Source organism: Clarias gariepinus, chromosome 24, assembly GCF_024256425.1.
Source record: "Clarias gariepinus isolate MV-2021 ecotype Netherlands chromosome 24, CGAR_prim_01v2, whole genome shotgun sequence".
NCBI lineage: Eukaryota > Metazoa > Chordata > Actinopteri > Siluriformes > Clariidae > Clarias > Clarias gariepinus.
In genome coordinates, this window is record NC_071123.1 from 23,269,789 (window position 1) to 23,341,237 (window position 71,449).

The following is a 71,449-nucleotide window of genomic DNA, read 5'->3' on the forward strand; positions in this document are numbered from 1 at the left end:
TGGTGTGGCCCGGGGCCCCACACAAGATTTCGCTGCATAGCTCATACACACTTTCACCTAGGCACACAAAACTCGGTACACATTCAGAGCTCATTGAGCCGAACAACTTTCGCACTGCATGTCCGGGGCTAAACTCCAACAGGAGGCCGGTTATTTTTTGGTTAGTTTGCAAAAATGCACCCGATGGATTTTACTCCTCCTAGGGAATTTATATACGATCGTTACCAAACTGGGCCGATGTGATCTAAAGAGATTGCAGACACAAATTTGTGGAGGGATTTTTGATATCTCAAACGGGTCAGCCGTGATAATGTCTTAAACTAACGCTGAAAAATGATGAATAACTTTCTGTGTGAAATTATACTAAATAACATTATATTCAGCGACACATTCAGTGACATCACATTAAGTAACATATTAGTGTCATGCTTTTTTTTAACAATCACACACTCACATCTCTGTCTACCATGACCCGCACGCAGAAACACAGACTGACATTAGCCCTGTATAGTGTGTGATGTGTGCAAGTTGTGCGGTGCAACCGGGCGGCGATGGCTTTTTGCTGGTCTTAACACACTCAAATAACACACAGGTTGTGTGGTGCCCCCGGGGTGGCGATGGTGCAGGATGCTTGGCCGCGCCATCGTTGCTTGCAAATATACTTCTTCTTTGTTCTTTAACAGCGGTTGGAATCCAGTAGGTTACATCACCACCAACTGTAGGTCTCATTCTTCCTCGTCTCCCCAGACTAAATTTTCCAGCCGAGCCTTCCTTAAAACATCTAATACATCTTTCCCTGATCTTATCTTGAACTCTTCATCTGCTTTATCCAGCAGTTTCACACTCTTACTCTTTCTTTTCAACACGTTTCCCTCTCATAACAACTCTGCGTCTTTAGATGTAGTTCTGTAGGTTGCATCACCGCCACCTATAGATCTCTCTCTCCTCAGATTTCCTTTAAAGACAACTTTCCAGTCTGGTCTTCCCAAAAACAACATTAACAGCTTCCTTCCCTGATCATTAAAGCCCCATTCTAAAAGACTCTTAAAATTGCTTTCTGCTCTTCCTACATCTTGGATCTGTGCTACCATATCCTGAATATATGTCCTGCATGAAAGCAGTCCATGCGTAGCAGTCTCACTTGACAGCATTCTTCACAGAGTTCCATTGGCTGTTTACTCTGTAAACAGAGTGCTATTATAATTGCTGTGTCCAATTCTTAGTCTGCTAATTAATACCTCCTCTTTTCATTTTTCCGCTCATCACATTGTCCTGTATTAAATGCAAATATCTTGCTTTTTCGCACTATACCTTTCCCCTCTGACTTTGACAATTTGATATGGACCTCAACGTCCACTTTCCGGTTGCTTCTTTTGCCAACCTGTCCACGCTCTCTCATTTTCCCCAGATACCCGAATGGGCTGAGACCCACAGGAAATAAACATTTTTTCTTTATCTAACTATTCTTAAGTTATCTAACAAGATTTTATACAGAAGATTCTGTTTGTACATGTACTCTAATGCTATCAGTAATGCATACATCACCACAGTACATACACTCGGGCAATCGGACATTGTCTTGCTACTACAGTTTCAGTTTTCTTTGATTCCTGATCCTTGGACACATCTGTGAAGACATGTACACTATCTTTATATTTCTGGCCAATATAGTATTCACCAACCAGGTCAGTTGTCCCATCAACATGCTTGATCATTAATAATTTCACATCAATATTTGGCATTTTTAATACCCAGAGGGTTCCAACAGGCCACACTACAGTTATGCCAAAGTCTACCATACAGTACACACCAGAAGTGTTTTTTTCTGAGCAATCTCCTTCTTCTAACACTCCTCCAGCACTCTGATGTTCCTCCCTTTTCTGGATCCATTTTGATACGCAGCCATCATTCCTCTGTTCTCCAGTATGTATACTAGCCTGTCATTTACCATTCATTCCATCAGTTTACAGACATGCAATGTCAATGCAACTGGTCTAAAATTCCCTGGTACACTGCCACCTCATCCTGGTTTTCATAGTGAAATTAGTAGATTGGATCAGTAGCAGTTAAGTTATGAGCAGTTTTTTGGCAGATTATAAACCGGAAGTTTGGACAGCGTATTGCACATGCGTTAAACTGTGGGTGTGTCTTAAATCAACCACTGGACAGAATTTAAGGAAAATTTTGGAGTACTTATCTGCCTGAAGTTTAACCTGCATCATAAGTGAAATCTTAATGTTGAGTAAAAGTGATGTTATGAACAGTTATGTGTCGGATTTAATTATTTACTTTAAAATGATCTACTAATGCGCTACTGTCTCAATGGAAACAAACACCTGCACCAATAGATATTAATTAGAAAAGCTAACTGAATATTTTTACTGGAATTAGTTCATATTTTCACTTTGGCTGAAATAACAGAGACAAAACTTCATCTTTATCCAATCTACTTTATAACACTTTATGGATGCGTTAAATGCAAGACAATACAGCTCAGGACAATGACAATGTCATTTACAGGCTGTTAGAAAATATTCTTTGCATTGTCTCTTATTGAGGCACAAGCATGTGTTAAAGGGGTCATACTGGCCTACATGCACTTTTTTAAGCTGTTTGGACTGAACTGTGTGTTGGGAGAGTGCGTACACAACCACTCTACGATGATAAAGAGCCGCCCAGTGGTTTTCTTTTCATTTATTACAATAACATGCCCCTTCTGAAATCAGGCCAATCGCAAATGCCTGTCGATGTGACGCCACACCACAAGAGGCCGCTCCTACACTAGTTGATTGACACTGGTGTTTTAGCAAAGACCCGCCCCGAGTGAGAAGAAGCTGTCGGCCATTGTTTTTCGCCGCTGGAGCAAAATGGCGCCTAAACGAGTGTTGTGTACAGTTGTTGGGTGTAATAGCGAACACAGCAGTTGTCATTCACTAGCTAGGGTTAGTGACCTAGGGTACCTACCTAGGGTTAGGTATCTGAGCCACTGAGGGCGCAGTGGCTGAATTTAGTTTTTAAAGCTAACGTCCCCGCCGATTTACCTAAATGCGATCATGTTTGCGATAATCATTTTTCACCAGACTGCTTTATAAACGCGAGTCAATATAAAGCAGGTTTTACTAGGAAGCTGCTCCTAAAAATCGGATCTGTACTAACGCTTCGTGTTCCTGCTTCATCTTCACCAGGCTCAGTGAGTAATTTATTTTTCTATGACTCTTTGCAGATCGCCTTTTCTAATAATCACGATGAATGGGGAGTGTAAGTTAACTTATACTCTTATAGAACATGGTTACGGCTTCTTCTCTATGTACATCCGTCTCTATATAATCCCTAATCGCCCGTTTATAATAAACAATGCATTAAGGTGATTGTCTAGTTGCAAACTGTGTACGTAGTCGAAAAACTATATTATGCTTACCTTTGTTACGTTAGATGGTTTATAACGCTGTCTTTCGAAGATTAAGAAGTCATGTAAACACATTAGTAAACACATCGCGTCCGTATCTCTCTCAGTAAGCTTCTCCGCTTTATGTTGTTGTTGCTCTCGGCATGGTAACAGCCCGTTAATTCATGCCCATGCAGTGATGAGAAAGACAAATCAAATCGATGCATGTCCATTTTTTTAATTTCTGCGTTGTCAGGCGATATTACAAACTTCCGCGTAGGTTCCGTACTTAAATCAAACCAAAAACGACTGAAGAAAACAGGCTCGCGCTCCATATTCCAGCGTTTTCTAGTTTGGACTGCATTACCCACAAAGCACTGCGTTGTGGGCAATGCTTTGTGAGTAATGCAGTCCAAAGCATTGCCTGCACTGGACTACACTTCCGTGGCTATACCCCATGTGTGTTGTGAAGACACGCCCCACAGAACTGGGGGGGCGGGCTCAGCAGAGGTCATGAGCATTTAAATTAGCATGTACTGAAACAGGTTGCTAAGAACAGAGCTAGTTTTTACCAGGTAAAAGTAGTGTTTTTTTTACACAATCCTTTTGAATTTTTAATTAACATATAATGCAAACTTTTCATTAGGACCCTAAAGATCATATTAACATTTAATGAAAAATGGAATGTGTGGGACCTTTAAAAAGCATTCATTATTCAAAGTTATTTAGATCAGTGTAAAGTAAGTATGTTTTTGAAAGTGCTATAACTCCAGCTGCCACAGTTTCATCCCAGAGAAACAAGTCAGGAAAATCTGACTACATGTGCAGTGCCATGAAAAAGTATTTGTCCCTTCCTGATTTTTTTTTCTTTGCATATTTGTCACACGCGTTTGGGTGGAATTTCACCTAAACACTTTATAAGGAAAAGACAAATTCACCTTTTTGTTTGTGAGATATCATGAACATTTTCCAGGGGGTATCACCGTGATCCAGTGTAAGATATATCACTCATCAGTGTATAAGATACACCACTCATCAGTGTAAGATACACCACTCATCAGTGTATAAGATACACCACTCATCAGTGTGTAAGATACACCACTCATCAGTGTGTAAGATACACCACTCATCAGTGTAAGATACACCACTCATCAGTGTGTAAGATACACCACTCATCAGTGTGTAAGATACACCACTCATCAGTGTGAGATACACCACTCATCAGTGTATAAGATACACCACTCATCAGTGTGTAAGATACACCACTCATCAGTGTAAGATACACCACTCATCAGTGTATAAGATACACCACTCATCAGTGTATAAGATACACCACTCATCAGTGTAAGCTGTAAGTGCAGCAGGTCAGTGATGATGAACCAGTGCCTGCTGATGATGACTAACACCTCTCTCCTGATCTACCAGAGCCAAGGGAAAAGAATCACAATCAAACTAAACAGGTAAGCTGGAATAAAATCAGTAGCAGCATTATTGTGCTAGTAATTATTATAATAGTCAATATTAATTCAAAATAATGTTTCTCAGCATAATTTCGAATTAATATTGACTACCATAATAATTTAAAATAAGTAACTGGTTTACTAGCGTGAGCTAATGCTGCTAATGATTTTATTTCAGCTTACCTGTTCAGTTTTATTGCCATTCTTTTTAAAATATTGTCTTTATAGATTTATATGTTGTTTATCTTGATGTCCTTTCCTTTGTTTCTTTGTTTTACTAATATGAACCAATATATGTTCAGTGATACTTCAAATAATATGCTTAAATAGCATTGCTTTCTGTATAGTGTTATATTTTTATACTAGTAACTGGTGTTAAAAATCTATCTCTACATTAATGGGCCAATGTATTATGATGTGGGCTGCTGTGGGCCAGGAAGTCCAGGGCCACTTTTCGGTCCCAGTCCGCCCCTGCAGACACGTACGTGGGCTTTAACCTGAAATAATATTACTAATTACATTAAAGCTCATCCGATTGTTTTTAGCTTTAACCTTTTAACTATTTATTTTTTCAGCTGGTCATTCAATCACAGATTTGATCTTTGCAGTCTTGCTGAAATGGGGCGTGGCCTAACTCCGATTCCGCGCTAATGAAAAACGCCGTACGGGAGGAGTTCGACCACAGCAAGCCCCGCCCCCAGTATTTAGCGCATCTGCACTCGGCTCGGCGTCTCATTTTTCCGCTTCGCAGTTTGTCCTAGTCGGTGCCGCCGTCTTTCCGCTCCCATTTTAAAAACGCTGTATTCTGGACAAGATGGCGTCCGCAACGAGTCGCTACTACAGTGAGGGCGGGAGAGCCACGAAAAGGCAGAAGACGGACAGCGACGGGATGACCACGGTACGCGGCGGGGGGTTTGTTTAACGCTGACTCCGCGGTGTGGAAGAAATTTGCGTAACTTGGAGCGAGTGCGGCCGCTATAACCGACATGCTAACATGGCTATCGCTAAAGCTAAGCTATCATGCTAGCCAGCAGTATTTTTTTTTTGTTTGTCTAGGCGCGCTCGCGAGGCTTTTCTTCACGTATTTTATATCCGCGTTTCTGTTTGCTTGCAATCCTACATGACATTTTCTTTTGTCATTTGTCTTGTTTTTCGCTATTTTCTGCTAACATTGCGGCTTGGTTTGATATTTCTCTTAGTGCTTATTGTTCTTACAGCCGTGTTAGCAACGTTAGCTCGCCCGTGTAGCTCGATACAAATCCTGACCGTGCACGCCTTAATAGATAATATTAAATCTTGAACAAATGTAAAACAAGAACAGTTCTTTGTTTTGATTATGACGTGTTTTTTTTTTAGGAGGTTTATGAGGACCCTCATAAGCCCCTGCCGTCTCTGGTGGTGCACATTCGCGGTCTGGTGGACGGCATTACCGAGTCTGACCTGGTGGAGGCGCTGCGGGAGTTCGGCACGATCAGGTACAACACTAGCTTAGAAGAACCATGGTGTTTGTGTGTGATAATAAACTCCTCATTCTCATTGATTTAATATCTTTGTTTGTGTTTAAAATAATGTTTAGCTACGTTGTACTGATGCCGAACAAGCGCCAGGCGCTGGTGGAGTACGAGGACATGGGCGGCTCGTGCAACGCCGTGACGTACGCCAACGACAACCAGGTGTACATCGCCGGCCGCCCGTGCTACATCAACTACTCCACCAGTCAGAAGATCTCTCGGCCCGGCGACTCCGGAGACGCCCCGAGCGTCAACCACATCCTGCTCTTCACCATCATGAACCCCATCTACCCTATTACCTCAGTAAGTTTTGAGCGTGATGGTAATAAGTTGTTAATGTTACGAACACACCCTTATCTTTAAACATGTCTGTTGTTTGCAGGATGTCTTGTACACTATCTGTAATAACTGTGGGCCCGTGCAGAGGATCGTCATCTTCAGGAAGAACGGCGTCCAGGCTATGGTGGAATATCCTTTTAAGTGTTACACCGTCTTCGAGACTCATCATGTATGTTTGTTACTGTGTATACACTAGAAATCGTGTAGCGGATCTGTACTTGTGTCGCCACACTGACTCCAAAATGTTGATTTTTTTTTTTTTTTTTTAATAGAAGTAAACTCAGTCGTGAACAGAATTGTCTGGTTTTCAGTTTGATTTGTCATGACCGATTTCTGTTAATTTAGCTAATTAGTTAAAAACGACGTTCTAGCAATCCGTACGGCAAGAGTGAATTATTTGCTAAGCTTAGATTATTATGTACTGTTCAGTTGAATGTTACACTCTTGTATTTGAAGTTACTTTGTATTGTGCTGTGCTTTAAATAACATGATCAGGAACGGGCTACATTTAATTATTTGGGTAACTTTTAATGGTTTAAAATTTGCATGTAAATTAAGTACGAATCGAATGGACTAATGGGTATCATATCATATGGCTCCTATCCTTGTTCCTCTGTTGTTGATATAAAGTGTGTGAGTTCCTTAACTCGGTGCTCACGTTCGATTCGGTCCAGAGCGCTCAGAGAGCTAAAGCGTCACTTAATGGAGCTGATATCTACTCCGGATGCTGCACTCTCAAAATCGAGTACGCAAAGGTATTACACAATCTTTGATTTTAATTTATTTTGGGTCATGCCCCCTAATCGGGACTCGAGTTAAAGTTTTTTTCCCCTTTCCGCAGCCGACTCGACTTAACGTGTTCAAGAACGATCAGGACACTTGGGATTACACCAACCCGACTCTGAGCGGCCAAGGTAAATCTCTCTCACACACATGTATATGTATACACACTGTTCCTGGGTTTTGTGGTCAAACTTCCTGTAGTGACATCACTGTGGAATTCACAAACAGAAAGGTCACCTCATGGCGGTGTCACTACAGCACATTTTGCACAGACACACGCACACATGCGCAAACACAGGGACACTCAGTTCGATATTAATGATTACACCCAGGCTGACGTGCACCTCAGCTTCTCTATATGTGTCTGCACCACCAGTTCGCATGTCACTCGTGTCGTCGAACACACAAGCATGCGTCACTCACTCGCACTCGGTTAGAAGAACCCTCCCTTCCCTCCTCGCTCACTGTCAGTCACTCCGCATGGCGCTGCACCCAGAGCACACAACATGGTGGAGACGCTTACTTTTGTCAGTTTTTTTTTTGTTTTTATCGGCCTGAATGTCAGTCTAGTTTTTGAGATTCCAGTAGAACTAGGTTTTCGTAGAAAGGTTTGATGGGAGTTTAATCTGGTGTCTGATCAGAAGACCGGCTCAGGTGGGTGGGTGCCAGAGCTTAACGCTTGCGCTAGGGTTTGAGTTCATGTGCTGGTAGACTGGTTTCTGTTCATCTGAGGGACTTGATTGGTTTCTTCTAAATGGATTTAGGGGCGCTTTCACTTTAGGCACAATTGATTCTTACTGACGTACAATTGGTTCCATATTCGATTCGCCCACCTTTTCCAGTGGACTAGAGCTCAGTTCCCAAAAGTGGAACGACTGTTCACATTTATCAAAATTGACATTTGGAGTCAATTGTTATCAGAGACGGTGCTTAAGCCCCTAATTTGGGAATGCCCAAAACTCCCCCCTTGGACTCGGTTTCTGTATGCCAAATGATTCTCATTCATCAGAATTACCCAGACATTTGGGTCAATTGTTCTTGGACCCTAATCTGAAAACGCCCTAAAACTCACTCCTCCAAATGAAACTCGAGGGGCAATGGTGTGGAGGTGTGAATTGGTATTGAACCTGTGCGTTGTTGATAACAAATGGTTTTGCCAAAAACACCCCCCTTCCTCTTGTTGGTCCAGGTGGTCTGATTCACACCTTTCAAAACAGACATTTCATGTCCTCGAAGGTGTTTCCAGCCTTCCATAGAAATGCTGATTTTGAGAAGCCCCTCGGGTGAGTCGTCGAACCCCAGTAATTCTGATTCTTCCATGGTTCAAAGCTTTTAGGGGTGGTAGTAGTATTTGTAAGTTTCAGTACTTTCCTTATTTATCTAACTGTTATAGGGGCCGTAATGTTTTAGTGAGCGAGCAAACATGTAATCATCAGTGTCTACGGAACGTTCCAGTGATTAATGTACACTTAATTTTGTCTACAACACCAAACTCACGGGACATTTTCAAGCGGCACTCATATACTCCAAAAACGAGCATTCTTCACCAAACATGCTCCTCTTCAAACACCGTGGAAACTATCACATGGAGGCACATCTTAAAACGTCAAAACATCATCACATGGAACAGAAACATCACAGAGACGCCCCCTTTCCAGATTCACACGGAAATTCCAGAACGCGCTCAGGCTCCACGTCAAGACGGCGACTCCACCCCTGTAACACATCCACCACCACCACAAGTCAACCATGACAACATGACACGCAGACATTAAGGCAAATTGTAAGAAGAGGTGGGAGGATCATACACACCCTGTTCACTGTCTTGTTTCTTTGGTGTGCGGGCTAACGTGTGTCGTTTATCGATACGTTTGCTACCGTCGCTTCGCATTCAATTTTTTTGAGTTCTGAGCAGACATTGCCATTCCAAGATCCCGACATCACCAGGGTCCGAGCTTCGGCACGCCGAGCTCACGTTCCCCACGACAGCACACAGTCTGAGGCTGTTTGCCGCACCACACAGGGGGTCGTCAAAACACGCCGGGATGTCGCACCACCAAAGGATCATCAGTGCACATTGCGTCAGGATCTAATGCTACATGCCGAACAGACACTACCCAAGTCCAGAATCGTCATTGCTTACCACACCGAGCAGATTTTTCTCTCAATAGACGCCACAAACCGCATGTCACACCCTGTAGTTCAGTCTGTCATAATCACCGCACAGGCACAAGCTTCGACATCGTCATGACAGCACATCAAGCACCACAGTACCCCCTTCCACCGGGACACCACTGCGGCCAACAGCACATTTTACAGCAGGATCACTGAAGTGTGTACATGAAGACACGAGCACCGAACACAGTAGAACTAGAGCTTCGTCATCCCTCCTTAAGCCCTCTCTCTTTCTCTCTCTCTTTCTCACTCTTTCTTTGAAGAGTCAGGTCCTTCTGTCTCTCATTCTCCTTTCTCTTTGCTAACTGAGAGCGGCGAAGCGTATTCTGACTGACGTTACGCCTTCCGTGTGACACAGGTTCGGATTAGCTCGGCCGCTACAGTGGCGTCTGTCCTCAAAACCGCCACCCTGTGTCTGCAGCCCCTCCTTCTGAACGGTAAGCACCGTGTGTTTGTGTGTGCCTGCAAACCACCCCACTCAAGGTAGCCTCAAAGCGCTTGGAAGTCTGACTAAAAGCTCAAAGGAGAACGAGAGCCAGTGTCCGGGAATCCGATATTTGAGTTGAAGGAACAGGGTTAACGGGCAAAGCATCTCTCGTGCAACCAGTTACTCCTCCTGGGATACTCATACCACCGTAAGTAAGTACCGCCGATAAAAACACCAGTTGTGCGGCCTTTCAGCAATGGCAGCTTGCATACAAACACGAGTTGCCCCTTTTAAAACATGTTGGTGTATCCAATGAATGCCTCGAATAAAGACGATTACTATTATACACACTAAACCAGGTGCAGTCTTGATTTTTATGAATTGTATTCTGCTAGGCTTTAAAGGGAATATCAGGGTCAGTGTTGAACCCTGGAAGTGTTTATGCTTTTGAGTTCCTGATACCTCGTGGACCAATGGTAGAGAGAAGGAGACCACCAAGACCTGGTGGTAAAGAAAGTTTAAGATGTTACTTTGGTCAGTAAGAGAAGGTCTCTGTGTGGTTCCTGAGTGACACAATACAAGAGCACTCGCCCTGTTGGTGAGGGAACGAAAGTTAGAATGATGAGAATACCACAGCCATTTGTTTGCCAGTTTAGGGGGTTGGTTAGTTCAGGTACGTGGAAGAGACACAGCATTTGAGAAAGTTGGTTTCATGTTGGCCCCTTACCATCACCAGTTGGTAGATGTTCTAGATCAAGATGGTTGGTGGGAAGTGCCTGATGACCAATTTGGGATGGAAATTAGTGGGATATAAGACAAGATAGTCAATACAAATCCCAGCTCCTAAGTTCTTTCTAAAGAAACTTAAAGATGTTAGTTTTTATGCGTAGATCAGATTGAGGATTAAGATCAGTACAAACTTGCTTGTTGGTGGAATTTGACTGTTTTTTTCTAAAACCTTAAATGATGTAACAGCTGGTACTCCTCCAACAAGCCAACGAGTAACCCCTCTGAAACTAGCTGGGTATCCAGTCTGATATAGTTTCCATTGTCTGGTAGTGATTTAATTCCCCAAATCACCCACCTTGTGCAAAACCCAGAATGCTGAAGGTTTTGTGATCGATGCCTTCTAGGGTTGATTGTACCAAAGTTTTAAAAAAGCATCTTTTAATAAAACCCTTCTCGTAGTAAGTTAGCTACAATACAGCATGCGCATTAACAGTGTATGAAAAAAAAACTAGTTGTCCCACATGATTTAGATTTTATTTTTTATTTTTTTGCTACTCATGTTATCTTGTGTGAACTTGTTTTTCCCGTGTTGCTTTTATTTCTGCTTGTCTGATGTGTGTATACCTGTGTCTGTACAGATGCTGATTCAGACGGCAATTGGAACAGTTCTCAAGGTGTGTTTTTGCGCGAGATCTAAGATATTTTAATCAGAAGCAAAATACCAAAAGGTTGTGTGTGGGGGGGGAGTAACTTTGCAGCAATTTAATTTTTTTCCTCTTCTTGATGAACAAGGTGATATTTTATGCTAGACGTTGACCCACCATGTGGTGTTTTAGAGACCTAACGCTGTTTTTATAGCCAGGCTCTTGCATGCCAGTCACAACTGCACCTCCCCTCCTCCCCCCCCTCTATCTTTATCGCTCTTTCTGTTTAGCCTGTTAATCTAATTGGTTTGTGTGCTGCCCCTCAAAGCTGATTGGCCCTGGTTGTCTGTGTGTTTTATGTTTGTTCTTTCTGTCAGACCCCACAACAAACCCAAACAAGCGCCAGAGGCAGCCAGCTCTGCTTGGAGACCACCCAGCCGAATATGGTTAGTCACCTTCACTCAATCGCACACACTGTTGAAGCCCTGCTCACTTTAATTTTAAAAAATGTAAATAAATCATGCATCTGCTGCGCATGGCCAAGCTCTGCACAAAATGACCCACAATGTCATGGTCATCTTATCAAGCCACTTCAGAATCATCTAGCAAGGACCTTCCTTGGATCGCGTGATCTGTTTTGCTTCATGCAGGGAATATATACTATAAATAGTTTTTTGTTTTTGCATGTGTGTATACTTTTTTTGTATTGACTTTTTTTTCCTTTTATTCAATTTCACTTGTCATTTTCTTTTTTTCCTCCAGGCGGTCCTCAGAGCGGTTACGGTCACTATGACGAAACGTACGGCCCCCCTCCCCCGCACTATGAGGGCCGGGGGATGAGGCCACCTCTGGCCCGCACACGCGGCGGTCCTCGCTACGGGGGCCCACAGTACGGTCACGGCCCTCCTCCCGATTACGCCGCTCAAGCCGACTCTCCAGTCATCATGGTTTACGGCCTCGACTCCTTTAAGATCAACGCCGAGCGCATTTTTAACATCTTCTGTCTTTATGGCAACGTCGAGAGGGTGAGTTTCCTTATGTTGGTGATGAGGATAACTTTTTAAACTGTTGCCGAGTGTGAAGGTGCTTGACATGCGTGTGTTTAGGTGAAGTTTATGAAGAGTAAGCCTGGCGCTGCCATGGTAGAGATGGGGGACTGTTACGCAGTAGAGAGAGCCATCTCGCATCTTAACCACACCATGCTCTTCGGACAGAAACTCAACATCTGGTATGTTCCTACGGATCCAGCGCACTCTTGGCTGTTGCATCCTCACCTAATACTTATCCTTTATACGCTCACTATATACTTGGTGTTTCTAGCATATTAGGATTGGTTATTACCCTTTAAGTACTTTCCGATTTAACATTAGATTTTCGAAATTCCACAGATACAAACAGACCACGGGAAACAATCACTAGAGTAGCTCACGTGTATTGTTCAAAAAATAGACACTGCAGTGCACCAGATACTAATAGTTGCAATTATATACAATATTTTCGGTGTGTTCGTGAATTTATAAAATGTCTATAGTTTGGTATATTGTGTGTTTGGGGTGGAGAGGGGGGTGGTTGTGGGAGAAATGAGTTGGCCCTACTGTTTGAATCGGTCTGGGAGCGCGTTAATGGAAAATGTATGTCCTGTAAAGCTGTTCTGATGGTGAATAATCCTAATTTCAGAAAATCCTCAATAAAAGAGCTTATAGTCCAATGCAGTGGTAAACAGCTCCGTTACACAATGGTGTTGAGGATTCCCCTCGTGATTTAAAGAGACAACACTTATGTTTTGACGTGTGTAATATTAATTTTCTTAGGTGTAGTTATGGTATTTTGCCACCTGATGGCAGTGTGGGGGGAAAGGGAACAGAGATTTAGTCAATTGGCTTGGTTTGCTTTACACTTTGTCAGTCTTGAGAACAAATCCTACTTGCGAATGTGTTCTCGGAATGGAATGTTCGTAAGTGGGGGACATCTTGTATATATTAGTGTCTATTAAAGCATCGTTTATGCTGTGCTCTATACTGTGTCATTGACATGCCCGTTTCCTGTGGCGCAGCGTGTCGAAGCAGCAGGCTATAATTCCCGGTCAGTCCTACCAGCTGGAGGACGGCAGCACCAGTTTTAAGGATTTCCACGGCAGCAGGAACAACCGCTTCAGCACCGCTGAACAGGCGGCCAAGAACCGCATCCAGCGGCCCAGCAACGTCCTGCACTTCTTTAATGGCCAACCGGACAGCTCAACCGAGATTTTCGCTCAGGTACAAATGGGTTGCATGATGGCCCGGTCTAGTTTTATTCCTACGGGTGATTATTTATATATTTTCTACCACAGCATGGAATACCCAGTGCTGCTGAAATCAGAAGTTATTTTTTTTTTTTTCTCCCCCTGCAGATCTCTGAAGAGCTCGGGATTAAGGCCCCGAACAGCGTTAAACTTTTTACTGGTAAAAGTAAGGCTGAATTACGCCGCTAAGATCTTTTTATCTTATTTTAAATCAAGATATTCCTAGTTTGTTTTTGTTCTTCTGACATAAACCCGTAGGTTGCTTTCTTTGCTGCAGGTGAGAGGAGTGCGTCTGGTCTGCTGGAATGGGAGTCGGTCAACGACGCCATGGAAGCTCTTGCTGTAATGAACCACTACCAAATGAAAAACCCTAGTATGTATCCACCGAACAGCTATTTTTCCTATTTTAGAGAACTATACAACTTACTGTCTTTTGGTATTTAGACCATCTTGTCTTACTTTTCATTCTTCTCTTTTAGCCGGACCGTATCCCTTTACCCTCAAGCTGTGCTTCTCAACGGCCCAGAATGCTAACTGAACCTTCGACCTCTTTCACGATACACGTTTTTCTTTTTTTGTACAAACCTAGTGTTTTTTGTTCCTATGTGATTTCTTTTTTTATTATTGTTAAGCTCCTATTTTTCCTGCCTTGTATATTAAGAAAGGCAATTAAAATGTGATTTTTGTTCTCTGAATAAAAGTCTTTAATAAACCCTGTAGGAAATTATTTGCTTCTTAATTCTATGTTCATGCTCTCAATAGCTTTTTGTAGACATACTAAGATATTGTGACGTGACTAATCCTGTTTACATTGCTGTTTTGTGATATCAAGGTGTGTTCCCCAGCAGTAAATAAACAGTCACATGTCTTGTTCAGCTGTATTTTCTGGGTTGAAGCAGGAAAGAACTGCACAATATAAAAATTCATTGTGCAACTCCAGCAAGGAAGCTAAGTTGTTTATAAATCTTGTATCAGGCTCTGTGTAAAGCTGGTTCAATGACTTCATCTACAGGGACACAAAGAAACAACCAAGCCAATGCTGCTCATATTAGAAAGGTATCAGAAGATGCAGGGCATGCTAAAATACAATTGATAAAGCCTGAGCCCACAAGGTGCACTTTAACTTTAGACACAACTGGATCTTTTCACATCAGAGGCCTCTAATTTCCTTTATAGGCAGCACGTCACAACATTGCCCATTCAATTAGGAAGTTGATTTGATTATTGTAAGGTATGAAATTACTGAGGTAAACAACTTGGACACCTTCCAGCATGAAACAATGCTCTATCTGGGTGTGTTTCACCACCAAAAAAAAAAAAAAAAATGTTGATTGAAGGCAGCCTGCTTATTTGAAATGTAATAAACATGTTTGTTTTAATCCTTCGACATACATATCTAACATGTGTACTAACATCTCACAATAGCCATGACTGGATACCTTACCAGTGGTCTACCTGCTGGTTACTCAAGTCTGAAATTCCTAAAACATTAAACCAAACGAAAAGAAAAACTAATTTTTCTTCTTAAGACTTCTTTTGATGCTAGAGGTCATGCACTTGAAACATGTGACCTGCCAGATCTGGTGCAGATTTTGGCTTGGGACCTGCATTGCAAAGCAGTCTACTAATGTTAAGCTTAAACTCCCACTTCTCCATACCAGTGGAATGCCCATTGTCCATACAGTTTACTTTGTCATGATTAACAGTTGTATAATAGATTTTAACATGGTCAGGTTCTTTTAACCACTACTACACTTCCTCTCTTCACATGCAAACATGTGAAGCAAACAACAAGGTCATGAAGCTCTGAAACACTGGGGACTCGAACATTACCATTTATTAATAAAACAAATCATATCCAGCATAAAAAACCTGAAACATTACACACTAGAATTTATATGCAGCTACGCAAGTAGTGGGTTGTGCATCTCAATAAAGAAAGACTCAGGTGTAAAGACTCACTTTATTTAAAAAAAAAAAAAAAACGACCACTGGCATTTTTTTTTATAACAAAGGGAAAGAAACAAAAATTAAAGCCTAGCTTTGACTCAATTATGGCTCAATCTTTTCTTCTTTCAATACCGACACTGGTGACTGTTGCGTTCATTACAGACCACCAGCCTCGGGCCTGAAACTAAAACCGATGGCATAAAATCATTTTAAGAATAGATTTTTAAAATTAATAGGGGAGAGGAAAAAAAAAAAAAAAAAAAAAAAGGGTAGAGAGGTAGGCAGAAGAGACGAGACGGTGCAGGCACAGATGTCTGAAACTGAAAACTGAAAGGGCAACCATGATGGGAAAGAAGAAAAGATGAAGTCGATGACACCAGGTGATAGAAGTTCATCAGTTGATGGAGAAGCGGAGGAAAGCTTGGACGAAGAGGACGGAACGGGGCGGAGATAAAAGAAGAGAGGGTCAACATTCCAGATCAGTCAGCATCAGGTGTCGGGCTCTTTCTCGGGCTGATTGACCTCGAACGGCTAAAACACACACACAGTTTCATTAAGTACTGAGATTAGACACACGCAAGCTGAACTGAAATCACGCGTGTGGCTTTGGATGCTCTCACCTGTCTCTCTTCTTGCTTACGGAGCGAGAACGAGATCTGGATCTGGACGCGCTGCGTGCTCTTTGTCTGGAGCCAGAGCGTGAACGTGACAAAGATCGCGAACGACTGTTTAAAAATCACCAAAAAAAAGGCAAGAAAGATTGATACATGATCTTTAAGTCAGTACAGACAATCAAAATCAACCTAAACATTTATTTTCCCTGAGACACACCTGGTCCTCAAAGTAGTGCAACCAACAGCAAAACATAGAAAGCTTAATTTCAAGTCATTTACATAGAAAGCCAGATGTTCAACATTTAGCAACAATTTATGTTCATTAAAAAGTAAAAATTTTAAACCCCCAAAACACAGTATTATAAAATCAGACAGAGGCTGATTTACAAAGATTTTGGTTATCATCCAATAAGCAATCAGTAATACCCGCTGATACACAAAACACCCTGCCTTTTAGAAGCTCCGCCCTCTCATATTCACAGCTGCCAAAGTAGCGACATCAGCAATCAAGCAATTATAATACGACAGGTGATATCCTCACACATGTACAACCGCACTTATCCTCACACATGTTCTCAATATATTAACAGAGTGCTTCTTACCTGTTCTTGCGGACTGGTGTTCTCGACCTTCTGGCAGGACTCCTGGACCGGCGCACAGGGGAACGAGAGCGGCGAACTGGGGTTCGGGATCTGGAGCGGCCCGCGGATGCCGACCTAACCACACGTGCGGACACATCAGTTAGCAGACTTGCCTTCTTGGAAAGACCTACAATCTGTGATGCAACAGCTAAATACTACAAAGTGTAAAAGAATTAACCTGCTCCGCCTTCTGGAGTATGATGGAGAGCGATACCTCCTACATCACACAGGGAGAGAGAGAGAGAAAAATAATCAGCACGCACACACTTTAAAATCACCACCTCAGTCCAGTGGATAATGTGTACAGCATTCTTACCGCTCGTTGCTACGGCTGCGAGAGTGATAGCGACGACCACGAGATCTGGACCGAGAGCGAGACCTGAACAGACAAAAAAAAAAAAAAAAAACAACTTGTGATTAAGCCTCGCACTCTAAATATCTGGTACTTCTAGTTGGCAAGTAGGTGAACCAAGTAGGTACTTCTAGTTGGCAAGTAGGTAAAAAGATGCACTTATTAATGGAAGCTTAAAAGCACTGATGCAAGTCACTCTGGACAAGCGTGTCTGCTTAATGCCGCAAGCGTAAATAACAGTGCTATATTGTCCTTTTGACAGCATTTGGCTAGTGCTAACAGTTTATTTAAAACTAAATGGCATGGATTTAAATTAATTCATTTATTGGATTAGATAAGCATTCTTGCGGGTACCTGCTGCGCCTGCCACCTCTCTTGTTGTAGCGGTAGCAGTCGTAGGCGTAGTGGCCTGTCTCGCCACACTGGTAGCAGCGGTCATTTGGATCAAACTGTCTGCGGCTTGGCCGACCAAAGCGGGATTTCCTGGACATCCCAGTTGACATTTCGACACGAATCCGGGCCCCGCACAGCATTCTGGGAAAGACAAAGGGTACACTAAGCATAACACCAGCCCGGTTGTTTCTCTGCCACCCCTAAAGGGTGCCAATACTTCAAGATTTGTCTTATGTATAATCTCAGTATGAAACGCCGACGAGCTTTTAAAAAAAAATTATAAAAAAAATTAAAAATGGGAGGGCTGCAGGCTGATCGAGCCGACTTACTTTCCGTCCATGCCCTTCACAGCGTCCTCAGCGTCTCTAGTGTCTTCGTACTCAACAAAAGCGAAGCCCGGAGGGTTCCGCGCCACCCAGACGCTCCGCAGAGGCCCATAGTAGCTGAACGCACGCTCTAGCTCACCCTTCGCCGCGCCATTGCCCAGGTCACCTACATACACCTTACAGTCCAGGGAACTCCGTGACGAGTAAGACATCTCAAACCTGCAACAGACCTGGACAAGTTACAGAAACTTTAAAACCAGACCATCTGGAATACAGAAGAACAATCATGTACACTACTTATGAAGATTACAGTACATTTTGTATACAGTAATGTTGGTAACATAGTCCTTTACATCAAGACATTGTGCGCATCACTATACTTTTTTGTAAAATTACAGCACAATTGTAATAGAACATACTTTCGCTTTTCCTTTTCAGTGTCAATTCATTTATTTTATCAGTAGTCAACACCGCACACGCTGACACTAGGAAGATAGCTAGACTGTTTATTGATCCTGAAGGAAATTCTAAAAAATTGAATAAAAACTAAAAATAAGAATAGTAAAAAGCAAAGGAAGTCAAAAAAGAAAAAAAAAAGGAAATACAGATGGAACTACTTGATGGGCTGCCATCGCCACATGTACAGCGATACATAATATATTTACGGCATCCACGACCACAACTCCGATGCTGCATTTTATACTTATTAAAAAATGTATACTCTGTAAACAAATAAGTTAAAATGTGATGTATTCAAAATAAGGCCACATGCTCGGCCATGGGGAAGAATCTTGAAATAGCCTATGCTATTTAAAGTATGCAAGATTGACGTGGACGTTTATGTCAAAAGTGCAAATGTATATATATTGTAGTGTGGACTGTCACAGCGGACCAACCGATCCACAAAAGAACTTGGCACAGGTTTCTACTGTGGATGCACTTCCCTCCCATTTTGTTCAGGCTTTGAACCGGCACTGCATCCAGTGTCTGGGGTTTTGGGCAATAGGTGGAAAGCAAACATATAAATACATTTTGTGCCAGCATAGACATTCCAAACTCCTATACGGTTGGGTAAAAGCGACTGGGGCGGTGGAACAGGATTTAAATCCCAGAGATGCAATTTAAACAAACATTACCTCAGGATGCAAACGACATCAACGGTAAATACCATAATTATCAAACTATAAAGCGAAAGAAAGAAAGTGTAAACTAACAAAAGGATCAAGTAAATGTCATTAGTGAAGTTGTGAAGTGCCTCTAGATAAACCATACAGGCTTCGTGTAATATTTTGTGTTCTAGCTACTGTTGAAAGCTCTAAAGAACAAGAATTATGTAATTTTTGTAAAAACGTTTAAATAATAGGAGTAATTATAATTATAAACGAATCGGGGACCAGGTTTGTCTGTTAGCATGAATCTAATAACGCCAGTAGACCCTGTGTGGTAATCTGAGGTACATTTAGCCAACATGCTAGCAACCTCTTTGTTCGTTTAACGGCATTAAAATCCAACATTTCATTCTTGTTTTGCAAATAAACGCTTCCATAAACAGTAAAACTCAGGAATTCAACAGAAAAAGTCACATTTATCAGATTTTATTTTTACTTTCCATCTTGTTTGTTCATGTAATTAAATTTCCTGTGTGTGCGTGCGATTTATGAAGCATAAAGCATAAACCTCTGGAAAATTCTTATCTTTTTAATAAATCAAGACAAAGTGAACGATAATTTTAGAGAAAGAGAAAAGGTTTTCAATGACCAAATTTTATTATGATCAGTTTAATAACCCACAAGTTTCGGTTTATTTCTAAACGCCGAACGAGCATTCAACCGGATCAGATTTCAACCTGGTACCAAATGCCCTGCTCGCTCCCTAAACAAGCGCGCTCCCGCCAGTCAAGTAATAATGGCGCGCGTGCACTGCCTCGCGCACTTTGTAGTAAAAATGGCGGCCATTTGAGACACAGCCCCCGCCACAGTACGGTTTCACGCTAAAACTGAAAAGGGGCAAAATAAATAAAAAAGTCGCGGCTAATCCGAGTCGAAATCAAATAAGTGCTCGTTAAAGTAAAAGTCACGCGAGGAAAAAACAATTAACACAAATACATTAACGGCGTTTAAATCGCGAGTGTTAGCAAGATTAGCTTAGCATAGCGCAGGGTAAGGCGTAAATTGATTGTCGGCCTCAAGCGCAGCGGCAGCACAGCGCGCGCGTGTAGTGTGAACGTGCGTTTCCGGTTGAACAACGCAAACTGTATCAGAAACCGCATTACCCTTTTATGCATTTCAGAAAGCACTACTCGCGTAAATTTTTTTTAGAGTTGATTTTTTACATTTTATTTTCTTACCTTCTTCTAATCGTCTCAAGCGTCACATTCACTCACGCGCTCTCTGCCCCTCTTTCCCGGAAGCGCAAGCACGGGGTTGCAAAGCTGAGTTGCGCGCGCCTTCGTGACCATCTGAAAAGGCGGGGCTTTATAGACCACCGTTCTGATTGGTCCGTGAGTACATGACGCGATATAAAGGCGCGCTTTCGTAAGGGTTCACCCTGCACCCGGGTTCTGATAAACATGTAGTGCACTAAAGAGGGTGCAGGAGAAACAGTAGAGCAGATCATGCTGCACTGTTCAAAATATGATGGTACGAGACCTGAGAGACATGAAAGTCTGGTTTAACCTACAGGCGCTGTTACGAAAGCATAGAGAAGATTGGAAGGTACAAATGCTTGATACAATACCTCAAGAGAACCAACCTGATTGAGAGAATCTAAAGGAACACATCTGTATCTGTATTTATTTTATTAAATATTAATAATAATGTATTGATTTTACTATTTTTTCCACCTCACCGCTAGTTCAGATAGGATCCTGATCCACACAGTAGGCGGCATAGTAGTAATGCACCTGCCAACCGCCATAAACACACTAAAAGATGAAGAAGAATGGTGCAGGAGCCGTCATTTCCCACTACTATAGCACTTTTGTTGCATAATAGGACTTTAGTGGTGTTTCTGTGAAAAATGAACAAGTTGAACAATTGATCACTCAATCATGGTCTATACTGCTTTATTCTGTATACAGGGTCGCGAGGGGCCCGGAGTCTATCCTGGAGGATTTAGGGCATAGGGTGGAAGTGCCAATCCATCACAGGGCACACACATATACATATGCTCACACTCTCATTCACACTGCAGACAATTTGGGAACGCCAATCAGTATGTCTTTAGACTGTGAGAGGAAACCAGAGTACCCAGAGGAAACCCACCAAGCATTGGGAGAACATGCAAACTCCATGTTTCCCGAGGCGGGAATTGAACTCAGACCCTGGAGGAGCAGTGCTAACCACTAAGCCACTGTGCCATCATTATTAATCAGATTAAGGTCAATTGTTAATGAATTAGCTACAGTATACCGTTGCTCAGTAGTTCATTTATGGAATTTCCTACAGTTTTGTACCCATATTACCAGCACATCGCTTGTTATATTGAACTTTCAATTGACTCACCCACAACATGACTGCAAAACAATCCCTGCTATCCATTTTCACCCAAATGAGGATAGGTTCCCTGTTGAGTCCGTTCCCTCTCAAGGTTTCTTCTTATTGCAGTCTCAGGAAGGTTTTTCTCGCCACCGTCACCGTTTCACTCTCATCAGGGACAATCTAATCATTTTGATTTATACAGATTTTTTCACACTTTATGCACATTTCCATCATTTTCTTTTGGTTCTGTAAAGCTGCTTTGCGACAATGACCATTGTTAAAGGTGCTCTACAAATAAAATTAAATTTTATTGAAGTATAAGCCTCAAAGCTTTATGAAACTATTCAAAGTACATTAACGAGACCAAAAATAATAAATAGGCCAAAATGAACAAGTTTCAACTGGCATTTTTAAACCTAAAGAAAGATATTGTGTCCTTCCCATCCCAGATTTCACGTGATGTAAGCCCCACCTCCATGTCTGTGTGTGCATGGAGTTTGCATATTCTCCCCATGCTTAGTGGGTTTCTTTTGGGTGCTGCAGTTTTCTTTTACAGTCCAAAGATATTGCATATTAGGCTTATTGCCGTTCCCAAATTGGCTGTAGTGAGTGTGTGTATGTGTGCCCTGTGATGGATTGGCATCCTACCCCGTTCCCCAAGTCTCCTGGGATAGGCAACCTGTGACCCTATATACAGGATAAAGTGGAATGGAAGTGAGTGAGAGAGTGATTTGTACCACATTTAGGAATGATTGCTTCCCCCTCCCCACTTCCCCACCAGCCAGCGCCCACTTTTGTTTTGTATACCATTGTAGTGCATGATTGTGTATTTACACCCTCTCATACAGCAGGTGGCAGTACACACCTACTTAATTTGTGACCTGCCATTACACACAAGAGAAGAAAAGATCAAGGACGTTACATTTTGCATTATGCCTGATATTATTGATATTTTAGGAAAAATGTCAAGAGCAACATTCTCACATGCTTTCCTACTTCATCAGCTATGACTGGTAGATTAGAGGATGAGACATTCCGCCATCTTTAACCACATTTGCTACAAATCTCTATGAATTCACAAATCATTTGTGCTATGTGCACAAAAAGTTTTTGGAGGAGATACACAGCAGGTATGATTGCTTCTATATTTGATTTGATCTGTGTCCTAATGCGCTCTATCGTTCCTGAAACCAGCTTTTTCTCTGGCATGGTTTCTGAGCATGAAACAATTAAATCTTCTTGGAGTGATCCATACCTTGCTGATAGGCATCATGGAACTATCACATTTCTCAGATATCACAAATATCTCAGTCATCTGTCATCTGGCCAAGGGGCTACAAATCTATACCATCAAGGCAACAGGGACCTATGGCAGTTCCATAGCAAACAGGAACTAGTTCAGTTCAGTTCAGCCTTTATTTGTCTCACATACATTACTGCACAGTGAAATTCTTTATTCTTCACATATTCCAACTTTTTGTTAATAGGGGGTCAGAGTGCAGGGTCAGCTACTTTACGGTGCCCCTGGAGCAGACAGGGTTAAGGGCCCAACAGCGGCAACCTGGCGGAGCTGTGAGCCAATCTTCCGATCCGTAACTCAGAGTCTTAACACACTGAGCCACCACAGCCCCTATGAAATCAAAAACACAAAATCATAAGTCCTTTGCAACCTCTGAGTCCAAAAAATGTGCAGTGCTCAGGGGACTGCCATGATACAATAGCATTAGATTTCAAATCGCTAGTTGTAGTGGTGAAATGCAGCTGTTGTTTCAGAATGCTCGTTTGTGTTTAAAAGTAATTAGCAGCCTTTTCTAAATAAAAGTGAGTGTTGTAGAGCAGGGGAAACATTAAAATGTGCATGGCCTAAAATCTCCAGGACCAGGATTGGGAACTATTGCTTTACTTCATAGTTTATGGTAGATCTCCATGGGGCGGAACTATGTGAATGTAGTCAGAGATGTTGGCTATGGAAGTTAAATAAAATGTTCAAATGTCTAAGCCACATATGTACCCATTAAAAAAGATTGTGGAAAAACATAAAGGCCAAGAAGACTAATATTTACTAATGCACCGTTGACATTAGACCTGCCTCTGCTGAAAATACTACTACGTGCTAGTCTGCTTGAAGAGATCAGTAAAAAACATCATAGAGCAGGAAGTATCACTAGGATGGGTTATACTTCTTTAGAAGAACATTACACAATTTTAACATCAAAAGTCATCAGCAATATTTGTATGTTTGATTTTCTTTTCATGATAAAGCTATAGACTGCCAAAGTGCACTTAAAGACGCAGCAGAACCGCTATTTAGCAACAGCGGTCTATGATGATAAAGACATGGTGTAGGAAATAATAAGACGTTGTTTTATTTACATACAAATTTAAAGATAAAACTATGCCAAGGTCCTTTACTGAAGCTACATTAGTCAAGGTTTAACGAATACAAGTGTTAGTGTTATCGCTGGGAGACTTATTTCTTAAGACTGGTATTTTTGTTTAATTCTACTTCATAGGAAGGATGTTCTGTTTGTATATGTTTTTACATATTTAAAACAGTCTTGCATTTTGTGTAGCTGTGCTGACAAATCTGTACCAGGTGCTAAATCTGTAATTGTGTTGTCTGCATGATAGTCCTGCATGGTGGAATTTAAAGGGAAATAAAGAAGGGGCCTAATATAGAACCCTGATGGACACCATATTGAAAGAATTTTTTTAAATGGTAAGGGGAGAAAGGGGGAGCAGAAACAAGATAGTGAAGAAAGAAAAATGTGAAATATAACTGTTTCCCAAAGTGTGGGTCATGCCCTCCTGGTTTCCATTAAATGACTAAAAAAATTCAGAAAGGTAATCAAAACTAATTAAACAAAGCCAGGTGATTTAAATTACATGTTATTCATCATTTATCTTACTTTTGGGCCATATCTTTAATATTTTTATTGGTGAGAAACCACATCTGGCATCATTGGCAGGGGCAGAGTTAAAATAGATGGTTTCAGGTAAAAAAAGAAAATCTGTTATCAGAAAATTATCCAGTGTCAACCATCCAGAATACAGGCCTAATTTTGCACATTTGTTGTATTGCTCTAAAATAAAATGAAGGTTTTGGGAAATATATCTTAGTCTTGTTATTGTTTGTTGATCAAATATTTGATTAAAAGTTTGGATGGGCTCCAGCACATTTTCAGATTTTAAACAGGCATTGTAAATTTTGGGGATAGATGATATGAGGAAGAGGACTCTAAAAAAGAGGAAGTTTAAAAAAGGAAAAATTAAAGAAAAGGCGAAAAAGGTAGAAAACATAAAAAGTAAGAAAATAAAAACAAAAAAGAAAGGAAAAATTTAATTTGAGAGGAAACGAATATAGGAGGAAAACAATAAAGGACCTAAGGAGAACCTTGAGGAACACCGTATTGCATGTTTTCAAAAGAAGTTTCTTAAATGTAACAATATTAAGACCTACAGTATACTAGATATGTTTTTAACCCTGTATATACCCAAGCATTATATCATGATTACCTAATTCTGTATTAGTACATTTTGTACATTTGTTGTTTGCTGTTTCTGATTAAATACCCATGTAAGCTGATAAAAAGATAAATATTTTCTATATTTGAGTCTTTGATCAGTTCATCAGAATGTCCTGGAAGATATAATTTGAACGAGTAGTTAATAACACTGAGACATTTTAGTGCTATATAAGCTGGAACACATAAATATAACAATCATAAAATATCCACAATGAAATGTAAAAGAAATCCTTATTTTTGAGTTTGATTAATTCATTTCACTCGTTTAGGCCATCAGTTCAGATTCGAGTTTAAATATCAATCATGGAAAATATTTTAGTCTGTTCTTAAGGATGAGTGGTTCTGTTATAACAGACTATAAAATAATGTCAGTAATAAGTTTATCCACCCCTGTAGATGAAGCTGATGAGGATGATGAAGAAAGCCTCTCGGTTTCATTATGGTGGAGAAAAAAAACTTTCAAATGATGACCCCATTGTGTAAAAAAAAGTGCATGTAAGTGTGTTTTCTCAGAAGCCCTGGATGTGACAGTATGCCTCCAGGCTGGAGAAGGTAATGTACAGGAGCCACAAGCCAATGAATAGCATGGATGTGAGGATCTTGAGGGCTTTAGGCCCGCCCAGCTCTCCACCCACAGAGGGGCGGCGCCGCAGCATGAGCACGCCCATGTCGATGAAGGCGCAGATGGTAAAAAGTGTAACGGAGAAAGCCAAAGAGCCTGGCTCCACTTCAAACGGCTGACCTTGGACCTCCCAGTAGATGGCTGAAATGGACCAGGCCACTCCGATCCCCAGGAAGACGTTCACGGCATTGCTTCCTGTCACGTTTCCCACAGAGGCGTCAGCGTACTGATCCTGAACTGCCGCGACTTTACTTGCAAACGTGTCTGAGAGAGAAAAATGTAGAGAGTGTGAGAGAGAAAGACAGAAAGGTGGAAAATTAAAACCAATTGAAAGAAGCGGAAGAGAGGAAAAACAATAAGGAGAGAGAAGGAAAGAAAAAGACATAATATAAAAGGGAGAGGATGAAAGAGAACAGACAGAGAGAACAAATGACAAAATATGAGGGAAGTGGGAGAGAAAACAGACCAAGAAAGAAAGAATGAATGAAAGATGAGGAGAAATTAAAAAAGAAAAAACAGGGTAGAAGAGAAGGAGAGGAGAGAAGGAAAAAGGCAGAGAAAAAAAAGGTTCATTATTTGTTCAAAATACTGTATCGTGCTTATTAATGAGAGCAAAACAAAACACACACACCCCCACACACACACCTGGGATGGAGGTGCCGAGAGCGACAAACACCACGGCTGTGACGGTGTCCCGCAGCCCCACAGTGCAGCCAAAATGAGACGCCAGGTCTCCGATGACGGCTGTGAGGAAGCCAATGACGATGATGGAGATGATGAAGCAGGCCCAGCCATTCCAGTACTCAGTCGGCGGGACAAAAGCGAACATCAACTTCCAAAACACCGTCATCATGTGCATGAAGTAGTCGCAGCAGGACGGCCGGCGTGGCTCGGCCCCTTCGCCTTCACTGCCCTCTCCTGAGAGACAAGCACAAACTTTAACTACTCCCTCTAACTTCCTTTCTCCAGTAACTCCACTGACAAATACACATTACCAAGTAGTTCCAACATTAAATGCTCCTGTCACAAACCACAAATTGTTTTATATGTATTGTATACCTTTTTGACCAAAAGATCTTAAAGATCCAGTGCACTGGTTAAAAGCTTTGTTTGATACACTCTATAGGGACTGTAGGCCACACTCCCAAAACTTATGAAAGGAGATGACTTGAATTTAAGATGGAACTTTTTAGCCATATACCTCATTCCCACTACACTGGTGCTGGTGCCAGGTGCCGTTCAGGTGCTCGGCTGGTGCTGGACTGGGAACCACCAAGAACCGGCCCGCATTTACACTAGACAGGAGCTCAGCTGCATGATATGTCACAGGCCACGCTCACTAAACAGAAACGACCATGGCCGAAGTCAGTTTACTGGTTATTCTCCAAATGTATTTCAGTATCCAAAAGCAGCTTATTCGACGTGTTATAACCGCTGAAAGTCTTTCTTCAGTTTTTTTAGCTCATACACTATTTGGTCGGTTGTTCGTGTGAAGCCTGCGACTAATAGTTCTTCCCTTATTTCCTCATACACTTTTTTTTTCTTTTTGATCAAAGTTGTTTTATTTATTTTCAAACTTTACAGAAAAAAAAACACAACAAACCACAACAAAAGAGAACAGAACACAAAATCAAACCCTCCCAAGCCCCCCCCCCCCCCCCAAACACCAGACAAACACAAGGATGCCATAACAATCAGATGTCCATAAATAAAATAATAATAAGTAATCTTGACACACACTTCCTTTACGGTACTATCTTATCTGCGTTTATAACCTCAGCAAAAGTTAAGAAAGGCTGCCAAATACTATAAAATGTGTCAGTAGACCCTCTAACTGTATACCTAATTTTCTCCAGTTTAAAACAGTGCATCACTTCCCTTATCCAGTGGCTAAATGTTGGTGGATCAGGGTCTTTCCATTTAGTCAAGATTAATCTCCTAGCCAAAAGGGAACAGAAGGCCAATATTTTAATTTTCCTTTGGTTAAAACTGGTATTTTTTGGAGGCACACCAAACAATGCGACAAATGGAGTTGGCTCTACTATCTCTCCAAATACTCCAGAAAAAGTCTCAAAAATATTGGTCCAGAACATGTAGAGTCTTGGACAAGTCCAGAACATGTGCAGCAGAGTTGCAGGAGTCTGTCTGCATCTGTCACACGTGGTGTCTATATCAGTCTTAATCTTAGAGTGTTTGACTTTTGACCAATGTAGACGATGCACAATCGTAAATTGTATTACAGCATGTCTAAGGCAAATGGATGATGAGAAAATTCCCTGTATTATTTTGTGCCAGATTTCCTCTGAAATTGTCTCATCTAAATCTGTCTCCCATTTATTCCTAAGTAAGTCTAAGGGTGTTAAATCATACATATTGAGTATTTCGTAAATCCTGTGTATAGTTCGTTTTTGGACTGATTTACATTCAAATATTGAATCTAATAAAGAAAGTGGAGGGCATGATGGGAAATTATTAGAATTCAATGCCACAAAGTTCCGAAGCTGTAAGTACCTATAAAAATGTGATTTGGGAATGTCGTATTTCTGCACCAACTGTTCGAAGGATGCAAAATTTCCATCAATATAGAGTTCAGACAATGAGACCAAACCCTTTCTAGCCCAAACTTTAAAGGCATCATCCATCATAACGGAACAAACATGTAATTTTTAGCAATTGGGGCAGCCTGTGGTAACTCCGTAAGGGAAAACGATAGTCTGAATTGATTCCAGATTTTAACTGAATGTATAACAACTGGATTAGAGGTCAAACTAAAGATTGGTTGAATAAATGGTATTTTAGAACACAATAATGCTACTAGAGAAGTGGGCCTAACTAAAGCCCCCCCCAGAATTGTTCAAACAGGGGGATTAATGTCATTATTTAACCAGAACAACAGCGCTCTTATATTGGCTGCCCAGTAATAATACATGAAATTTGGAAGTGCCATCCCTCCTTTTGCACGAGGTCTCTGCAGTATAATTCTTTTAATTCTTGGGTTTTTTTTGTTCCAAATAAAGGTTGAGATCTGATTATGTAATTTGGAGAAGAAAGATTTTGTTAAAAATAACGGAAGGCACTGAAAAATATACAAAAACTTGGGCTACACATTCATTTTTATTGTATTAATTCTTCCACCCAATGAAAGATGGAGGTGGTCCCAACGCTCAAGATCTTGTTTAAGATTGGATAAGAGAGGTGGATAATTGGCTCCGAACAAGTCTTTATGATCATGCGTAACCCAAATCCCAAGGTATTTAAATTTTTTAGGGCTAATCTTAAAGGGAATTGAGCTTAAAGATGACAGACTGACCCCATCACCAACAGGCATTAGTTCACTTTTCTGGATATTAACTTTATAGCCAGATATTTTGCCAAACTCTGTAAGTAGAGTCACTAACTTAGGTAAGTTTGTCAGGGGTTGTGACAAGTACAATAACATGTCGTCTGCATAAAGCGACACCTTATGTTCCAATCCTGCCTGTTGAATACCATGGATATCGGCTCTTTGTCTCAGAGTTAAAGCAAGTGGTTCCATTGCGACTGCAAATAGAAGTGGAGACAGAGGGCATCCCTGCCTTGTGTCATGTTGAAGCTCAAAATTAGCAGATATGCTGTTATTAGTAGGCACAGCGGCTAATGGAGATGTGTATAAAAGTTTTATCCATGATATAAGCTTACAACCAAATCCAAACCTCTCCAGAGTATTAAAAAGATAGCCCCATTCCACACGGTCAAATGCCTTTTCTGCATCCAATGAGAGAACTACCTCCGGTGTGCCAGGTGGGGAAGGGCCATAAAGAATATTCAAAAGTCGTCTGATGTTAAAAAAAGAATAACGATTCTTAATAAACCCCGTTTGGTCAGGTGATATGATGGAGGGCAACACGGTATTAAGTAGGGATATTGGACGGTATGAGCTACACTCGAGAGGGTTCTTGTCTTTTTTAAGGATTAATGAGATGACTGCCTGACGCATGGTTGGTGGTAGGGATTTTACTGAAACTGACTCTTCAAAAACTGATAACAGTAAAGGTGAAGAAAGAAATCTGTTGGGAAACCATCCGGTCCTGGTGACTTGCAACTCTGCATAGATGCAATTGCTGAGGCTATTTCTTCCACCGTGAGATTTTCTTCCAATTCAGCAACATTCACTGGATCTATAGAAGGGATATGTATATTATTAAAAAAGTCCTCCAGGGAAAGAGGATCGACACATGAATCGGAAGCATATAGTGACTGATAATAATTTCGAATACATGCATTAATTTTAAGGCTATCGGTATTTTTTAAACCTTGCTCATTGTTAATTACAGGGATAGACTGATTGGCAGTTGTAACATCCTTGCCAACTCAGTCCGGGAGGGTAAGATCTGGGTCACCGGATTACTGAGCCGCTCCTTTGTCTCACCCTAGTGTGTTTGTGTGTACATGTCTCCCTGGTTTGTGATAAGCACCAAATTAAGATCACCTGTCCATCCTTACGTGTGTCTCTATTTATAGCCCAGCCGAACTCTCATCACGTTGTCTGTTCACTGACGTGCACCTCTGTCTGTCGTGGTTGTAATGATCTTATGTGTGTATGTGCTTTTCCAGGACTGAGCAGAGTCTGCAGGGAGGGGTCAAAGTCGAGGGTTTATTGCTGCCGCGTCACGGTCAAGGTCAAGGCTGAGTGACTCTCTGAGTGACTCTACTCGCCGCTGCCTGTTTTTTTTGTTATGTTTTGTTCGTTTCTATTTTCAAACCCGACCCACCTGCAGACCCCCAGCCTTCCATGTTTCTGTTGCTTCGCTTCTTGTTTTTCATATAGTGTACTGAGTTAACAATCTCAAAGAAAAGAAGGAATAAAACTTGTCATGAACTAATCCTGCTTTTGCGCCCGCTTCCTTCACCAGAAGTCATGACAGCAGTTCTTTGTTTTAGCTGATGAGCAAGTGTTCGCCCAGCCTTGTCCCCATGCTCATAGGACATATGTCTTGATTTAGAAAGAAGATATTCAGCCTGCCTTGTTGACAGGAGATCAAACTCAGTCTGCAAAAGTATACGCTTTTTCATTATGTCTGCAGAGGGTACATAACTATATAGTCTATCTAGCTCCGGTATCTCATCAGCCAGTTCTTTAAAGCGTGCAGTGTCATTTTTATTTTTCTTTGCGCAATATGAAATTATCTGGCCTCATAAATATGCCTTAAGTGACTCCCATATAGTTGAAGAGGACATCGCTGGTGTTTGATTGATCTCAAGAAATAATGCAATCTCAGAGGAAATGAATTCAGTGAAAGCTTCCTCTGATAGAAGCAAGGAGTTTAACCTCCAGGGACGGTAGCTGGATTGTGTATTGGGGATACGCATTTTCATAATTAGGGGACCATGATCCGATATAACTATAGCTCCTTAATGACATTTGGTAATAAAAGGAAGAAGTCTCTTGTCTAGGAAAAAAGCATCTATACGGGAAAAGGTCTTATGAACAGAAGAAAAGAAGGAATATTCTCTGGAAATTGGGTTACGAAACCGCCAAACGTCAGCTATACCATATGATTTAAGAAAAAGTTTAATTGAACGTGCTGATTTAGAAAGGGGAGGTTTTCTGGACGAGCTACGGTCTAAAAGGGAGAGTACACAATTTGTGTCGCCACCAAGAATAAGGCGGTGTGATGATATATCTGGTAACCGAGAGAAAATATTTGAGAAGAATGCAGGGTTATCCCAGTTTGGTGCATAAATATTGGCCAGAATGACTGGGAGGGAATAAAGCTGGCCCACCACAATAACATATCGCCCCAAGGAATCAGCCTCTATACTAGTCATAGTGAATGGTGTAGCCGGAAATGATCCGTTGTATGTAAATGAGTCTCCTGAAGAAATGCGATGTCCGCATCAAGTTGTTTTAAATGTGCAAATACCTTTTTACGTTTCACGGGATGGTTAAGTGACTTAACATTCCAGCTCACGAAATTAACTGAACAGCCATTGAGCCCTTTAAAAGTTTGGATAGCTGTCATCTTAAGGGGAAGTATTTATATGTATGAAATCCATAAAAGCAACTTGAAAGTGAGTGAAAATTAACATGGACATCTGACAGAATAAGTCTGGTAGAAAAAAACCCCCGGATAAAACCCCACCCCCTCCCCCCCATCACCTACAAGAACATGGTGAACAAAATACCCTGCAAAAACAAATCCACACATTAAGTGTTTGTGTTGGGAGCTCTACAGAGCCAACAGCTCACGCTTCCGCCAAACCCACCATACTAAAGTTACTCAAATAGCGCATTATGATATGTCGTAAAATCTGCGAAATAAGATAGTAATAATAATAGTAATAACAATAAGGAAAACAGTTAAAGTAAGCCTTTAACACCGGCAAAGGCAATAATATTAGACGCTTCTCTTAAACTGCAACTAATCAATACAAGCTCACAATTAAGGAAGAGCTTTATTATTAATTAAAAGATATAATAAAATAGTAATAACAACAATAATAATGATGATGATAATAATAATAATACCAATAAAATAAATAAACCAAACAACAAAAAAAAGTAGGGAAGGAAACCTTAACGATATATCAATAGTAAAATGAGTGATGTTTCCATCAGCAGCGAGACTATTAAGCAAATATTGTCATGTCAGAATTATCCGTGGAAAGTCTCCTGCTCATGACTGAACAGTACCCTGTACGTCCTCTGGGAGGAGCTAAAAACAACGTGAACTAAAAGGTCACTGCTCCACTGAAACGCGGTCTAGGCTGGAAAACGGTATAGACGGATAAGTTAAGTGTTTTCATAGTTTTCAAGCCTCTGTGGGGATAATGTTTTTCCTGATATACCTCATGGCTTCCTCTGCATCTGTGAACACCTTTTCTCTCCCATTGTGTGAAACACGTAAACGGGCTGGGTATAGGATGCCATACCGAACGCCCTGACGATTGCGCAGTAGATTCCGAGCCTCGGTAAACGCAGCCCTGGCCTTGGCAACACTCGCAGTATAATCCGGAAAGATGGCGACTGATTCTCCGTTAAATCTCAGCGGAACCCGAGCGCGCGCACGGCTCAACACCTCGACACAGTGTTGGTGATAATGAAGTTTAGCCATGATGACACGCGGTTTTCCATCCGATATTCTTTGAGGCTGAATTCTATGTGAGTGGTCCACAAGCACATCCTTCTCCAGTTGTAGTGTTTCTTTCAGCAGCCTCGAAACAAACACACTAGAGTTTGATCCCTCCGTCTCAGCCACCCCCACTATCCTGATATTGCATCTTCTCATCCTTCCCTCCATGTCCTCGCATTTCCCTCTTAGCTCAGCTACCTCTGTTTTCAAACAAGTGACCACAGATTTTAAAGTTGTCACCTCGTCTGAGCACGTTGATAGGCCGCCTTCCACCTCCTGTATCACGGTCTTCATCTCCTGTATTTCAGAGTGAAAGGCCGCCGCATTGTTTATAATTTCCCTTTTAACGGATTGTATCTCGTTCCTAAGGGCGCTGAAATCATCGGCAAGCGCATTTTTTAGTTTAGGCTTAATTACTGCCGAGATGTCTTCTTTTAATGAGCGAAGAATTTCGGATTTCAAGGCCTTAGGATCCATTTTCTCCGGACTGCCCGGAGGGGGTGGTGTTGCTCGGGACCGGGTGACGGTGGAGCACGAAGACGAGGCGACGTTGGGCCTAGTATTAGATGATGCGTCGTATTTATATTTGCGTAGTTTTTTCGCCATTGACCCGCATGTTAATTTCCCCCTTAATTTAAAGTAAAATCATATAAAATTTTATATAGTGTTTTCGTAAAATAAAGCGCTTATTTATATTAAAAAACAAGAGTTCGGCGAGAGCACGAGCCAAACACGTCCTACCCCATAGCCACGCAAGAGCGCCCCCCTCACTTTTTTTTTCTTAAAGCACTTTCCAATTTCTGCGAATCTCGGCGAATGTCCAATAATGCCGAAAAAACGCTTTTGTTTCGTCTGCGCTCCACATTAACGGACTTTGGGTCTCCGCCATTTTTTTTAACGCTCCCTATAACTCCGCCCACCGCTCGTGACATCACGGGTTCTCGCAACTAGACCAGTAGAGTTTAGGGGCCGGTTTGGTGTTTATTTTTGGGCACCGGCACCAATTTTTTTCTGTGGGAAAGCGTGGCACTGGTTCCAAAATTGGAAACCGGCACGGAAACCAGAGCAGTGGAAAAGGGGTAACTGTCTCTCTCTCTCTCTCTCTCTCTCACACACACACACACACACAAAACAAACACACAGTACCTGCACTGACAGTGACAGCCTCGATGAATTGTTCTTTCCAGGAGTGTGTTCCAATCACTTCAGCCAGATTAGTGTCCTTTAACAGACGTTCAACAGTGTCCTACACATGCGCACACACATACATTAACATAAAAATTAAAATTAAGATAAAAATTATCACTGCAAATGATCAATTGAAAATATTTTGATTTCTATACACTAATCATTCAGAGCACACACTCTCACACACAACCATGAATCAAAATCAAACTGAAAACCGAAATCAGACAGAAAGAAAAAAAAAAAGAATCAGTGGTAATCACAGCAATCCAAACAAACACGCGAGACTCTGATTGGTCAGTGGTTTAATTTGACAAGCCAATCGCCTACTTCCAAAGATTAGAAAGCATCCAATCAGAGTCTTGACCAATAAACTATCTACCACTCCATGAACAGGTCTCATGCAGAGGGGTGGAGCCTTCTCTACCGGGTCTATCGTGCCATTGGGGGCCATTCCCTGGCGGATCTACAGGACAGGGAGTGTGTTGTGTTAGCACAAAACACACACACAAACACAAAGAGACTAACATGCCACTGGGCATTAATACGTTTATCCACATAAAAGAAACAACAACATGCCTCAAAGTATAAATAGTAGCACCCCTACTGGAGATGGAGTGTACCTTAAAGGCCACGCTCTCCTCAATGATGACTTCCAGCCTACTGTGTTCGCCCAAGACAGGCCTTCCCTTCTCAGCAATCTTCCTTGCCTCTTCGAGCTCAGGACTGGGAGCACCTGAGAATAAGTAAGAGACATTCCAGAAGAAATAAAAATCATACAACACCAAAATGTAAGGTTTCTTACATTTTAGTGTTAGATGTGTATTAGACATTTATGGAGTTTAAGGAATCTTCAGTGATAACACTTAAGCAAATTTGCAACAATAATCATTCCAAAACCTTCCAGTGATTGATGGGTAACATGACAAGCTATGTGTTTTTATTTTTTATTTTATCTATTTTTATTTTATTTTAATTTAATTTACTTAAAGAGAGAGAGAAAAAAAGTGAGGTTGCTGAGGTAACAACTGTTCATAGCTGCTATAACATTAGTGAGAACTGGAACCATTGTAGTTTTGCAGGCATTTCATGAGATAACTAACCCATCCATCCATCCATCCATCATGGTCTTCTAAACTAGGGGCCATGGAGGCCAATGGTGACCATTGTATTTTTTCCCATTTTTACGACTGTGGTAGGACCTCTGGTCAACACATGCATTCACACACTATGGGAAATTTGGAAATACACCAATTAGCCTAATCTGCATTTCTTTCAACTGTGTGAGGGACCGGACTACCTTGAGGAAACCAACCAGCACGGGGAGAACATGCAAACTCCATGCACACAGAATGCGAGGCTGGAACCTGAACCCTGGTGGTGCGAGATGGAAGTGCTGATCACTGAGGCACCATGCCTCATTTTAAATTTAACCATAACTTAATAAAATTTTATTTTTTTATTAAATAAACAAGTGTAAATAGTAAGCCGGTTCTGGATTTTTAAGAAATGCAGATGCTGACCTAAGTGCATGAATCCAGGTCAGGATGTAGGAGGCAGGAGCAATACATGATCACTAAACAAAGACTTGGTAAGAGCCGCTCTGGATAACACAGAGTGTATTTTTCACAAAGTTATTGTGTTGTGTATTGAGTTCTATTAAATTTGCCTCATTGCGTGTGTTAGTTTATTTATATTATTTTCTCTTCATGAACATAAAATTGTTGTTGGTGGTGCCCCCAAAACTATATCAGCTTGTATGTGCTTTGTAGTTCAGATTTAGTAAAGATTTTGGCTACACCCAACTTGTTAAAGTGTGTGGGAAATATAGGCAAAAAATAAAGATACTTAATAGGGACTTTGTTCAAACCATGATAATCTATAGATGGGCTTCCTTTTCTTTTTCTAAAAACCCTTTTAAGGGGGATTATACACCTGTTGGAGGGCTACTTAGATGTACTCCTCCATGACTTGGGCCGACAGAGAGTAAATGCATTCAAGAGAAGGTGTGGCTCCTGCTAGCAGCTCTATGGCCCAATCCTGTGATAAATTTAATGGAAAATTTCCACATGAACATAATAATGGGCTTTCTATTGTAGCAAATACCAAGTTCATAGAGGAGATACAAAGAGACCTGGCATGGCAGTGAATGGATTAGCATGAGATTCCTTGCTTCCTCTAGGAGATTTGTGGGTCATGGGTCTGCAATAGTGGGAAGCCAAACACTACCAGGATCTTGGTGCTGATGGTGGTAAGGAAGGGGAGAGTTGGGAGTCGGAATTTGGTTTGTGCTGTAACATTATAAAGGTTACTTGAGTGCATAATCTGACCCAGCAGTACAAAATGTGGGCAAGAATGCAAATTGGGCAAATTGGGCCTTTGTGATTTCTCTGTTCCAGAACAAGGCCTCTAGAAGGTTGGCGTGTTAGCATAGCATGCTAGTTCTGTAAGCAAATCAGCTTTCAACCCTTCACAATAGGCAGCTTTGAGGAATAGCTTGTTTCAGCTGCTATCTGCGTCCATGAGATGGGAAAGTATTTTGTCATGAAGGCACGTATGAAAACAAGTGCAGGTCAACAGTGTTTTATTAAACTATATATAATAAATTATATCACATTACAAATTAAGATCAAGGCCAGGAATTGGAATGACCAATTGAAGGGTTGTAGGATTACTTAAGGATATAAACTGAAGCAGGCAAGTGCTAGTTGAGTACATGTTGTAAGATCTGATATGAAAGTTCTTATGTATTGTGTGTGAATGTAACTGTGATTGGTAGTTTTGTGAACATTAACATGAGAGAGCATGTAATGGGGGTCATCTCAATGGTTGTAGTCCATGGAAATTACAGTTTGATGGCAATTCTGATAAAGAAATGACATTGACCTTCTGTTATAGGAAAACAATCTTTGTGGTGGAATCAATAACCCCACCTCATCCCACCACTCTTTTGTTGATTAGCTCTTATTGTCACAGGACCAACCGGAGATAACAACAGATGACTTAGCAGTTTAGCCCGTGTAGCGTGGATGGTAACCCAAACGCGGAAGTAGCGCAAAGAGGCAGGATAACCACGCGAATATTCTTAGAACTCTCTCGTAATGAGAGCAAGAGTCTACACAAATAAACTCACGTTCTTACAACACACACTCGGTTAGGAATATAAACCCAGAAATAGTAAGTACTCACGATTTGACAGGTACACGTCGGAACCAACATGGGCAACTCAATGACCGAGCGATGTGATGCGCCATTTTGCCTCCTTTTATGCTTCCTGTGTCGCGACCGTACTACTTCCGGGTCCTAGTGCTGGTCGCGGAGCGAGTGTGTATGACACTTATAATAGCACAGCACTTCTTACTTGTCCTTACCTGCGGACCAACTGTTGGGCCGACGGTACGTCAACCTCCAGTTCTTGGTGTTCGAACATCGGAGGCTGGAAACCGTCGCATACCTCAAACGGACTGAGATTGGTAGCAGAAGTGACATGAAGATTGTGTGATAACTTAGCCCATAGGAGGTAGCGAGCCCAGGAGCGCTGGAGATCAGCGATGAAGCGATGGGGCCCCCTGTCCGAATCGATGTCTTTAGGGAACCCATGCAGGCGGACTACGTGCTCTAATATCAGCTGCGCTGTGTTTTTGGCTGACAGGAGTCTGGTAGGGGCCACCAGGTGCACGGCTTTGTAAAACCGATCGATTATGGTCATTATGGTGGTTTTTCCTTTCTGAGCCACCAGAAAGCGCGCTGGACGAATTGAAGAGAGCATCGGCTGCCTGCGATGATTTTTTGCGGTTTCCCACTCCGTATCGCTGCTGAGTGGCATCAAATTTTTTTGGAGAAGAAGCTACAGGGGTGTAGTTTCTGATCTGGACCTCGCTGATAGAGAACAGCCCCAGCGCCCACATCTAAGGCGTCCACCTCCACAACAAATGGTTTGCTTGCATCTGGATGGAGAAGAAGCGGTGACAGGAAGGTGGAGATGGCGGTGGAGTTGAGGCTGAAAGGATGAGATGATGGACGGGTCAGAGCGGTCAGGGGTGCTGCAACCGTACTGTAGTCCCAGATAAAGCGACGGTAGGAGTTCGCAAACCCGAGAAAGCGTTAAAGTTGCTTAAGGGTCTTGGGTAGGGGCCAATGACGCACAACTTCGAGTTTTTGCGGGTCCATGGCCACACCCTGGGGCGAGATGACAAAACCCAGGAATGTGGTGGAGTGCTCGTGAAAAGCGCACTTCTCCAACTTTTACAGTTGGTGGGCGTGCAATTTCTTTAATACCGCTCTGACATGTTGGATGTGTTCGTCAACTGTACGTGAGTAAATGAGGATGTCGTGGAGGTATGCAAATGCCCACCACCCTAGCATGTCCCTGAGAACATCATTGATGAAATGTGTGTCATCGCCCTCTCTGATGTGCACCAAGTTGTATGCGCTCCGAAGGTCCAACTTTGTCAAAATGGTGGCACCAGAGAGGGTGTCCAGGGCAGAGGCAGCTGATGTCGATTCTTAATGGTAATGTTATTTAGCCCCCGATAGTCGTCACATAGGCGAAGTTCACCCCCTTTCTTTTTCACAAAGAAGGACCCCGCAGCGGCGGGCAATGAGGCGGGCCAGATGGTACCTTGGCAGAGAGCATTCGACACATACTCCTCCATCGCCTACGTCTCGTGGCAGAGAGGGAGTAGAGATGGCTGCGGAGAGGTACGGAGCCCGGCTGAAGGTCAATCGCCAGATTGTAGGGGCGATGAGGCGGAAGGTGGGTGGCACGTCTTTTGCAAAACACTTCAGCCAGGTCCCGGTAGGCAGTGGGAATGGCGTTGGTGTCGACGTCGGGGGCCTCGGACTCCCTAGAGCACGTCACAACCGGTGCTTGTAAGCAGAGCTCGGAGCAGGTCGGCCCCCACTGAAGAATTAGATTCTGGGTCCATATGAGGGGATCGTGTTGAAGCAACCAAGGGTGTCCGAGGATGATGGGTGGTAAAGAGATGGTGGTGAGATGAAGTTGGGTCTGTTCTTGGTCAGGTCGATGACTAAGGTGATGGGTTGAGTCTGAGTGGTGATGGGGCTGGATGATAAGGGCCAACCATCAACAAAAGTGATCCGAACCGGCTGGGATAACGCCTCGAGTTTTATTCCCAATTTTTTGTCATGGACGCTACTACGGAGAGTCGCGATTTCGCTGTTCAGCTGATCAATCAACCTAGCGTGTCCATCCACCACATCGCAGAGGTGGGCGTAATCCGCTGGGTTAACTGCTGGCTCAGTCATTCTGTCACGGGACCAACCAGAGATAACAACAGATGACTTAGCAGTTTAGCCCATGTAGCGTGGATGGTATCCCAAACGCGGAAGTAGTGCGAAGAGGCAGGATAACCACGCGAATATTCTTAGGACTCTCTCGTAATGAGAGCAAGAGTCTACACAAATAAACTTGCATTCTTACAACACACACTCGGTCAGGAATATAAACCCAGAAATAGTGAGTCCTCAAGATTTGACAGGTACACGTCGGAACCTACATTGGCAACTCAATAACTGAGCGATGTGATGTGCCATTTTGCCTCCTTTTATGATTCCTGTGTCTTGACCGTACTACTTCCGGGTCCTAGTGCCGGTCGCGGAGCGAGTGTGTATGACATTTATAATAGCACAGCACTTCTTTCTTGTCCATGTACACCAATTAGCCATAACAGTACAAGCCAAAACATTATACCCTGTATTGTGTAGGTTCCTCTGTGCCACCCTGGGCCCTTGTGGCATGACCTCTAGAGGGTATGCTGTGGTGTCTCGCACCAGGACGCAAGTGCCATCGGATCTGGCAGTCTCTAATGCACCAGATGTTCTGTTGCCTTTCTTTCTTTCTTTCTTTCTTTCTTTCTTTTTTAACACCTGTAGAAGCCACCTTCTACAGCTATATTCATGGCGAGCTGGTGCCTTTCTATCATGGCCAGTGTTGGCTTTTACCTGTGAGTTGTGCTGCATTTGCTTTTTGTACGATTGGACCAGATGGGCTGGACTTTGCTCTGCACAGGCACAAATGATCCTTTAGTGCTAATGCCCCTAATTGTTTCCTTGCTAATGTGTTAATTGGTGTAGTGGCTGAGGAAAATAATTAAAAAAAACTTATAATGGAAAAGTATGTACTGAGCATGATGTACAGCTTACCCTGATTCAACAACAAATCTGCAGCAAAACACAAATCAGACAATAAGTCAATCAATCATTTCATTAATCAATAATGAAACAAGGTAGATGTATCATATTCAATCTCAGACTAATAGACAAGCATAGTAGGATGAAAGAAAATGGAAATTTAGACAACGGTCAGTGATACACTATTGCACGCTTTTGAAACTGGAGACAGTAGACAGTGTATATGGATGTGTGTTTGTTTGTGTGTGTGTGTGTGTGTGAGAGAGAGAGAGAGAGAGACAGTGGGGTTGGGAAAAGGTTGCCGACTGCAACTTGATGCTATAAAAAAAAAATCTCACACAGACAGACCTCACAGGTCATCACTTTACAGGTATACACACACATACACACACTTGCTTGCACACATACCTGAAATTCCTCTCTTGAGCCACTGAGGTTCTTCAAGGACAACATAAAAGTTTTCTCGCTTATCATATTCCTGGACATTAATGATTGGCACCTGTAATGTCTTACTACACACACACACATAAAGAGAAAGACAGAGAGAGAGAGAGAGAGAGAGAGAGAGGTGATGACAACTGCTTATTTCCTTCGAGCTTAACCCCTAAAATATTAACAGAGACCCTGATGCTTAAGTCACTTCAAAGCTGAACTTGCATCAATACTTAACAACAGACAGTGAATAATTTAAACACACACACACACACACCACATGCTAAGTCAGATGTTTTTAACATTTAAGTTGAATAGAACCTATAGAACAGTTAGATAAGTCTGTTAGGTAAGTCAAACTGGGATTTGTGATGAAATTTCTGGTGAATGAAGGCATAAAAGCGATTGACATAAACAGAAGACTTCAAGCACAGTATGTTGATGAGAAACAATTTGAACTGTGCATTTATTTTTAAAAAGGCAGTATGTCCATAAAAGAAGATTTCAGTTAAGGTGGCTCGAAGCCCATTGGAGGTGTTTTCATGAACATTCGGAAGGTGTAACGCCTGATCCTTGAAAAATCAATTGAAACGAGTTACATGCCTGTGGGAACTGCACACACAATCCTTCACCAACACCACTTGCACGTTACAAGAACTTGGCTGAGAGTTATTGCCACAAAACTGGCACATATATAAGTAATCCCATGTAACTACTACACAACAAACACACAACCACCATATACTAAACCAAAAAAAAACTGTACACCAAAAACTACCAGAACACTATATCAAACTAACTACAATACTGCAACCACACAGCTCCTAACAGCTCTATTAAAACAACAATGACACAAAAAAAATCCCAAACAATGCTATAGTTAAAACAAGACTACTACGCAAACCACCATAATCTACTGAACAACTACCAGGAATTTACCAATGACAGAAAAAGCACTATAAATGAAATGAAACTAATGAAAAAGCACATAAAATTAAAATCCACCGTACAACAACAGAATCGCTACACAAACATACAATTTTAAACAAAAATAACGTTAATAAATGATGCACAACAAATATGCAACTATCATATAATTAATAAATTCATTCATCGTCTATACCGCTTATCTGGTACAGGGTTAAAGGGGGCCTGGAGCCGACCCTAGGAGATTTATTGCAGGGCGCACGTACACACACTTAACACTCATTTACACATTTTCATTTACACATTGAAAACGTACCAGCTCTCCTCATTGCTGAACTCCAGTTCACCCTGTGTTTGTTGGTAGTCGACTCCGCTGTGCGCCGTTCCATCTTCGGTGTGAAACGGGATGACAACGGTGCCCCGGGTCCCCGTCTCCCGAGTGACAGTTACCTCAGCGACACCCGCACACTCAGCAACAAGAAGCTCACGCCGCCCAAATGAAAAAACGCCTGCATGGTCATCGTCCAAAATAGTTACTGTGGCAACCATTGGTTCCACCAATCGGACGGCCTGTGTGGCTTCAACCCCCGGCTCCCGTAGGTTCGAGAGACGAATAAAGAAATGCTCGTCTTCTTCAAAAACATCATCGTCTATGATGCCAATCTAAAAAAGCACACACATCATATCACTGACACATACACATAACTGCTGTATCAGTTGTAACCTGCTAATGCTTCCACACAAGTGTCAAAGATCATGTTGTTTGTGAAAGTTACTAATACAACATTTACCAAAAAAGCTAGACTGTGTGTCTAACCTCTGCCCCCACCAGTCTACCCATGGTATCAGAGCCTCCATGAATTGTTTGCTTATTACCTATCCATCTTACTCTAGCTTAAAACACACTTTCCACATCTCTACCTTTATCTCTTTTCGTGTTTCTCCAGGTTGAAACTCCAGTGTTCCCTCGCTGTAATTATAATCCACTCCAGCTTGGGCTGAGCCGTTTTCAGTCTGGTAATCCACTTGGAATGTCCCGGACCCACTGCCCCCGCGTAGTATAACCCATACACTCAGCTGGCCGCAGTTTTCACTGCAGCGATAACGCTCCTCCTCAAAAGCCACAAGTGCGCAATTCTCCAGATCATCATCAGGGCCGGAGCTTGAGCCTGCACGTTTAGCCTGTTCTGCCGCAGCATGCTTCTTTAATACATTTCCAGCTCCGATGATCATGCGTGTGGCCTGTATGCGGTAAAATGCACGACTCTTTGGTTGCTTCTGCAAATTAGAGTAGTTGGCCATCTCAATCAACTGGTCTAAGTCTTTATCTGGATGTTTCTCTCTTAGGTCACGCAACATACGGATTACCTACAAGGACAAAACTTTTATCAATAGCAACATCAAGAAACATCTAAAATGTTGCAAAATCTCATATACATAATTTTTACAGTAGCAATATTTTGTGTAGTAAAAATTTTGCAAAATTTCAATCATGTTTCAGCAAAGATTTAGCAGTACTTCATAATATTTTTGTGAATATATATATTTGAAATGTTTTAGAAACGTTTCTGTAATGGCTCTGAGAGAAGTTAGAAAAGTTGTTAGTGTTGAAGTATTACAGTGTTGAAGAAACCTTAAAGCAACACGCCAGCTACATTTCCAAACTGACTAATTTGTCAGACCAAATAGTTTCTTTTATTTAGCTACATTTTTCAGACTAACACCTTTCCTGTACCTCCTCACGCTCCTGCTCTGGGTCTTTGCCAGTCTCAATGATGTTGACATTGCTGGCAGTTGTGCTAGGACCTCCGTTGGCATTGCCATGGAACTTCCCCTCCATGATAACATCGATGCCGTTGGGTGCCAATTCGCCCTCCGTCTCCACAATGATGCCGTGGCGCTTGTCAGCACGATAACGGCGATGAAGGTATTTGTAGAAGAGGAGCCGTCGGTCTGCGATCCATGCCATCAAAACACAAATGGGGAAGAACAAGAGTGTCAGCAGGGCTTCCCACACCTAACACAAAAAAAGGAAAAACACACACAGGTGTGAATATATGTTTTACAAGTTAATAAAAGTGCAGAGAATAACCTAGGTTCCAAAAAACAGCAATAATCTATTGATGTTCATGGTCATTTTTTGAGATCCCTGGTAACTTCCCCATAATTATGCTACCATTATCTAAAGAAGAGGACCTTACACTACAATGTTTCAAAGTGACATCACCCCTAAAAAGTTTTAGCAAAACATCTGCCTGGTGGCTGTACAGAAGCTAATGCAAGCACCAGGCAAAGACAAGTGATTCTATGCCTCATGAACACAAGGTTCTGCCCTAATAAAGTAAATGTGTTGTGGCTGTGGGGAGATAAAATGTGATGTGGCTGTGGGGAGATAAAATGCTTTTCATTGTTTTTCAAAATATGATTACTGTATGAATATGCCTGGCTTAGGTAAAGACTTGATGTGTCTGAAGAGATGAGGCTTGTAATAATTCTGTTATGACAGCAGCAGATCTGAAAAGATTTGGGTGAATAAGACAATATGGGTGCTGGTTGATGATGTATTTAAGAAGACGTTCTCCCAGGAGCACAGTGGAACCAGACTGACACTTGGTGATCCAATTCTGATCTGCGCTAAGTGAGGATCATTTGGGAGCAGCCAGAACGATCCATCATTGACCCAGGATGGAAGCAACAGTCATAGAGAAGAAAAATAATGACATGTTGTGATTCTGTATAGACTAACAATATCACTGAATGGGATTCCTACCACTTTAGCTGCAATGATTATGTCCTTTCTGAACTTTCTGGTTCTGAGATGTGGAAGAAAGCATTCTTTATCTTGAAGCAGAGGCTTTGCCAGTAAATGTTGTTGCCATTTGCTGTATAGCAGTCCTACTCCATTTGCTTGGTCAGTAATTCCACATCTTATGCATTCGTACAATTTATTTCTTGATGCATTCCCAAATCTTCTGGGTTGCAAGAGCAGTGTGTCTTAAGATTCACTTGTCTAATTGCAAACATTTCTAAAGAAGCTCCAGGGGCACAAATGCAACAGCCCACTTGAAGGAAAGTACTTTAAAGTACACTTTAGTGTCTGTATTTGTGAGTGTGCTGAATTTCATAAGCAATGAAATCCTCCATTCCACTTTTAAACCACAATTACTTTTGAGGGCTCTCAGGTGTCCTGTTTGCAAACACTTTCACGCCACACTGATAGGAATTAAAATAATCATCAATATAGATACAATACCGTTGACAATAACAATAACTTGATAATGATCACTATTTCCTACAAATGCAATTTAAAAGTTATTGACTAGCTAGCTACCATATAATGATCAAGCTAATCATAATAGCAAATGATTATCATCATTATCATTCTTCTTCTTCTAATAGCAAATGATTATCATGATTTGTCTGTATGTCTGTAATTGATTAGCTTATTTAACCCAAAATGTTAAACATTAAACAAAGACACACCTGGACAACACCCGGGGAGATGACCGAGATTATAAGGTAAAGCCAAATGTAAGCGAAGATGCTCCAGGAGGCAGTGATGAAAAACACCCGCAGGTGTTTGATCTTCCTCACCTCTCCATCAGGGATTACAACGACGCAGATCGCAATAATCACAAGCATGTTAAAGGCGGCGCTGCCGACGATGGTGCCAGGGCCAAGCTCACCTGATTTGAAGCCGTGTCCACACACCTGAATACACAAAAACTCAAAATTTACCAATAACACACCCTTACACGTATTAAAGATGCAAATCTTCAATAAGGTTAACATCATTTATGCTTACATACATGAAAATATAGAAATGAGGTTTTTGAAACCAGATATCAATTTAGTTTGATCATGTTATTGTTAAGCAATGCCACACTCCAGGTTGTGAATATCAGTGTTTCAAGTATGATATTGCTTTTATACACCATTTATATTGATTTTATATCAGTTTCACAAATACCATTATCAACAGATTATGATTTATTTATTTATTTACCCTGATATACCCTAACACATGTCCTTCCACGACATTCGGAACAAACTAACCGCGACTGGTGAAGCTGGCGACGGACCGCTGGTGTTTTTTTTATAAATGGCTCTTAATTTTCTAGTGCCACTAGTTAATATTTAGTTCCCATAACAAAACTTCCCTAAACAAAATTCTCCTCTGGCAAAACACCATCATCTCTTCATTCTTGTGATTATAGCATAATCTTTCAGACCATCTTAGGCTCAGGGAACAAACATAATTACAGAGAGGTGGCCATTAAAAAAGAAATAATGCGGACAAATAGAATAAGGATGTGCCAAAATACAGCTGAAGTACACGGCAGATTTGGCCAATAGAGGGCATGAGACGCCTAGAGAGGGTGGCAGAAGGGTCAATAAGTGGATGGTTGAGGACAATCTGTAATCTCTTATTCAAAATGGAAAAAGTAGAGTTGCGCATTTTCCAACAAAAAGAAAAGATTGTAAGCGCCTGAGGTTAATGAGCATCCACAGGCCCAGGGAAAGTGAGTTTGGAAATACTTTCCAAAAGCGTGAACAGTTAATGTATAATGGGAATGAACCTGAATTCTGGCTTTGTGTGTGTGTGTGTAGGTGTGTGTGTGTGTGTGTAGAAAGACGGTGTGTGAAATAGTTGCTTATTTGCCAAGATGACTACAGTGTTAACTGTTTATCTTGTGTTAATGAGTGTGTGATATTACACAGCAATGTATGTGTGTGTGTTTGTGTGTGTGTGTGTGTCTGTGTGTGTGTGTGTGTTTTGCATGCTATTTTTTTGTCTTTGCATTGGATCATATTGCCCTCAGTATCAGAAAGGGTCTGTAGAACAGCAGATGTGTGAACACCCTGAGTGTGTGCTTACAACAAAAGCCAAGGTGGTGGTTTGTTGTGTCTTTAGGATGTGTGTGTTTGTGTGTGTGTGTTTGTGTTTGTGTTTGTGTGTGTGTGTTTATACGTTCTGCTATTGACACTGTCACAAGAGAAGATGACAGAGATGACCCAGGGCAGAAGTAAGTGTGTGTGTATGTGTGTGTGTGTGTGTGTAGTTCTGTGATTGACAGTATCTCAGATCAAGTAGATTCAGTGGGATATAATGTGTGTGTGTGTGTGTGTGCGTGTGTGTGCGCGTGCGCATACCTCTATAACTGACAGCAGGATCTCCGGCGCAGAGGAGCCGAGGGCCATCAGAGTGAGATTGGATACGGTTTCATTCCATATCCGTACCGTTATCACTGTCTGTTCCCCATTCGGCCCTGTGACGGTCACCTCTTTTTCCTTAACAAACACAGATTTTGAAATTAAATTCTTTTAGTAACAGCTTATTACAACTAATTACTACCAAGTACTTTTTAGATTCTGACTGGGTAGGAGGTAGATAGCTAGAATTGTTGACACCTTCGGTAAAAACAGGTAACATTCTTGGCCCCGATATAATCATATGTGATAATGTAAATATGAAACTCTATTTACGCTGAGTGTACTTTTAGGTGCTTTTGTGTGTGTACCTGTGAGGTGATGACCTCGATGGCGGCCATGAAGCGGTCGGCGATGATGGACACACCAAGGAACATATAAAGCAGACACAAGAAGTAGATGATCGCCCGGATCACCTGCTGGGGCAGCGGCGGGTTGTGAGGGAGCCAAACGGGTAGCAGAATCCCATTGGCACACTGAACCTTATCCATACAACTCCGCTTAGTGCTGCTGTTTACCTCGACACCGCCACACACACACACGGACAGGACGAGGAGGCGCAGGAGGACAGGACAAGCCATGTCCTTGTAGGAGCAGGCAGGAGAGAGACAGTCCCCTCCTGAAGAGAAAGGGACAGAGAGTGAGAGAAAGAGAGGCATACACAGAATTTTGCGTCTTATTTTTATTACAAGAGTTGTATTAATCAGATGATCCTATAGATGGCAGTGCTGTATAGTTTGTAATTATTCACCTATAATTTGAGTCTTATACCTATAAAAGAGGAAAGTAGAGTTAGTTCTTCTGCGGCAGAACCAGGAGATGGAGGCAGATCAGTGGGTTTAAAACGCTAGAAAAGAGTTGTTTGGTGGCTTAGAGCTTAGCCTTATAGGTTGAGTTGGATCAAATCCAGCTTCACCCTCTGAATTTTTGGTTTGGTATTGTGAACTATATCCCAATTCACATGTTAAGAAATAACACCACCCTAGTAATAATAGGGGGAGTCCAAACTTCGATCCATTCATTCAATCATTTATCCTCTATACCACTTATCGTACATGGGATCACATGAGGCCTGGAGGCTTTACCAGGAAATTTGGGGCACAAGTAAAGAAGGCAATCCATCACAGGGCACAAACACTCACTCATTTAGAAATGCCTCTTAGGCTACACTGCATGTCTTTGGACTGTGGGAGGAAACCCAGAGGAAACCCACCAAGTACAGAGAAAACATACAGGCAGGAAGGCAGGGCTCAAACCCTCAACACTGGACGACAGGACTTTTATTTCAAGCAGTCTTATTCTAAAATCAAATATTAGTTTTTATTAGCATGAAGCATGTATATGTATAAAACGTTGTTTCTGTTGGACCTAATGATATTTTGGTAGCTTGGAAAGAAGATGGCAGATCATTAGATGCCAAAATGTTAATCTAAATATTAAGGCTATCAATATTAATGCTTTAATGCATGTGATTAATCTGGAAATTTTACGTGTTACTATTTCAAATGAAAATTAACCATATGACCAAGTTCGATCTTAATGGCTTCCCATAATCGCAGCACGGTCACCCAGCTGTGTGTGCTAAAAGCATATATAATGCAAATAATAAGATGACTGAAGAAGCATTACCAGGTGTGCTGAATGGCAAGTTTTATTATAAAAATCTTCTAGATGGAAGTTTAATAAAATAAAAGTTGTGTGCTTGAGCTACCTTCAAGGGGAACTATTTTTACAAAAATACATTAAATGTAAGACACTAAAAAAGGCTGTGAAAGTAGGCTGTTGGCAGAGGTTCCTTTTATTGGAGTTACTGGAGATGACTGAACATCAGTAAGTAATCATAACTAACATCAAATCTAATAAACGACAATGACAACGACACTCATTTACTTTGGGCATGTTAAAAAGACAAGAAAGACATTCTGTCAGAGTATCTGCTAGCCAACTGCATTAGCCAAGTTCAAAAGGAGATAATGGACATGGTCACCACTATAGGAACAGACAGGGCTCACAATATGATTGTTGCAAGTTTACCATTCGAGAGATTTTAATTTAACATTTGTTAAATGTTAATGTTTGAGAACTGCCTAATCGGTTTTCTCTAGCCAGTTTGTCATGCATTTCTTTATGCCAACAAATAATTTCGATTAATCAAGATTAATCACAGCCTATGACTGTGATTAACTAGATACTTTTTTTTAATTGATTGACAGCACTACTAAATACATGGTCGCACTGTGCAAACAAAATTAATATTCAATTTATTCAACACATGTATCTTTACAGCACAGTGAAATATTTTTTTGCACTGAAAAATGATGTGATTGTGTAAATCACAGGTTCCCAATCCTAATTTAATAATCAGCTAATTAAATAATTAAACTGTGAATGAATTCGAAAACTAATATGTCCAGGGCAGGGGGTCTTCTTGGACCAGGATTAGAAACCACTGGTGTAGAGGGTGTAGAGGGTGACAGGATCTTCCATTTCAAGGAGACTAGACCCAAAACAGGAACGTTATGTGACACTTAAGAAGTGTGTAGGGAAGACAGGAGTACTGAAAACAGCTTTCATCTCAGGACGTTCGGAGTAGAGCTGTGCATCTGGACTGGGGTTAGGGGCAGGAAAGGAAATGGGCTTGGGTCCTTGGGATTGACAGGTGAGAAAGAGTGCTCCCATCCCACGGACAGGTTCCCTCTTTTGCATCTCCAGCCCTACAATTATGCCTGTGGCATTGTCTGAACTCGAACTTGCAATCTATGGACAAAAGGGTGAATTTAGGTTCTTTTGACCAGAACACCTGGACAGGATGTCACTTAGCTCAAATCTGTGCTACAGTCACATCTGCACCATGGATGTAACAACAGCAACCGGAAGTCTTTCTGGGAAAAAGAAAAATCAAAGCTCTATTAATAATTTATTTATAGTCACTGAATACATGCGTGTTATGGATCTGACTCTCGCTAACGGCGCAACAGGAAGCTGCAAAGCGGCAAAGCCATAAAAAGTAAAAGCCAGAAGCCACCCACGCCCCAGCAGTGTTACACTTGAAGCGAATTTCTGGAAAGTCGTGGACACGTATCGCCTGAGGCAATGATTTCCTTGTAATGTCAAAAAAGAAAAAAAAAACACAGTTTCATGTTTTGTTGTCAGAGCAAATAATCTCGAGCTGGATTTGGCCAGAAGGCCACCGTTTTGGCCCCTTGTTTAAACAAATATCTGCTTCAGCAGCACGCATTTGACCTTTAGAGTGATATTGTAGCGAGTAAAGATTAACATAGAGGTTTTCCTGATGGAGTTGAGGTTGTGTGTGAGAAGAGAGAATTTAATCGTTAAATGTTTAATCGCTGTTGTTAGTGCATATGGAGGTCTTAACGTTTATACCATATCATGCAGATGTGACAAAAAAAGCGTTTGAAAAAATAAATTGAATCTAATTAACTACACGTTTTTTTCTAAGAAATTAATATTAATTAAGTCCTGCTCTATACTGTGGAATCACAATAGTTTTTTTTTATGATGTCATGACTCAATCAACATTCCTGTTGTATTTGCTCCTGGTATTGAGATTTGGCATACTTTTTTTTCAGTATAATTTTTTTTGGCATACGTTTTTTTCAGTATCATTCTCTCTGGTTTTAAAAATTTTAATATTTTAGAATACCTCCTGACCTCTTAAACAGATTAGTGTACATCTATGCTTTTTAAAAAAGATAGTGTTTGGTCAAGTTCTCATCAATGGTTTAGAAGAAAAGTGTGACAATGACTGTAATGGATGGCACCACTGCTGCCGCTGCAAAAACGACGGATAGTGATTCCTATGTCTCGCCTATGCTTTGCAGGCAGGCAATACAAACAACAACCATACAACATCCATCATGATTATGATTATCATCATCCTCATTCTGACATGCAGCCAAAACACTTTTTCTGACATTCCACATGAATCAAAATCCTTAAAAAAATGGCACTTATTAGCTTTGCTCATCATCATCATTTGAAAAGAAGCAACCTGCAATGAATGTAGTGAAAACAGGAAGAAGAAGACAAAGGTGGACATGAGTGCACAAGATTTACTTTATTTCCATGCAGCAGTGTATTACATTAAGAGTTTTATGTCTATTAAGAATGTATGAGCTAACTTTAATGTGTGTGCGTGTGTGCGGTTGAGATTGACACGAGGAGTGTGCGCCTCACAGCGGGATCACGTTTCACTTTCCAAGCTGTGCTATGGTTACCTGCGCTCTCTATTCTGCAACCCTACACCTGCAAACAAAAATAACCTACACTCACTCACACATGCGCACACTCAGTCCACATCGAACTGAAGGAGACAAACCCTTCCCCTTCAGCTTCTCCACTGGCTCCAGGTTAATTCCTTTGGACCAATCCAGCACCCAAGTTCATACTAAGTGTAGCTTTGGTTTTGTGCAGTAAAATGAAAAGAGGATCATAGTAGGTCTTTTATTAGTGTCTATCCATGTTTAATAGAGCTATGTATCTCAGGTGGACTCGATTCGATTCGATTTGTGATCCTTTGATTTGATGTGTTTCAATAGCACTAAGGGTATTAAATCAATTAAATCTGGATTATTAAAAATTACTAACAGCATTTATTAAGCATTGAAATACTGTGCATTATTTTCAATTAATTAATAGTCATGTCTTATAAAGAATTTACTGTCAGTATTCCGCTCCATACTCAGTCCAGAAGGTGGCAATATTTCATATCTGCACATAAACTACAAAAACTATCAAAATGCGAGTATTGCAGAAGATCTAAGCAGTTAGTATTTTCTGCAAAAGCTGTGGTACATCTTTAAAGTATGCTTAAGAACATTTGTAAAAATTACAATAAAAAATCTATCATAAAAAATGTGAATCGAATCTGAATTAATAACTGATCCAAACATTCAAGTGGAGACAGTAACATCATAATGTGGTTTATTGTCAAGTTATAGAACAGATTGGTTATATGTAAATGAGTAGTGTTACAGTATGTGTGTGTCTGTTGTGTGTGTGTGATCTCAGATTACTGTGGTGACACTGTCTCTGTCTTCTAGTGTTGGCTATAAGTGATTGGTCAGATTGGTTTACACATGAGGCTCTGACAACTTAGGCGAGTTAGCACCTTTTAGCGGTTAATATTACACACACGTGCGCACACGCGCAACAACAGGGAACGCAGGAGTTTTAGAAGCAAGGTTATGTGAGGAGAAAGAGGAAGCGGATTACGGGGATGAAGGGAGAGAACGTGGTAGAGAAAGAGACAAACAGAGCTGATAATACAATTTTGTAAGAAGGAAGGAAAAGAGATGAGAAGGCCAAGGGAGAGACATGTCTATTAGATGTAGCAATAAAACCGGCTGCCCAATACTGTGTGGTAACCCCTTGTGCCACTAATACAGGCCTGACCCATCAAGGCATGGATTTTTTTTTACATTTACGGCATTTGACAGCCGCCCTTTTTTAGGGGCAACTTACATTTTATCTCATTATATATTTTAGCAGTAGCTTAGGTTCAACAGTGGCAACTTAGTGGTGCTGGGGTTTTAACATTAACCACACTAACCAATAAGCTACCCCTGCCCTGACTCGAGTAGACCTTTGTATGCCATCTACATGATGTAAAAAGAAACAACTTTTTCCATTGCTTCATGGTCAGGAGCTTTTGGTGGAGAATACGGGCACCCTGACTGGTGTGTGGCCTCACTTTCACATACACAACAAACTGTTCTGTCTCCTTTTTATTAAAAATGACTTAATAGTATTAATAGTAATGTTTTCAGCAGCTTCTATATTGTAAATTCTATATTTCATTTTCAGTTTCTTAGTTTCTACAGTAGCTTGTCTATTAAATCGAACTACAGGGGCCAGCCTTCGCTCCCCATTCGCCACCCATGCCCCTGACACTGGTTCACCGGTTTTCCTTCCTAGGAGCACTTTTGGTATGTCCTGACCACTGCAGACTGGAAACATCCAACAAGACCTGCAGTTTTGGAGTTGCTCTGACCCAGTCATCTAGACATCACAATTTGGCAGTTGTTGAAGTCACTCAGGTCCCCATACTTGCCCATTTTCTCTGCTTCCAACTAAACAACTGACTGTTCACTTGCTGCCAATGGATGGTCAGTGTAGATAGAGGGAAAGAAAGTCAGAGACAGGACAAAGGAGAATGTCCAGGTAACAAGAAGCAAACTCAACAACATGGAACATTTAGATTTTCATAAAAATCTAAATTTCTATTTTGTGTACTAAAAATGTAAACACACTTAAACAGTTGTTATTTATGCCCTTTTTAAATTATGGCAGCAATGTGCAGTAATATGTTTCCTCTCAAGATGTCAGTAGTCACACCATTATTGGTGCTATCTTGTGATCGCCAGAAGAGAAGTGTATATTTCTTTGTACACATGCTTTTGGCTGACTCTGTATTTATTTTAAATCTACAGTACTTTTATTTGCCCAGACTTTGGGAAACAGTGCCTCTAGAAGATTAACACTAATACATTAACATACTGATCTGAATATTTTTTTTTCTCAACAAAAATCCTTTTACTTAACTTGTACAGTAACACTGGGAACTGCCTCACAGCTCCAACATTGCCCTGGTCATAACAACACCCCGATAAGCCGTGATGTCGTTCCAACTACCCAGTTAACACTAATAACCACTCAGCACTAAGCTGTCCTACATCACTAACCAATTAACAGCACATGCTGAAAAACAACGATAAAGTCTGTAAAGCATCAAGTTTTTATATCATCGCAATCATCAAACTCTGTCCAGGTTTAGACTGATCACACATACACACACAGACACAGACAGACACACACAATTACTAGTCGGCTGTAACTGAGCCCTGAGGACTCTGTGTCCTGGCTGTCTCCGGTTAGCAGCCATCACTCTGACACGTACACACACACACACACACACACACACACACACAGTTAAGCTATCAATATCACTGGTCTATAATCTCACCTGGTCTCTTTCTTTGAGCTTTGTAACCAAAAGTTTAGCCAAAACTCACAAAGCACTCATATTTTCTGTTTATTCGGTTGAGTGTACAGCTAATGTGTGTGTGTGTGTGTGTGTGTGTGTCCTGCTTGTTGCTCTGCTTGTAGACGACATGGCAGGTATCCCAGGCCAGCGTTCAGGACTTAGTGTGTTTTTATGTGTTAGTAGAGAAGACTGAAATAACTGACTGTGTTGTGGTGTCCAGGTTAGCAGGCAGACGTTCGACTGCGGGATGTGATTAACGAGGCCGCTTCAGGAAATCAAGCTATTGTTACTTAAAGCGTGTGGATAATTGGAGCTGAGTAAAATCGGACACGCTTGGCTCGGGATCAGGGGTGTCGGACTGCAGTGTTTTATCCCTCTCCAAAACACAAGTGTTTCAATTCACCAGCTAAGTACCACACACTTCAGGAGTTCAAGCAGGTGTGTTAAGAGATCGGAAACTTGCCTACTGTAAGAAATGTTCTTCCCGCTTCATAACGTCTAAAAACACACTGGTCCCTATACCTAAAGGAGGCGTGGCCTGTGTGTGCCAGTCTCAGTGCAGGTGTGGCCTCTGTGTGTGAGTCTCAGTGAAGGAGGGGTGGCCTGTGTGTGTGTCTAACTAAAGGGGGCGTGGCCTCTGTAAGTTAGTGTCAGTGAAGGAGGTGTGGCCTATGTGTGTCAGTCTCAGTAAAGGAGGGATAGCCCGTGTGTGTGTGTGTGTCAGGCTGAGAGAAGGAGGCCTGACCTGTGTGTGTGTGTGTGTGTGTGTGTCAGTCTAAGTGATGGAGACATGGCCTCTGTGAGTCAGTGTCAGTGAAGGAGGTGTGGCCCATGTGTGTGTGTCAGTCTCAGAGCAGGGGGCGTGTCCGCTGTGTGTGAGTCTCAGTTAAGGAAGGAGGCATGGCCAGCATGTTTGTGTGTGAGTCTCGGTGAAGGAGACGTAACCGCTGCATGTCATTCTGAGTGTAGGAGGCGTGGCATGTGTGTGTCAGTCTTAGTGAAGGAGGCGTAACCGCTGTGTGTCAGTCTCAATGAAGCAGATGTGGCCTCTATGTGTGTCAATTTTATTGAAGGAGGTGTGGTCTCTGTGTGTGTGAGTATACGCGTATGAGTGAAGGAGGCGTGGCATGTGTGTCAGTCTGAGTGAAGGAGGCGTGGCATGTGTGTATCAGTCTCGGTGAAGGAGGTATGGCCTGTGTGTGTCAGTCTTAGTGAAGGAGGCGTGGCATGTGTGTATCAGTCTCGGTGAAGGAGGCGTGGCCTGTGTGCATCAGTCTCAGTGAGGGAGGTGTGGTCTCTGTGCATCAGTCACGTTGAAGAGGTGTGGCCTCTGTGTGTGAATCTCAATGAAGAAGGTGTACTATAATTACAATATACAGTACTATTACTATAAGGGTCAGCTGAGATTGTGACTAATCAGCAGCGTGGGTCATTAAAAAAATCATATAATATTCTAATGTACGTAGTACTGGGCTCATTTCAGGATTAATAATCACAGTAAGATTTGAACGCAGCGTGCATTTAGCTCAGTAAAGCACTATAACATGGTGCTTTACTAAGCTAACGTGGTAGCGGAAAAGGACTGTGTGCTTTAAAGGATATTTTTCCGTCTGCATTTTTCAACCAATCAGCACATCTCAAACTAAATTTGTTTTAGTTTTATCGGAAACGTGAACAATTTGCATTATGCAAGCTAGCTAGTGATAGCCACCTACTAGTTTCCTTCATGCTAATGTCAAAAAACGTACATAGAAATGTAAAATTATTTGCCTTTGTCACATCAGTAACTAGTTTGTAGCATAACTAATTATTAATTTTAACCATGCTGAATTAGACTTGGCTTCACTTTCTGTAAAGGTAGCACTGTCCAATATGGCGGTGCTGTATCGATCACCGGCGCTAACGCAACACCATTTAATATAAAAATATCCTGGAAAAACTCATTGTAATATCTCTATCACTGTTTCTCTGAAAGCATGTACTGAAGGGAATATAAACACAAACACACACCACACCACACAGTGCTCACAGTTAGCATGACAGTCACTTCAATGTATACAGATTAACAGCACACACATGAACCATGTCAGACGGAGAGAGCTCAGGTCCCGTGGTGTGTGTTACACCTGGCACTTTCACCTGAACATGACGATACGGTCACTCTAGAAGGAGCCGCGGTCTCAGCTTCAACTGCCTTTTCGCCACAGCGCGGACATTTATGCAATATTCAACACCGAGGCAGGACAATGAAGCTGCCACCCCCCACACACTCTCCCTCTCTTTCACACACACACACACACACACACACACACATTGAAAACCTGCAATTATCTGACAGATGCACATTTATATTTCATACAGAAGGCGACACCTGAAAAACTCAGTAAATGACATAACCGGATCGGGCGATCGATAAACTAAGGCGGCTTGGCCGCATACGGACGGCTTCGCTTTCAGCGAGAGTCGCGAATGTTTAAGGTTACGCTTTATAGCGACGTCATTCACATGCAGAAGTAACGGAATACATGTAACCGGATTAGGTATTTAACAAAAATAAACACGGTAAGCAATATTCTCAGAGTCTTATAGCAGGCCTGAGCGCTCAGTGTTAGTCAGAACTTATGTTTATTGCATGAAAAGATAAATACTGCACACACATCACACAGTAAAGAGATTCTTGGAGAAGGAAATGTTTAAGGCTTTTATTTTTTTTGGTCTAGCAAAACAATCAAGCTCGTTAGCTTGCCAAACTGTGTGTTCTACTTTTTATTTATATATTATTATTATTATTTTCTTACTAAACTAAACTAATTATTCATTAAATCATTATAACTTGTACAGCTTCATAATTTGGAAGATTGTTGTGAAGTAATTTGTTGCTCAATTGTCTGATAAACTGAAAAGAACAAGCTACTAATTTTTAGAAAAACCTAGCATTTAGCTACAACTGATGCCAGCTCATTTCCAGGCTAGTTTTGCCCTGAGAGCATTACACTCACAGGTTTTTCCCCTCTCAAAATTCTTCATTTTTATATTTTTCTCTATGATTTAGTTTTTTTTTCTGTCTGAAAAACATCCTTACTAGCCCTTTACTAGCTATCCCTTATGCTAATTGTGTAGAGATGGCTGAAATACGAAAACAGATGCTAGCAAATCTTCAAGCTAGATTTCAAAAAACAAGAAATTTCCTACAAAATCTGATAAATATACATGGGAATAAAGATCACAGTTATAGTACTACATTTAAAAAGAAAAGTATTTTCAAGCAAGTTTAAGGGTAAAAAAGTGGGAGGAAAGAAACAACACAGAAACCTATATGAAGACGTACTTTGCTATCCAGCTAATGTTAGTAACCATGACGAACTTTGACTGTTAGGTTTAAAATCTAAGGGAAGAACTGCTTACTGAGTCCTTCGAGCCTCTATACCCTTATAAAACACTTCCCAACTGTAAGAGAAGCACAAATATGAATATGAATATGATGTGTCTAAATTTTCTCTCTAGTTTATTCACAGAAAAAGAGGTATATAAAAAAAAATAAACCACCTTATGAGTCTACTAGATAAAAGCTATTTGTTTGTTCTAGAAAATCTGAAAAAACAAAAGGGTTCTGAGGTAACAAAAGAGTTCCAGGAAGCCATAGGAAGTATTACCATATAAGGAATGTGAGGGGGGCCATGGGAAGAGAAGCCTGGGAAATTTAACACCATCTAAGGGAAATGTAAGAAGATGCTAACAAAAGACTTAATGATGTATTTATTAAAACACGGAATGCATTTAAAGAAGAGAAGTGATGTCTTATTTACTGTTGGTCATGTGAGCAGCCATGTTGACATCACGTTATATGGTCGTCCCCCGGCTGAGGACACGTCCTGAGAGGGAATTTAAAATCGATAGGGCGTAAAGTATTATATATTTGCGTCCTCTTCCTGGTTGTAGGTTATGAGTTGCAAGCTTTACTCAAATGCAAGATTAATTTACGGGTTCTAACTTTCCGGTCACAAGCACTGAACGTTAACAGTTGAGGGACACTGACCGTTTATTAGCCGTTCAAATAACAACTCAGGTGCATCATATAGGCTCTAGCTCAAGCTAAGAAGACACAACATTTGGAAGATGCGATAAAAAAAAAATGAGATCCAAACTGCTACAAAAAACACTACAAATTAATATGTGACCACACAGACGTGTGAGAGATCGAGTGCTTTTTCTTTTCCCCAATTCTATCACACACCACATGAACACTGAAACACCAACACAGGCATTCACTCTAACCGTAATAGCTGAGCTGTGCTATTCACTTTGTCAATCGAATTTGTTCAAATCAAATTTGCCCAAAACACTGTAACAACTGGACCAAAAATGAAAAGTCACCACAATCATCACTTACTCTACCGTCTCTACCACTTTATCCTGTATTCAGGATTGCGGGGGGCTTGGAGCCTATTCCATGAGTCTTAGAGCATAAGGCGGGGTACACCCTGTCCATTATGAGCCTATTAAAACCCACACACAGTGCTGTTTTTTATCAGTGCATCATTCCAACTTAAGCCACTTACCATTTAACAAAGCTAGCAAAGTGCTCACTACAATAGCTATGCTAGCTTTAGTAAATGATAAGTGGTTTTAGGTGTGTATGTGTGTGTGTGTGTGTGTGTGATAGGGTTGTGTGGTATACATGCTCCCCCCTACAGGGGCATTGTGTCTATGTAGATCTGTTAGGACTGAACACACGCTGAGTTTTATGTTCCAGTCTGGTGTGTTACAGATCTGCATTGATACCTTACTTTCTCAGGATAACATATTGTAGAATGGATTAACTCTCTCTGTGTGTGTGTGTATCGAGTTGAGGAAATCAATTATGCGAGAGTATATGAGAGAAAGATGTTATACATATACATCAATGTGCTCAAACTTTATTCTTTATTATTGTATTCTGTTAGAATTACCTAGAACATGAGAAAGAGAAATAATGGAATATTCCATATTTATGCCATGTAATTTATGCATGTAAGCTGGCGGAACAGTGGTGTAGTGGTTAGCACTGTCACATTATTGCCCATAATGAGTGTGAGAGTGTATGAGTGTGTGTGTGTGTGTGTGTGTGTGTGTGTGTGTGTGCCCTGTGATGGATTGGCACCCTTACCAGGGTGTACCCTGCCTCGTGCCCTAAGCCTCCTGGGATAGGCTCCATGCCCCTGTGACCCTGAATACAGGATAAAGCGATATAAAAGATGAGTGAGAGCATGTAAGCTATAACAAAATATTCAATTTCTGCATTTCGTTAGCAGTGGATTAATGGTTTATTCACTTCAAGGCAGGTCTGACCCGAGACTTCGACCTCATGCATCACCACTCCATGATTACGTTACTGATTTCAAAGTAAATAAAGAGTAACTCACTCGGTGCAGTGATACTATAGGAAAATAATCAGTGAAAGGGTGGTGTGATGAAGCGAAGCAATCTGTTGCAAAAGTTACAATTTTACAAGTTAAAACACACAAATATGAATATGAATATGATGTGTCTGAATTTTGTTCTCTAGTTTATTCACAGAAAAAGAGGTATATAAAAAAAAATAAACCACCTTATGAGTGGCTTTATGAACCAGCGTTAACATTTCACTTCCAGAATATCTCATCAAAGTTTTTCCACATCGAAAAGTATTTTCTTTTTGAAAATAATTTTTTTTTTTTTAAGTGTAAATAAAAGCAGGGTTTGTAGTAGATAGCAGGCAAATTTTGTTTATGTGTTTAGTCTCAGTAGTTTTAAGCATTGTGGCACAGTGGTGTAGTAGTTATCCGGGTTTAATTCCCAGCCAGACTCGAGACACATGTTCTCTCCGTGTTTGTTTTTCTCCGGGTACTCCGGTTTCCTCCCACAGTCCAAAAATATGCAGGTTAGGCGAATTGGCGTTCCTAAATTGCCCGTAGTGTGTGAGTGTGTGTGCCCTGCAATGGATTGGCACCCTGTCCCCCGAGTGTACCCCGCCTCGTGACCTAAGCCTCCTGGGATAGACTACAGGTCCCCGTGACCCTGAATACAGGATAAAGCGGTATAGAAGATGAGTGAGTGAGTGAGTGAGAGTTTTAAGCATTGAAAAAAAATATGTTTAAATGTCATATTTTTTATGCATAATGTAAACTTTTTAAATCAACCTGATTATATACAGTAGATGTTATTTTAAATGAGTGAACTTCTGTATAAAGTTGAGGGACTTTAGCTTGATGATGATGATGACGATGATGACGTGATAACAATGGCAGGCGCTAGCTATGTGCTAACTTAATGTATATAGCTAGAGCGAGGCTTTGTAGTATATAATGGCTATAATGTTAATCTGTCCGTCCAATTACCATTGGCCTCCATGGTCCATAGTTAGACTACAGACATTTCTGGATGGATGGACGGACGGACGGATGTGATACATCCAATTTGAGAACACCAACTCGTTTTATCTGCATGATTTTGGACTGTAAAAAAACAAAAAAAAAACAAGGTGAGAGTCCAACCCAGGATCTGCGTACCTGTGAATTCTATTGTAATATTATTGTTTAGATTCTGATACTAAAATCCTACTCGTGTTGACCTGTGACAAATGCAAGTTGGGTTCACTAGCAGTTGTCTGTGGTGTTGGTTAAATTTGCATATTCATACATATTCACAGATACCTCTATAATTATTTCTTTAAACTGAAGGTTCACGAAATGTGTTTGAAATACTTGAAATAATGTTTGGATAAAATTGCATGCATGCAGTTTCTTTGTGCATAAAGGCAGATCATGAATATTCCCAGATAATGATTTAATATGTACAGATGGGTGTGTTTAGGTCTGAATATGATCTTTATGAATAGTTTTAATATTAGCCTTGACATTACATGCACGCTAAACAGATCATTACTCCTTTATTTTTATTCATTCGTCCTCAGAAAGAGTATGTTTATCTGGATAAGTAAGTAATGGATTCCATATTTGTGGACACTGACAAGTACATAAAGACAAGCAAATGAACATAAAGTAAAATACAGTATATATTCACATTTTATTCTAACAAGCATCTGAATGGAATAAAACACACCTGTTGCACAAGCAAGTCTCAGGTGTGCACAGGTTTAGAGCATGTGAAATGTGACTTCTGTTTGGTTTAAAACATGCATTCATCATTTACAAACCAGTATAAGAATGCAAAAAGTGAACATCACTTTAAACATTTCCCTGACTCCTTACCTTAGGATCTATTGTAATGGCATTGCTGGTGTGAAAGCCAACTGAGATGCTTTCTCCTCCTCCTTCTTGTTCTTTCTCTTTCTTTACGTCCAGTCCAACCTTCCTCAGCACCTTCCTAGATGTCGTCCTGGATTATTGCCTTCTGAGCATGGTTGTGCATGTGTGTGAGCGTGTGTGTGAGCGTGTGTGTGTGTGCCCTGTCCTTAGAAAGCATCCATGAAAACGACACACACACAAACACGCGCGGCTGCGTCACCCGACCCAAGGAGAGGCGCGTCAAGTGCTCCATTATAATAAGGAGAGAAGCCTGTGGTTATCGACCACCCAGAGTCGTTGTGCATTCAGCACTGCACAGGGAGTTCAAGTTCTGTTTTACAGTCAAGATAAGAACTATGGGTGCCAATATTCACTAGACGAGGCATTAGTGCTTATTCCTATTTTTATTCTATAATGATAAAGCATAAGTTCCTGGAAAACCTCCTGTCACTGTGACACACTTTCTATTCCATCTAACCAGCTAATTAATACCCCATCATAAGAGGCATGACGTGTGTCAGAGTGCAGAACAAAGTTTCTTCTAGATGGGATTGTATACAAATATTGCACATTTTTACTCAAACTTAAATAAAAAAAAATTGCATGCACAAATAGTTATAAAATAAGTTGCCTCTGAATTTCTTGTTAACTATAAACTTAGAAATGATCGTACCAAAGTTTTACCTAGTGGGTGGTACCATCAAGGATGCATCTTATGTACCATTAATACAAAGTGTTCAAAAAGTTCAACATGGAAGTGTTCAATTGAATTTTATTTAAATAGCAAAAACTGAAGAAAAAAAACATGTACAGGTGTACCTTGTATTTGAACATACATTTCCAAAAGTTGTGGGTTTAGCGCTATCATTCCAATGATTAAAGAAAAAGTGTGGTACCATTATTTTGCTAATGAGATGATACTTTTGGTTTAATGTATGCAACAGGGTTTTTACCATTAAGAATGACTTGTTACTGTGAGCTATAAACATGGCACATGCATATCTATTTCTTTATCTATTTATCTATCTACAGCAGAAATTCTGTTTGTGCGTTTGTGTGTCCAGTGTACAGTATATGTGGCTGGTGTTTGCACAGGCACAGGCATGTCAGGTATTCCTCACCAAAAGTAACGGTAGGCAGCGTCATCTTCAACCTTTGTCCAAGGTGAAAGAACGGGTAAACTCATAGCTACTGAAACCTCGGATCATACTGCACAGTGGCTACGGGGACGGTGTATATGATGAGCAAATGAAACCCCAAATCAGACAATGATGCGTCTACACTGACAGCAGAAGTAGGGGCTGCCAAACAATAGAACAGCATGAGGAACGGCAGCAAGTTGACAGCACCTTCCATTTGCAGGTAATCCAGCCATTAGCATCTTCATGCGGTCGAACCCGGGAGGGTAGCCTCTAGTAAGGAATAAAACATAATTTTTTTAAATATGCGGAGAGTCTGGGAGGCAAGTTAGTTCCATTGTTCCTTCAGTAGACTCTCATTTTTCTGTTGTGATGTTTACATCCATTTCCAGTCCGAGTTCTTACCAATACAATGGTGGTCACCCAGCAGAACTAATTATTTTGCCGCCATTTTTGCCATCATCCAATATGGTGGACAAGGAAATCACTGGAGCTTCGATATGGAAGTGATAAAAGTGGCAAGGTATGTTCTTACCTTACTGTCACAATTCTGAAGTTTGGACCGAAGGTGATCAGTTTTGAACTTACCACTTATGGTTGACTGGAAGAATTTTTTTGGACCACTCTCTTTTCATTTAGAACTGTTTGGACCATTCGAATATGCTAGAAGACAAAAATACAGCAAGTAGCCTGAGATATTGTCATGTTACTGGTATAGACTCTGCCTTCATGACACAAAGCCATCAACCAACTCTTCCCCAAAGATAAAATAAACATCATTCATTTGAATCCCAGGGCACAAAGTGGTGAAAACCCTTGATGCGGTGCCAAACAGTCAAACACAACAAGCACACACACACTCACACACCCAATTATTGTTGGATCTGTCTTAGGACTGTGGGGGAACCCAGAGGAAATCCACAAATACAGAGCGTTCCAAATACACAGACACGCCAGAGGTAAGATTCAAACACCTATCCCCGAAGGAGCGAAACCCTGCGTCTCACACACCACACATTATTTAGTTATTTGAAGTAAAAAGGTTCGAGTTGATTTGTTGCATTTGCTTCCCCCTGCTGACTGAACTGAGGCATTACATCAGGTGACTTTAGAAAAGAAGTAAGGAGTAGTGTTCCTAAGGAGAAACTGACACAAAAAAAGGAAAAACAACGCTAACCTTGGTGTTGAGAAATCATTTGGTTTGTTAAAGTGTGAAGTCCATTTTTAAAAGAAGATCTAAAACTTACAGCCTTGTGGGTTCAAATAATGTTTCAGGAGAAGCAGGTGTATTGTGGCATGAACTTGGTTGCCTTCAGGACGATGGAACTATCTCTCTCTCTCTCACACACACACACACACACACACACACACACAATAGAACACTCAGTACTCAGGTTTTTTAACTGTACGAGAACATCCTGACAGCAGCCGTCACCCAGGTTCTGGCCCAGGGGTTATGCGCCATGACTCCTGAGCTCCTACTGAGCTACCTGAGACCAAGGTACACCCTTTTTCCACAAACTCATGATGGATCTGTTGCAGCTCAAGCTGATCTTTTTGTCAGTCTACCACCGTAAGACTGACTACCTGAACTCCTTTAACTGTCCAAATATGTAGAAATGGCTTGAAGCGAGGTCAGGGCTCTATGGGAGACGTGGGAATAACTGCCAGCTGAGTCCCAGTCCCATGTGCAAGTGGTGCAGTGAGCAGTATGAAGTCGTGCATTGTCCTGCAAAACAGCTTTGATGATCAAACCCGGCAGTTTTTAGATATCAAAGGAGTTCCTGGGTTATTGATACATTTAAGGTATAAATCCCTCCGTATTGTACGGTTGGGAGGGGGGGGGGGTGAATGAATAAAAGTGTGATAAAGCAGGGTCACTTGTGCTGGATTGTTTTGTTGCTCTTGTACGATAGCTGCTTGCCATCGATTACCTTTACTTATTTATTAAACATTCAAATTCATAGGCCAGATTTTAACGCCCAGGCCTATATACAGACTCAGCCAAAAATGTATACACTTCGGGAAATTACAAACTAGTATAAACATTTTAAACACACATATATAGTATAATATTATATTAAGATAATATACATCATACTATTTTCTCTTGACTCTGTATACATATTGCAGATAATTAAGGCTCGAGATGTATTTTTTTGTTGCATTTGTCTCCCCCTGCTGGCTGAATTGAAGTATAACATCCACCACATATGACTTGGAAATAAAATGTGCTTTTGGTTGCTGTTCTTTTGGCTGATCATGTTAAAGAACTGCCATAGTGGACAGGTAAATAATAAGTAAATAAAAATAATAAGTAAATAAAAACAATAATGCCAATCCTTGGTGTTGTGAAATTCTTTGGTTTATTAAAGTGCAATCCATTTTTTTTTAAGACGAGCTGAATTCGTACTGTACATAAATCCTTCGTCCTTACATGTTAATAGTGCGTTACAGAAGAAGCGAGTGTTGTGTATTAGTGCCTTCTCTCACTGCTGCATCATCAATTTCAGATGAAATCATACAGTAAACATCACGTTGCAGTGTATTATTTTGGGCTGGATTTGGTCGGCTTGACGACAACAGAGCTCCCGGTGACCACAGTGCCGAAGAACTCGACCATGAACTTAGTTTTCACTTTGTGTTGGAAGAGAACATATCTCACGCCGGGCCCGTAGCCTGAAAACACGTGCGAAACCTGCACACACACACACACACACACACACACACACACACACACACACACACAAGGTTAGATTTTTAATTTAATATGCAATAGAATATGGTTGGAAAAATTGGAGGATTTATGATTTAGAAGGCAGATTTGTATTCTGTGTGGTTGTGTGTGTGTGTGTGTGTGTGTGTGTGTGTGAAAGAGAGACCTGTTTCCACGTGTGAGAGTAGACGTCCAAGTTCTCTGTGGGGCTGCACGTGTGCTCCTTAATCACCGTTTGGCCGTCAGCAGCCAAGAGTTTGACATGAAGCTCGTAGATAGATTTATGGAGTTGACTCTCCTCATACCTACACACACACACACACACACACACAAACACACACACACACACACATACATAATAGCACCTTAACATGCCTGTAATAAGTGTTTATCCCTCACCAGCTCTACTAAACACGGCTGTAGTAAATGTTTATAACGTCAGGTAACGCACCAGTCCTCCACAGCGATGTCTGGCTGGAACGAGTCGAGTAATTCATCCCACAATCCTTCAGCTTTCAGATCGACTCGCTGCTCCAAGGAGAACCAGCTGAGAGGGAACCACATGGTGTGAGATCATCCAAAATCAGACAGTGTTATTATTGTTATATTTATTTTGTTGGTACAGGTTAAATCTATATACACCTCCATCCAAACATCCATCCATCCGGGAACCTCTGTAGTCCAACTAGGGACCCTGGAGGTCAATGGTGACCACTGTATTTATTCCCATTTCGTACAACTGTGGTAGGGCCTCCGGTCAACACTCCATGCACACTCCATGCACACTCCATGCACACTCCATGCACACTCCATGCACACTCCATGCACACTCCATGCACACTCCATGCACACTCCATGCACACTCCATGCACACTCCATGCACACTCCATGCACACAGGCCCAACGTGGAATCCAGGACCTGGAGGTGTGAGGCGAAAGTGCTAACCACTAAGCCACCGTGCCGCCATAATATAGACCTCCCTAAACATAATTTTTATTTTAAAGATGGTTGTAACTTTTAGAGACGCCAAACCCAAGCCAAACTCTCTGCACAAATTCTTTTGTCGGACAGAGTAAATTATACAGAAAAACATAAATTATTTATTTTTAGGAAAATAAGCAGATTTTTAACATGCACATCTGTGCTGTGGGGGGAAAAAAAAGCAACAAATAAAACGCTTGCCATTACTTCACTTCTACTTCACGCGGTCATGCAAGCAACCAGGCACATGGGGTAACTTTTCTTTCTTAACTCTTGTCTGGAGAAGTCTGTTTTGTGTCTTGTTCCCTTTATACGCTTGCTGATTCAAGTCTGTTTCCCCCCCGTTCAGCTTGCCACGCCTAGTAACTGGCTGCAACTTGTGTAGACTGAGACGGACTTGGCACGACGTTGAATCCCATACGAAATCCTGTCTAAAGTCGTGTACTGTGGCCTTAGTTTAAGATAGCTTTATAAAAACAGAAATTACACCCTGAATGCAGGGACACGTTAATGACAATATAATCTTTAACCGTGTGCTTTATACACAATTCATTAATCATCTTAAGATCAATTGAACGAGAGTGTAAAGAGGAGACAGACGTTAGTCTTCTCTTCTGTTTTTATTATTTGAGAAGCAGAATAAACTCCAGCACTGTGTATTGCAATAACAGTAAGCGCAACACTAACCACTTTACTTTTTTTTTTTTTTTTTTTTACTTTTTTTTATACTTATTTACCTCTGCATGCATTTTGCATTTTTTATCCTGAACGAGTTTAAGGACAATGAACTCCCTGAACTCTAATGTCAGATCTAAGTAAGTAGGTAACGCACAGTCCAATGCAGCACGTGACGTCCACAAGTGCAATAAAGTCTTTACGTATCTATATATCGCACCCACCTGTAGCTTGGCAGATAGCAGATCACAACACCTGGTGGAATCCCGCTGGTGTCCAGGGGCAGCCGCTCTGAACTCGTGCTCCAACCTGAGAAATCGCCTGGAAAACAGACGTGGTACAAGAATAATGGCATGTGTCTGCAAGCTGGATTCATAAATATATAAAATCAGAAGCCATGCGCTGCCTTGTGTAACTGTTCGTTTATTGTATTCATTTTTAACTGAACTGAAGTGACTGTGAATTGTAGTGTAAAATAATTCATAGTAAAAAGTGAAGAAGATAAAGTGGCGATATTTCCAAACAATTTCATGGGGAAAAAAAGCCTTAAAAATAGACAGTAATTTTATCTATCCATTGTTTTACCGGTCGGTTCAAACTGCGGTGGCAGGTCAGGGTCCGGATGCTGTCCCGTGAACTCGCGCTCAGGCGGAGGCGTGTCATGAGTCAATCCTGTTCAAACCAGGAGAGGATTGTGTTAAAGCAAGCACTAGTTTCTTCATCCCTGAAATTCCTATTGCATAATCGTAGAGACACACCCAAACCAAAGCAGTATGGGATCCGCTAGTCACACTGAGTAAATGAGTGAGTGAGTAAATGAGTGTGTAGATTAGTTTGTTCAGATAAAATCTCCAAAAGCACAAGTTAGGAAATATATATATATATATATATATATATATATATATATATATATATATATATTTTTTTTTTTTTCCTCAAATGTAAACTTTAACATGGGTCACAATGCAAATACTTAGTTTCAGCTAAAACATGGTATCGGTGTTAAACAGTGTCTTTTCAGATAGGATTATAAAACACCATTTTTCATAATACTTAATGCTTCTTATCCCCTGATCCATATTTTTTTTTCTAAATACGCATACACATCTATAATTTTATCAGATAAAAAGAAAATACAAAGTACAATTTAATGCCCTTTTATGTTTTAGTGCCTGTAACCTTTTTAAAAAACTGTCATTCAGATGAAACTTGGCTGATATAGATTTCACATGAAAAGACCATAACCTGAAAAGGTGTCTTATTCTAAAATGCAAAATTCCAAAGAAAATGAATTTGACATGGTTACGGACACTACAGATATTTCTTTCTTTTTAAGCTTTTACCAAAAAATTATTTAAGCAACACTTTTTACAGGTCATATGCTTCTATAAGCTTACACCAATTTAAGTACCATAAACTCATAAAGAAATATAAATAATTGGCGTTTTAAATGATTACTGTTTGAAGGGAGACAGTATAAAGCTGAAAAATAGCCATTTTGGGGTAAAAATAAAATCATCTGTCTTAAACAGCTGAAGTTAATAACTCGACATTCTTAGGGAAGAACGATTGGTCACTTCCATGTTGCATAAACTTCAGAAGTAGCGCGCGCGCGCACACACACACACACACACACACACACATTTCTGTATTAAATGTGTAACATAAAAAATAACATCAGAAACTGATCCTTGTTTGAATACATTAGTGCAGAAGAGTTAATGAAACAATGTAACGTTTGCGGACTGCGCAGATGTTCGGTGACGTCACTGTCTTACCGAACGGCGACGGGTTCTTCAGTAAATTCCGCCCCAGTGGTTTCCTCTCGTACACTGTTTTCCAGTCCACGGTGTCCGGTAAAGAAACCCCGTTAGCTCCCAGCTGCCACTCCGAATCACACTTCTGCTTCCACTCCGCCATTGAACACGTCTCTGTGTGTGTGTGTGTGTGTCTCTCTCTCTGAAGCTTCTCCCGGGTCGGAAAGCAGGAAGAAGCTGAATTCATTTATCACTTGCTTGCCACGCCCACCCGCCTCAGGGCTGTGTCCCAATCCGCACTGTGTGTGCTCTTCAGGGATATTCATCTTATAGTTTACTTCAGAAAATCACAATAAATTATAAAATCACTTTAATGACTGAGTTTAACGATTATTATACACACACAGGTGAATCTCATTAAATTAGAATATCAATAAGTTGATTTATTTCAAAATTTCAATTCAGAAAGTGAAACTCATATATAGATTCATTAAACACAGACGGATATATTTCAAGGGTTGTATTTCTTTTAATTTTGATGATTATGGCTTACAGCTAATGAAAACCCCAAATTCAGTATCTCAGGAAATTAGAATGTTGGAGAATGAGTTCAGTAATATAGTAGTGCAGTGGTTAGCACTGTCGCCTTGCACCTCCAGGGTCTGGGATCGATTCCTGGCCAGGATCGATTCCAGAGTTTGCATGTTCTCCCCATGCTTGGTGGGTTTCCTCCCACGGTTCAAAGAGATGCAGGTTAGGCTAATTCAGTGGTTCTCAAACATTTTCTGTCATTCCGCACTTAAGGGGGTAGGCGAATTTTCAAGCCCCACTTGTCAACAAAATGATAACGAAAATGGCCAAGTGTACTATTTATTAAAATATCAATTTCTAAACCAATAAGATCAAATAACGGCAAGTTCAAAACAGATAAAATACACGTGCAATTGCTATAACAGGCTTACTTCGTCACTTATCTAGAGCTTTCTTTCAAAGAAGTCGAGTGGCTTATTAACGTGACTGGGGTGTGTTGTCTCTAAGTGTCTTCCTACTTTGTTGGGTCTCATGCTGTCTGCTGCCAGCGGTTTAAGACACAAAACACACATGGGTCTCTCCTCTGCCCTCACCATCACCACCATGAATCCAAGCGCAACATATAGGCTTCATCATAGGCTTTTTGGTTGATTAGGCTGATAGTGCTGAATCACCTGCTTTTTTGTGGTCCATGTAATAAATGTATCCATTGATGTTATTATGCTCACTACATACAGTACGCTACTGACCCGGTGTTATGCTCTAAAATGCCCCCCTCGCCACAGATTGCCTCCCCTACATAATCTCTTTCAAATAATATATTAGAACATAAATTCTGTGGGGGCCAGGGGTAGCTCAGTGGTTAAGGCATTGGACTACGGTTCGGAAGATCCCAGGTTCAAACCCCACAACCACCAAGTTGCCACTGTTGGGCCCTTGAGCAAGGCCCTTAACCCTCAACTGCTCAGATGTGTAATGAGATAAAAAATGTAAGTCACTCTGGATAAGAGTGTCTGCCAAATGCCTAAATGTAAATGACATGTATAATACTGAATGTTTCCTTATATATTGTTCCTCTGCAATTAACATGCCGACGTTAAACCGTTATTGTTGCACTATGGTTCCACTTTTTCTCTGATGTTATTTTAATTTACTTGTATTAATGATCCATTTCTTTGCGTGTGATTGTTTAGTTTCGAGTGTCCGATGTTTATTGTCAATAAAGAAAAGCATGAATTAGAATAGGCACTTTCCTATTATTTTCCAATAATTCTCTCCCGTTCATTGTGCCCCACCTGTCATGTCTGTATTCCCCACTAGTGGAGCGCGCCCCACACTTTAAGAACCACTGGGCTAATTGGGGTTCCCAGATTGCCCGTAGTGTGTGTATGTGTGTGCCCTGCGATAGGCTCCAGGCCCTCCACGACTCTGAATACAGGATAAAGTGGTATAGATGATAAGTGACTAAGTTCATTATCGAAGACTAGTGTAACACTCTAAAAACACCTGCAGAGGTTTCCTGAGCCTTTAAATGGTCTCTCAGGCTGGTTCATGGGGAAGACTGCTGAAGTCAGTTTACCTTGTTTAGCACAATGTTTGGCATCTACTGTCATTTCATCTTATTTCAATCAGTGGAAAAGAGATGATATAGTAAAGTTTATGTTTACACCTTGTTTAAGCTATGTTGACAGCCAAATACACTCCCTGTTTATTAATCAGAGATAAGAAATAATAAAGAGAAATAGATCTAATAAATATTAAAACATCTTCAGTACATTAAAATTTAGGTGTACCATTTCAGCGCTGTTATTTCAGCAGTGAAACTATTAATTAATCCAAGAAAAAATATTCAGTTTAGATTTTCTAATTAATATCTATTGGTGCAGGTGTTTATTTACATTGAGGTGTTTGTTTACATTGAGCAATTAAACAATTGAGCAAATGATTTTAAAATACTACTTTTGACATATAAAGCATTAAATGGTCTCGCGCCATAGTATCTGAGCGAACTGCTAGTGTCTTATGATCTGCCACGCCTACTTCGATCAAAGGATGCAGGCTGCTTGTCAGTACCGCGTATTATGAAAACCACAGCAGGGGGCGGAGCTTTTTCTTACAAAGCCCCAAAATCATGGAATAGTCTTCCAAATAATGTTCGGGACTCAGACACAGTCTCAGTGTTTAAGTCCTATTTATTTAATCAAGCATTTTTATAAATAGATTTGCCTTAGGTAAAGGAGCAGATCTGGGGGACTCATGGACGTAGAGTATTATGGTGAACTGGTATGTTTAGATGCTGTCTTCCTCACTCTCATTGATCACTCAGGTTTGTTGACGGTGAGGTGATTGTTTGCTTTACATCTCAGTTCCCCCTCATGTCTGTGTTTCCTTCTGGCTCTCCCTTTTAGTTATGCTATTATAGTTAGTCCTGCCGGAGTCTCTGATTGCACTCTACAGTTAATATACATTCACATTATACATTATGTGACTGCGACCATACCTAACTGTTATCTCTCCTCTTCTGCTCTCCCCTCTCCTGTTCTCTCTCCCCCTATCTCTCTTCCCTCTCTCTGTTGAGCTACACATGTCGTTCCTGAGCTGCCAGTGATCCAGACTCCCTCTGCCTTCCGGACCTGTCGGACCCATCCTGGTGCCCCTTTCCGTTCGGAGATCTCGTCGCATGAATGCCCTGTATGTCTCTTGGGGATGCGTCTGGTGTC

At 41.1% G+C, this 71,449-nt stretch overlaps 4 protein-coding genes across 7 annotated transcripts; 1 reads left to right on the plus strand and 3 right to left on the minus strand.

Moving 5' to 3' along the window:
* The first annotated feature begins 5,582 nt into the window (after positions 1–5,582).
* On the plus strand, positions 5,583–14,603 carry hnrnpl (heterogeneous nuclear ribonucleoprotein L). 3 transcript variants are annotated; one of them, XM_053485416.1, is made up of 14 exons: positions 5,583–5,743; positions 6,202–6,320; positions 6,422–6,659; positions 6,739–6,824; positions 7,354–7,450; positions 7,537–7,609; positions 11,448–11,483; positions 11,831–11,899; positions 12,216–12,478; positions 12,560–12,681; positions 13,507–13,708; positions 13,843–13,900; positions 14,012–14,107; positions 14,214–14,603. In XM_053485416.1, the coding sequence occupies exons 1-14, from the start codon at positions 5,660–5,662 to the stop codon at positions 14,270–14,272; spliced, it is 1,602 nt and encodes a 533-aa protein (XP_053341391.1). In that variant the 5' UTR covers positions 5,583–5,659; the 3' UTR covers positions 14,273–14,603. The 3 variants fall into 3 exon arrangements, with proteins under 3 accessions (XP_053341391.1, XP_053341392.1, XP_053341393.1); XM_053485417.1 differs by having other exon boundaries at positions 13,843–13,894; XM_053485418.1 differs by lacking the exon at positions 11,448–11,483.
* A 950-nt stretch (positions 14,604–15,553) lies between these two features.
* On the minus strand, positions 15,554–20,478 carry srsf7a (serine and arginine rich splicing factor 7a). 2 transcript variants are annotated; one of them, XM_053486037.1, is made up of 8 exons: positions 20,358–20,478; positions 18,014–18,240; positions 17,646–17,825; positions 17,256–17,318; positions 17,118–17,156; positions 16,901–17,014; positions 16,305–16,409; positions 15,554–16,215 (listed from the first exon to the last, which is right to left on the minus strand). In XM_053486037.1, exons 2-8 carry the CDS (start codon positions 18,220–18,222, stop codon positions 16,164–16,166), a joined length of 762 nt encoding a protein of 253 aa, XP_053342012.1. In that variant the 5' UTR covers positions 18,223–18,240; positions 20,358–20,478; the 3' UTR covers positions 15,554–16,163. The 2 variants fall into 2 exon arrangements, with proteins under 2 accessions (XP_053342012.1, XP_053342013.1); XM_053486038.1 differs by having other exon boundaries at positions 18,014–18,229; positions 20,358–20,453.
* Positions 20,479–23,601: 3,123 nt separating this feature from the next.
* On the minus strand, positions 23,602–47,239 carry slc8a2a (solute carrier family 8 member 2a). Its single transcript, XM_053485755.1, has 12 exons — positions 46,970–47,239; positions 46,602–46,739; positions 44,931–45,158; positions 43,183–43,464; positions 42,369–42,815; positions 41,764–42,110; positions 40,497–40,600; positions 34,559–34,671; positions 34,318–34,401; positions 33,897–33,996; positions 26,284–26,556; positions 23,602–25,902 (listed from the first exon to the last, which is right to left on the minus strand). Exons 1-12 carry the CDS (start codon positions 47,237–47,239, stop codon positions 25,526–25,528), a joined length of 2,763 nt encoding a protein of 920 aa, XP_053341730.1. The 3' UTR covers positions 23,602–25,525.
* Positions 47,240–64,410: 17,171 nt separating this feature from the next.
* On the minus strand, positions 64,411–68,419 carry nccrp1 (P1, F-box associated domain containing). Its single transcript, XM_053484784.1, has 6 exons — positions 68,220–68,419; positions 67,027–67,113; positions 66,666–66,762; positions 65,236–65,331; positions 64,951–65,089; positions 64,411–64,766 (listed from the first exon to the last, which is right to left on the minus strand). The coding sequence occupies exons 1-6, from the start codon at positions 68,359–68,361 to the stop codon at positions 64,617–64,619; spliced, it is 711 nt and encodes a 236-aa protein (XP_053340759.1). The 5' UTR covers positions 68,362–68,419; the 3' UTR covers positions 64,411–64,616.
* Between the last annotated feature and the right edge of the window lie 3,030 nt (positions 68,420–71,449).

Excerpts from the sequence above, each read along its gene's own strand:
- hnrnpl (XM_053485416.1), top strand. The coding sequence starts at position 5,660 with ATGGCGTCCGCAACGAGTCGCTACTACAGTGAGGGCGGGAGAGCCACG. Across the intron at positions 5,744-6,201 it reads ACAGCGACGGGATGACCACG|GAGGTTTATGAGGACCCTCA; the intron begins GTACGCGGCGGG and ends TTTTTTTTTTAG. Across the intron at positions 11,900-12,215 it reads AGACCACCCAGCCGAATATG|GCGGTCCTCAGAGCGGTTAC; the intron begins GTTAGTCACCTT and ends TTTTTCCTCCAG.
- srsf7a (XM_053486037.1), bottom strand. The coding sequence starts at position 18,222 with ATGTCTTACTCGTCACGGAGTTCCCTGGACTGTAAGGTGTATGTAGGT. Across the intron at positions 17,319-17,645 it reads AGAGGTGGCAGGCGCAGCAG|GTCTCGCTCTCGGTCCAGAT; the intron begins GTACCCGCAAGA and ends TTGTCTGTTCAG. Across the intron at positions 17,157-17,255 it reads CGCAGCCGTAGCAACGAGCG|GAGGTATCGCTCTCCATCAT; the intron begins GTAAGAATGCTG and ends TGTGTGATGTAG.
- slc8a2a (XM_053485755.1), bottom strand. The coding sequence starts at position 47,239 with ATGGCTTGTCCTGTCCTCCTGCGCCTCCTCGTCCTGTCCGTGTGTGTG. Across the intron at positions 42,816-43,182 it reads CAGAGCAGGAGCGTGAGGAG|GTAATCCGTATGTTGCGTGA; the intron begins GTACAGGAAAGG and ends TTGTCCTTGTAG. Across the intron at positions 34,672-40,496 it reads GCTCAAGAGAGGAATTTCAG|GTGCTCCCAGTCCTGAGCTC; the intron begins GTATGTGTGCAA and ends ACTTATTCTCAG.
- nccrp1 (XM_053484784.1), bottom strand. The coding sequence starts at position 68,361 with ATGGCGGAGTGGAAGCAGAAGTGTGATTCGGAGTGGCAGCTGGGAGCT. Across the intron at positions 65,332-66,665 it reads TGCTATCTGCCAAGCTACAG|CTGGTTCTCCTTGGAGCAGC; the intron begins GTGGGTGCGATA and ends GTTCCCTCTCAG. Across the intron at positions 64,767-64,950 it reads ACTCTCACACGTGGAAACAG|GTTTCGCACGTGTTTTCAGG; the intron begins GTCTCTCTTTCA and ends GTGTGTGTGCAG.